The sequence below is a fragment of the Plasmodium malariae genome (assembly GCF_900090045.1).
Source record: "Plasmodium malariae genome assembly, chromosome: 5".
Lineage (NCBI taxonomy): Eukaryota > Apicomplexa > Aconoidasida > Haemosporida > Plasmodiidae > Plasmodium > Plasmodium malariae.
Window position 1 is genome coordinate 714224 of NC_041779.1, and position 72089 is coordinate 786312.

The 72089-nt window shown below is 27.3% G+C and overlaps 18 protein-coding genes across 18 annotated transcripts; 8 read left to right on the forward strand and 10 right to left on the reverse strand.

The window, feature by feature from the left end:
- Positions 1-2203: 2203 nt before the first annotated feature.
- Positions 2204-5221, forward strand: PmUG01_05023300 (conserved Plasmodium protein, unknown function; the record flags this gene model as incomplete). Its single annotated transcript, XM_029003432.1, has 1 exon — positions 2204-5221. The coding sequence occupies one exon, from the start codon at positions 2204-2206 to the stop codon at positions 5219-5221; it is 3018 nt and encodes a 1005-aa protein (XP_028860379.1).
- Positions 5222-7788: 2567 nt separating this feature from the next.
- SEC23 (protein transport protein SEC23, putative) lies at positions 7789-10247 on the reverse strand (the record flags this gene model as incomplete). Its single annotated transcript, XM_029003434.1, has 2 exons — positions 7789-9768; positions 9948-10247. The coding sequence occupies 2 exons, from the start codon at positions 10245-10247 to the stop codon at positions 7789-7791; spliced, it is 2280 nt and encodes a 759-aa protein (XP_028860380.1).
- A 3929-nt stretch (positions 10248-14176) lies between these two features.
- On the forward strand, positions 14177-15864 carry DLC1 (dynein light chain 1, putative; the record flags this gene model as incomplete). Its single annotated transcript, XM_029003435.1, has 6 exons — positions 14177-14231; positions 14380-14526; positions 14756-14955; positions 15068-15133; positions 15472-15534; positions 15817-15864. The coding sequence occupies 6 exons, from the start codon at positions 14177-14179 to the stop codon at positions 15862-15864; spliced, it is 579 nt and encodes a 192-aa protein (XP_028860381.1).
- Positions 15865-15935: 71 nt separating this feature from the next.
- On the reverse strand, positions 15936-19086 carry PmUG01_05023600 (conserved Plasmodium protein, unknown function; the record flags this gene model as incomplete). Its single annotated transcript, XM_029003436.1, has 7 exons — positions 15936-16010; positions 16205-16280; positions 16440-16611; positions 16813-17292; positions 17563-17703; positions 17867-18488; positions 19018-19086. The coding sequence occupies 7 exons, from the start codon at positions 19084-19086 to the stop codon at positions 15936-15938; spliced, it is 1635 nt and encodes a 544-aa protein (XP_028860382.1).
- Positions 19087-21703: 2617 nt separating this feature from the next.
- On the forward strand, positions 21704-22211 carry SNRPG (small nuclear ribonucleoprotein G, putative; the record flags this gene model as incomplete). Its single annotated transcript, XM_029003437.1, has 2 exons — positions 21704-21773; positions 22030-22211. 2 exons carry the CDS (start codon positions 21704-21706, stop codon positions 22209-22211), a joined length of 252 nt encoding a protein of 83 aa, XP_028860383.1.
- A 583-nt stretch (positions 22212-22794) lies between these two features.
- Positions 22795-27954, reverse strand: PmUG01_05023800 (conserved Plasmodium protein, unknown function; the record flags this gene model as incomplete). The annotated part of the gene is made up of 3 exons (XM_029003438.1): positions 22795-22930; positions 23206-23609; positions 24007-27954. The coding sequence occupies 3 exons, from the start codon at positions 27952-27954 to the stop codon at positions 22795-22797; spliced, it is 4488 nt and encodes a 1495-aa protein (XP_028860384.1).
- Positions 27955-29003: 1049 nt separating this feature from the next.
- On the forward strand, positions 29004-30434 carry PmUG01_05023900 (zinc-binding dehydrogenase, putative; the record flags this gene model as incomplete). The annotated part of the gene is made up of 1 exon (XM_029003439.1): positions 29004-30434. One exon carries the CDS (start codon positions 29004-29006, stop codon positions 30432-30434), a length of 1431 nt encoding a protein of 476 aa, XP_028860385.1.
- Positions 30435-31037: 603 nt separating this feature from the next.
- On the forward strand, positions 31038-31820 carry MED7 (mediator of RNA polymerase II transcription subunit 7, putative; the record flags this gene model as incomplete). The annotated part of the gene is made up of 1 exon (XM_029003440.1): positions 31038-31820. One exon carries the CDS (start codon positions 31038-31040, stop codon positions 31818-31820), a length of 783 nt encoding a protein of 260 aa, XP_028860386.1.
- A 1565-nt stretch (positions 31821-33385) lies between these two features.
- Positions 33386-35104, reverse strand: PmUG01_05024100 (mitochondrial ribosomal protein L4 precursor, putative; the record flags this gene model as incomplete). The annotated part of the gene is made up of 1 exon (XM_029003441.1): positions 33386-35104. The coding sequence occupies one exon, from the start codon at positions 35102-35104 to the stop codon at positions 33386-33388; it is 1719 nt and encodes a 572-aa protein (XP_028860387.1).
- Positions 35105-36233: 1129 nt separating this feature from the next.
- On the forward strand, positions 36234-37124 carry PmUG01_05024200 (conserved Plasmodium protein, unknown function; the record flags this gene model as incomplete). Its single annotated transcript, XM_029003442.1, has 4 exons — positions 36234-36305; positions 36492-36577; positions 36839-36896; positions 37017-37124. 4 exons carry the CDS (start codon positions 36234-36236, stop codon positions 37122-37124), a joined length of 324 nt encoding a protein of 107 aa, XP_028860388.1.
- Positions 37125-37873: 749 nt separating this feature from the next.
- Positions 37874-38434, reverse strand: Sec61-beta (protein transport protein SEC61 subunit beta, putative; the record flags this gene model as incomplete). The annotated part of the gene is made up of 3 exons (XM_029003443.1): positions 37874-37952; positions 38148-38261; positions 38388-38434. 3 exons carry the CDS (start codon positions 38432-38434, stop codon positions 37874-37876), a joined length of 240 nt encoding a protein of 79 aa, XP_028860389.1.
- A 2080-nt stretch (positions 38435-40514) lies between these two features.
- PmUG01_05024400 (60S ribosomal protein L22, putative) lies at positions 40515-41634 on the reverse strand (the record flags this gene model as incomplete). The annotated part of the gene is made up of 3 exons (XM_029003445.1): positions 40515-40622; positions 40807-40938; positions 41461-41634. The coding sequence occupies 3 exons, from the start codon at positions 41632-41634 to the stop codon at positions 40515-40517; spliced, it is 414 nt and encodes a 137-aa protein (XP_028860390.1).
- A 2580-nt stretch (positions 41635-44214) lies between these two features.
- PmUG01_05024500 (clp1-related protein, putative) lies at positions 44215-46116 on the reverse strand (the record flags this gene model as incomplete). The annotated part of the gene is made up of 1 exon (XM_029003446.1): positions 44215-46116. One exon carries the CDS (start codon positions 46114-46116, stop codon positions 44215-44217), a length of 1902 nt encoding a protein of 633 aa, XP_028860391.1.
- A 1627-nt stretch (positions 46117-47743) lies between these two features.
- On the forward strand, positions 47744-48436 carry NEP1 (ribosomal RNA small subunit methyltransferase NEP1, putative; the record flags this gene model as incomplete). Its single annotated transcript, XM_029003447.1, has 1 exon — positions 47744-48436. The coding sequence occupies one exon, from the start codon at positions 47744-47746 to the stop codon at positions 48434-48436; it is 693 nt and encodes a 230-aa protein (XP_028860392.1).
- Positions 48437-50127: 1691 nt separating this feature from the next.
- On the reverse strand, positions 50128-51736 carry PmUG01_05024700 (conserved Plasmodium protein, unknown function; the record flags this gene model as incomplete). The annotated part of the gene is made up of 2 exons (XM_029003448.1): positions 50128-50427; positions 51659-51736. The coding sequence occupies 2 exons, from the start codon at positions 51734-51736 to the stop codon at positions 50128-50130; spliced, it is 378 nt and encodes a 125-aa protein (XP_028860393.1).
- Positions 51737-56855: 5119 nt separating this feature from the next.
- Positions 56856-60167, forward strand: PmUG01_05024800 (ATP-dependent RNA helicase prh1, putative; the record flags this gene model as incomplete). The annotated part of the gene is given in 4 exon segments (XM_029003449.1): positions 56856-57800; positions 57814-58155; positions 58606-58899; positions 59106-60167. 4 exon segments carry the CDS (start codon positions 56856-56858, stop codon positions 60165-60167), a joined length of 2643 nt encoding a protein of 880 aa, XP_028860394.1.
- A 743-nt stretch (positions 60168-60910) lies between these two features.
- Positions 60911-61690, reverse strand: PmUG01_05024900 (conserved Plasmodium protein, unknown function; the record flags this gene model as incomplete). Its single annotated transcript, XM_029003450.1, has 1 exon — positions 60911-61690. The coding sequence occupies one exon, from the start codon at positions 61688-61690 to the stop codon at positions 60911-60913; it is 780 nt and encodes a 259-aa protein (XP_028860395.1).
- Positions 61691-63814: 2124 nt separating this feature from the next.
- PK1 (protein kinase 1, putative) lies at positions 63815-67277 on the reverse strand (the record flags this gene model as incomplete). Its single annotated transcript, XM_029003451.1, has 2 exons — positions 63815-64353; positions 64871-67277. The coding sequence occupies 2 exons, from the start codon at positions 67275-67277 to the stop codon at positions 63815-63817; spliced, it is 2946 nt and encodes a 981-aa protein (XP_028860396.1).
- Positions 67278-72089: the final 4812 nt, after the last annotated feature.

Sequence of the window (72089 nt, forward strand, 5' to 3'; positions counted from 1 at the left end):
TGCCATTGGTCAAGGTGCTTCAATACTCCCATTTTAAATATATGTATATACGTATATAATGTGCATCCAAGGATGTACTATATTTAGGACAAATGAAAAGGGAAAAAATATTATGTATTACACTGCTATTAACTTGGCCGAGTGAAGTAATTTTATTTTTCGCATTAACATGTTCATAAAAAAAATGCAAAATTCGCTTCTTCCCATAAAGTGGGTTGCTCTTTCATTTTTTATTTTATTTTTTTTTTTGAAAAGGTACATTTCATTATTAGACTGTATGAAAATGAAACCCATAGAGTCACCATCTCGACAAATTAGTTCAAATGAAAACAACGAAATAAAGTAAAAGTTATGACCACTCTTACGTAAGATGAATACATAGTTTTATGTCTAACGGCTGAATATTCCTATAAGAGTGTTTTCGTAGAAATAATACAGTTCATTTCTTTTTTCTTATTACATTTGTCCAGTTTGAACATATGCACATATGAACAGATATGTACTTGTACACGTAGGAGCGTATATATGCACACGTACATACAAACATAAATGTCTTTTCCAGCGTATTGCTCATTGGTTAACCTTTTTGAACGCCGTACAACTACAATCAAGTTGATTACATAAAACCATAGAAATGCCCTAAATTTTCAGGAAAAATTATATTTGCTTTATTGTACTATATTGTATTTTTTCTTTTGTTTTATTTATTTCTTTAACTTGAAAAAGAAAAAATTTTCACTGATTTTTATTTTGAAAAAATTATTTTATTAAATTTGTTTTTTTTCCTTTTATTCTTTAGTTTATGCGATGGGGAAGGGGAAAAAAATAAAAAAAAATAAAAAAAATAAATGCCATGCACATTTTTTGTTACAAATAGCGCAAAGATGGTAAGGACGTTTCCCTACTTTAATTTTTTGCACTTCTCTTTAACTTCTGTCTTTTCTTTGACTTCTTTCTTTTTTTTAACTTCTTTTTTTTCTTTGACTTCTTTCCTTTTTTTAGCTCCTTTCTTTTCTTTGACTTCTTTCTTTTTTTTAGCTTCTTTCTTTTCTTTGACTTCTTTCTTTTTTTTAGCTTCTTTCTTTTTTTTAGCTTTCATTTCTTACTTTTTCTTCGTAACTCTGCAGAAAATCATTTATCGGCTAATTTCTCTACAACGCGCCTTTTATATTTGCAGCAGTTAAATGTTAATGTCTTATTGAGTGAAGGGATAATTCAATTTTTTTTTTTTTTTTTTTTTTACATTCGCAATTTGTTAAGGAACCTTTTAAAAAATATATATATATATATATATATATATATATACATGTACACATATACATATACATACACCCATACAAATGAACAAACCGAATATACGTTGTCCATCTGATGCTCTGAACCAAGGTTAAAAAACAAAATAGAATATTTCTTCTTCAAAAAAAAATATGCTAAGGGTTAAATAGTAGCTCATACATGTAAAATAAAATTATTATTTTAAAAAAAAAAAAAAAAAAAAAAAAAAAAAAGTCAACCATTTTTATTTCAAAAGTATTTTCCTTTTTTAAGACAACGTAATTTTGAAAAGCTGCCGTTTATATATACATATGTACATGCTTATTATACAGTTAAACAAATATATATATATATAGATATATATGTTTATGTCTATGCATATGTATACATGTACACCTTCAAAGTATATGTTAAATTCTGCACATGCAACGTCTTAACAAAACAATTGTAAAAATAAAGAAACAGTTACAGACAACTCAAAATGAGAAAAAAATCTACCACATAACTAGAAATATTTTTATTATTTTTTTTTTTTTTTCTTTTATCACTCAATTCGTAATTGGATAAAAAAAAAAAAAAAAAAAAAAAATTTGTTCCTGCCCAAGCTTGCATATTAACTCACAGGGGCACTTAGAACAAGTCTAATTTCATCTCTGATTAAGCCAGTCCATACTATTTTACATATACACACATGCGTATGTTTCTACGTACACTCAGACGAATACCTAGACATACGCCAACACATCCCCCCGCATGCGCACTTTTTTAAACTGTTACTTATCACTCACCTGAATACGTGCATAATTGCTTTTCTTTTGGTACAAATTCGGGCTCGTGTAGTCATACCATTAACTAATGCAAAGCATATTTATCAGCACATCGTTGCCCTACCCAAGTTTTGTTGTACTTTAATAATCCTAAAATGTATATGCCCAGCCTTTTAAAAAATTTTTTTTTCTTTTTCCTAATATCCTCTTTCATATGCTACACAGCTCAATGTTATAGTTCTACCATTAGTAAAAAATCAAATAGTCCTTATGTGAATGATGGAAAAGAAAAAAAAGAAATTATATCAATTATTTTTCCCCATATTTTCAGCATTTTCTATACCAAATGTATAAATTATGATTGTACAGAAATTTCCTCATTTAGCTGTAAAAAAAAAAAGATATACGCTCATCCTAGTGGCGATACTAATGATGATCACTACATTCCCATTTGCTCTTATACAAATAAGCTCAAGGGTAAAGATATGTTCCTTTGCAAATTATTTAGTGGTAAGCATATTAATTATGTCGATTATTATAAAATTGTTCTCTATATAAGCTATCATATAATTACCACTGATATATGTAGAACAAACATTTTAGTACAAACGAAGCTTCAAGAATTGCATACAAGTGGAGGAAGTTGCGTACGGGGGGGAACAAAAATTCACAGTGGGGTGCTCAACCTGCTGAACACTGCATCCGGGGGCCTCAAAAAAAGAATTAACATAAAAAAGAAAGAAGCAGCGAAGAACGAAACAATTAAATATGTAGAAGTCAACTACGTAGAAGATATTTTCTCAAAAGTCAATCACTCAAAAGTCAATCACTCAAAAGTCAACCACCCAAAAGTCAACCACTCAAAAGTCAATCACTCAAAAGTCAATCACTCAAAAGTCAACCACCCAAAAGTTAACCACCCAAAAGTTAACCACCCAAAAGTCAATCACTCAAAAGCCAACCACTCAAAAGTCAACCACTCAAAAGTCAACCACTCAAAAGTCAACCACTCAAAAGTCAACCACCCAAAATCCAATTACGCGGAAATAAACTACACCGACGAAGCTGCACGTGATGAGGGAGCACCCAGATCCAATGCAGTTGACTTTCCTCTCTTTTTTTCATCAAGTTCGCATAACATGTGTGAACATATATATGCAAAAAGGGAAAAACAATTTAACATAAGCAATATTATGAAAAAGTATATTTCTATGAATATCTATACTAATATGAGCAATTCAAAAAAAAAGGTAGAGAACAACTTAAGAAATAATCTACTTGGCATTATATACGATAATTTTTATAAAATGTTTGATACCTCCTTTTTTGCCATATCATCAAACGCTATATTTAATTGTGGTGGTTACGTCTATCACAAAGGTATCTATACCTTTTTTCTAGTTCATGCTATTAATAATAGAGGAAGAAAGAACAGGATACTACAGGGAGGAAGGAACCATCAGCACAAGAATGTCGGCGTGAAAAAAGGAAAAAGCAGGGAGGAAAATAAAGGCAATCAGATTGATCAGAATGCCGCAAATGCAGCCGATGGTGCTAACGGTGCTAATGATGAGGAACAAGTAGGACAGAAAGAGAATGAAGGCGAGGGGTTCCAAGAGAAATCAGAAATGAGCTACATGAAAAATAATACAATACAATATTTCAAATGCTTTTTAGATAAGGCAAGAGAAAATGTGGATGGAGATAGCGAATTGTCAAGATGGGTAGACTCCAGTAGTAAATCATGTTATTGTAGTGAAGAGAATGCCCAGCCATGTTCAATAAACGATATAAATGATTCTAATTTTGTTAATCACCTTGTTGGAAATGAGATATGTGATGGTAAGCAAAGTAAAAATGCAAAAGATATATTTATAGTTCTATCTGAGTATAACATATTGAAATGTAAGGAAGAAAATAAAGAAACTGAAATGAATAAGATAACGGAAGAAAATTTATATAATTATTGCAAAAATGGATTAAAGTTTTGGGATAACAAACATCTATATGAGTATATGAATTGTGATAGTGTAAAAAGTAAAGAAGAAAAAAATAAAAATATATGTAAAGATAGATGCGAAGATATAAAATTATTATGTAATGATAAAAATGCTCAGTTCTATTCTTTTGATGTTTGCAAAAAGTACTATGAAATGAATGCATTTCATCATTTTACCTTTGTTCGTATTTTCAAATTTTTTGATGATAATTGTTCATATGTAGATACTCATAATAAAGGATTAGTTTTATGTAAACACAAAAATGTGCAGTGTGAATTTAGTAATTGGTCTGAATGGACAACTTGTACTAAAACATGTAGAGAAAATAATTACGATTCTAGTGCTTTAAAAACAAGAAAAAGAATTCTACTGAAAAATTTTTTATATGCTGGTAAATCTTGTAGTCTTGTTGCTAATGATAGAAATAACTTGATTGACGTTAATTTTTGTTCCGAATTACCTTACTGTGATCATAACTTAAATAATCAAAATAAAAAAGATTTTCTCCCACCATTTGTTATACCGTTAAAAGAAATTGAAAAGGCAAATACAATGAAAGAGTTGGATGATGATGATAATGATTTAATAAATGAAAATGTACTTAACAACGACACTGACTTGCTAATAGATTGTAAAGTAACTGATATGTATAATTATGAAAACGCTCAAAGGTATAATGAAAAAATTAGAGCATGTTCTTGCCCTGCTAATGAAACACCATGCTATTTTAAAGATATTTACAACTCAAACAAATGGAAAAACTCTTTTGATAAATTATGTAATTCTAATCCTAACATAAATATAGTTACGGCAGATTTTATTACCATAGATTGTAACATGCTAATTAGTTTAAAAAAAAAAGAAATTGCTATCAACACTTACTTGGCTATGACTTTTGACTGTCATTCGACTTTGTTTCAGTATCTCTTCTGTTCCAAAATACGTAATTCCGCAAGAACGAATTTTATATACATAACTGTTACATTTATCTTAGGAGCTATTGCAGCTATATATATTCTCTTCCTAATTTTTAGTGAAAGCGAAAAGTGCAAAGCCCTCATACCTAGGTTCAACCGAAGGGAAAAACATCATTCTGACAGCTCCTCCGATGAGGATACCGAAAATGAGGACGAACAAAAGCTGCATAAAGAGGAGCAGCCACTACACAAAGGGGAGTAGCCACTATGGAAAGAGGAGCAGCCACTACGGAAAGAAGAACGACCTAAACAAAAAGTGCACCCAGCAGATGCAATAGAGGGCAGCACAAAACGGTAAGTGGTATCATCAGAGTTAAACGACTCCTCACAATGAATATAATTCACATTAGAGCAAAATGCACCCAAAGAAATTTCTTAAAAAAAGAGGGGTTATTCTCCCATTTTGTTATTCTTGTACAGTTGTATTATTTTTATTTCCCCTTCTTGCTTCCATAAAAAATATTTTCTGTTGTGTTGATTTCTGTGGTGATGTACTATGCTATATTGTGTTCTTTTTTGTTTTATTGTGTTTTATTCTTTTTAATTTGTTTTATTTTGATCTATTTTATTTTGATCTATTTTATTTTGATCTATTTTATTTTGATCTATTTTATTTTGATCTATTTTATTTTGATCTATTTTATTTTGATCTATTTTATTTTGATCTGTTTTATTCTAATTTATCTTATTCTAATTTGTTTTATTCTAACTTGTTTTAATATATTTTTTTTTTTTTGTTTTGTTCTTTATGTTCACTCTTAAAATCTTCCATCCAGTTTATTCATTTCTTCTTTCCACTCTTAACTTTAGTGTCTCATCCAACTACGGTATTAGTTTGCTACGCCCAATTCCATTTCTAATAAACTCATAGAAAGGTGGCAATACACTAGTCCTTTTTATGTACAAGTATATGAGCCCATACACGCGCACATGTACACAGGCGCAAACACGTGGCTGCGTACTTATGTATATTTTATTTTTTTAAAGTATGATGACTTACCCCTCCACTGCCTATTTCGCCTAATTGCGTAGCTTCTTGTACTATTATTTTTATTGCTATATTTTTATAACGAAATAAAAAGTCTTTCTCTTTTGAAATTCTTACAAAAAATAAAAATTCCTATGTGTGTTAAACAACCTAAGGAACATATATGCCATACTGCAAAACATTGTCAATATTGTAATATTTTTGTACTAGTTTCTTTTCTTTTTAAGCATTTTACTGTTTTTGCATATAGTTCGTCTCATATCTCTATCAAATTTACGAATTTCAAAATACCACTACAATTTTTTATTAGTATATAAGGGAAAAATGAAATGTCAAAAAAAAAAAAAAAAAAATATATGAACTGTTCAGGCAATTTTTGCAATAAAAATAAGTTTTGTCTTTAGGCCACGGAAAAGTCTCAAATTTATTACATTTTAGCAAAAATACATTTTATGAAAACGTGGTAAGTTACGACAAGTAACACTAAGTAGCAGTATGTAACAGTACATAACGGTGTGCCATTTGAGACATCTTTGGTATAAAAAAGTAAATGCCAAGAGTTGCTTTTATGCTAAACATCGCTAACTTGAATTGGTATGTTAATGAGCTCCTTAAGAGGTAACCCCTTTATGGTTGTACCGATACAATTGTCCATCCTCACTTATGTATATACATTTTTAGTTTTTTGTTTTCTATTTTTTTTGCGCATGTTCACATATACATATATATAATAGAATGCAATGGTAGCATATAGCGAGTTTTGGAACAATTAGTACATGTTACCGCGGAATTGGTGTAATATGTTTTCTCGGAGCACCTGCACATACGAGTACCCGTGCGTCAACACGTATATCATCGTCACAAGTATCAATTCATGCGTTTGTCTATACTTAAAAAGAAATATTAATTTAAAAGACTCGCAAAAGGGGTGTAGAATTGGATTAGTAGTGCCATAGAAGCGGCTTAGAACTGACGTCCAATTGACACATATATAATTTAATTTAATGTTTAATAATTACGATGAGTAAAGGGATATATATATATATATGTATTGTAAAAAAAAAAAAAATAAAAAATGCGAATTTTTGAAATATTCAAATGTTTACCACAGGCATACACACATACATTAAAAGTACAAAAAAAAAAAAAAAAAAAAAAGGCTCCATTTGTTACGAAAAATTATTTCTCACATACCTAGTATATTTTTTTTGTATTGAAATATATGTCATAAAAAAAGAGGTTTAAAACAGTGTATGCAGAAAAAAAAAAAAAAAAAAAAAAAAAAAAGGTATGAGAAACCCAGAGAAGGGGGCGGAGGGTGCACATACATTTACATATGTACATGTATTACATGTGGAAGTAAGCTTGGTCAACGTCTTTCCTTCGCTTCAAATTCAGCAAAAATATGGCTTCAACAATATGTTCTCAAGAACCCACTCATGCATGCATCTACATGCATACGAAATAATATCTGCCTTCATACTAGCCAAATGATGATAATAAAAACGAGGAAGTTAACGTTATTTCTTCTTTTGTAGTAATATACTTCTCATTCTTCCACACTTCTCCATGCCTTCCACCATCATCATCCCATGGGGGTAAAATGGCAAAGGGCATTCGACATGTTCAGTATATCAAAGAACATGGAAGCAAAGGGGTCCATCACACCTATGTCTGCAGTGTATACTGGAATAACTCATGTATGTAATTGATAATGAAAAAATCCATACTCTCACTACGTTATGCAAACTCCCACACCACTACTGCTCCTTGGAAGTAATCTATGTCTGGACAGCCAGCTTTACCAGGTGATCCATAAAAATTTTGAGAGAAACATCATCCGTGTTAATTATGTACGATTCACTACTGGACGTGCCGAACGTGCTCCCACTCAAGGAGTTATGTGTGGTAGATGGGTTAACCTTAGCTAGGAGAAACCTACTTTGACTACCACCACTATTACAAAGAACAAATTTAGGTATAGGAAATCTATCTTCTAAAATAGACTTAGCATCTTCATGTGGTGCATTGAGTAATTGTCTAAAATGTTCATACTCAGGTTTATCATGAAATCCTTGTTCCCTCCATTGGTAAATCATTTCACCATACCATACAACAACATGGAAATATGAATCTAGTAAAAGAATAACATTTGCTTTTAATGATTGTGCATCTAGTAAGACAGGTATTGGTGTTTGGGAATCAAAAGAATATTGCAGTAAAGCTGGTTGAATCATTATTAATGAATTCATTACATTTTCTCTTAACAGTATAGAACGATAATATGCTGTTTCATCAGGACTAGCATTAAATGTTTGTAAAAAATGGGATCTTCTTAAATGATACATAAATTGAGGATAAATAGAAAATTCTGGTGATAAATGAAAAGAATTAACGTCATCTTTTTGATAATCAGCAAAAGTACTTACTAGTCGTATTAGTTTTCTATCTAACCATCTTAAAACATCAATAGGTTCATCTGTTTCTGCTTTTAAAACTGCAAATCTAGCCATAATTACAGCAGCAGTTTCTTGATCAAATCCTTGTGAAATTTCTGCAATATTTGCTTCTGCAAATCTGTAAGATATTGTTGTTACACGTAATCTTCTCCTACCACTTGGATGTTGATATAACGTTTGGAATTGTATATACGCTTGTCTATCTGGTGGTAGGGAAGAAATATTTTGATTTACTATTTCGAAATAAAAAGCTATCGTTGATTGTCTATCTAAAGCACATATTGTCCATTCACATGTTCCTCCTTCACCTACACATGTATCAGATACATAATTAGCTATTTTTTTATTACTTGAGCATGCACCTATAGCACCACAAACACGAAATTCCTTTGAACATATGATGGTCAATTTTGCATTATATCCATGTTTTATATAACCTGTTGAATCTGTTTCAAATATTTTTTTAAAAGAATCTTTAAATACATTCATAGAAAACGAATCTGCCATTACCATAAATCCATTCGTCTTCTCACAGCATACTTTCATCTCGTATAAACCTATTTGATCTAATGAACAGGCAAAAATATCTATAGCATGTCCAGATGCTACTGCTCTATTTGCTAGAGATATATAATATTTTAATGCTTTTTTAACATGCCTAGCATTCGTATTTTCTTTTTGTAAATCTAAATGATGTCTAAGTGATTCACTTAAAGCAGTATCTACAATTTTTCCAGGGGATGTTGTATCTGCACCTCCAATAAACATCATTATTCTACCACTTAACTGATTACAACAGCATTCTAGTAATCCTATAGCTACACTTAATGCTACGCCAGTACATCTCTTTGCTCTTTGATCAGGAGGAGTAGGCCAATTATCTTTCTGTATATCTTCTAATAACATATTAATATTATATTCACACTCACTGACTGGTTGTAAAAATCTTCGAGCTGATGTAGATGTTGTTGAACTACGTGGATCATTCCGACTCCCTAAATTTAATTGTTTTTGTAAATCTTGTGCTGTTATATCTTTACTTCCTTTAAATACATACGATTTTAAACAATCATGAAAACCTATTTCATGCACGTAACACATATTTCCAAATGTTATGATTCCTATGTATGCATCACCTGGCATTAAACTAATACACTGCTGTATAGAATCTTTTAGTTGCTCTAACTCCTCTTCTAATAAACATGTATCAATCACAAACAAAAAAGTTGGAGGTGGTATATCTCCCACGTTTGACGGTTGGATGTATTCTATGTTGGAGTACATTACATCTGCTGGAAGGTTCTGCGTATGAAAAAAAAAAAAAAAAAAAGTTGAGGAAGAGGAGGATCCAATGTATACATTTGCATATACATACATAAGTGCGTTATGAAGTGTATACATGCATGGGCATATACGTATGTACGTGTTGCATGTACACACCCCATCTAAATGAAGGCGCGGGCAACTTATATCAGGAGTACCTTTTCCGATATATGCTCAGCATAATGTAAGGGGAAGGGGTTTTTTATATTTGAAAAGGGGCAAGTCCATGTTTTATTCCTAAAATCGATATTACAGTAGGGATTTAAAATACAATTACTTGTTTTACATTTCAATGGTTCATACTCTACTAATTTAACACTATTATCATCTGTTCTTTTTAAAACTGTATATAAACATCCTAAGGGCACTTCAATTTTTGCCGCTTCGTTTTTTGTTGGAGGCCATAAATTCCAACTAAACCTAATTCCCGTTTGACTTTCTTGAAGATGTATGTCCATTTTGTTTTCCGTTCATACATACATACATAAATACACACATACATATATATATATATATATATATATATATATATATATACAACCTTGTTGGTAAGATTGCGTGCTCGCACCTTCGCCCCTTTCGTTGGCTTATACGATTACTTTGATTATGCTACTACGTTGCATATATTACTACGTTGTATATATTACTACGTTGCATATATTACTACTCTGCATATATTACTACTCTGCATATATTACTACTCTGCATATATTACTACGTTGCATATATTACTATTCTGCATATATTACTACTCTGCATATATTACTGATTAACTTCTTTCTTTTTCCTGTTACTGAAAGATGCCTCTTCCTTTAATAGTCTCTTGTGTGGATATACTTCCTATACCATTTACAAATTTGTTTTTTCTCCTTCCTTTACTTATCCTTATCTACCTAGCAACGGTTCGCTCCCCTGCAGTTATTGAAGCTGTTCAACTTGTTCGGCTGTTCCTGCCAGTGTTATAGCGACCCTAGCAACTAGGCAAGTTCGATTTCTTCTTCTTTTTTGTTCACTTCTTTTGATTATTTTTATATATTTTTTTTTTTTAAATGTTATTATACATACTAAAGAAGAACGTCATTTATAAAAAGCATTTTATTTCCTTAAAATGTGTTAGCCTTTTATTCATCAAAATGATTTTGATGTAAAGTATGCTTCAAGGTAATTCACTCCTTTTCTTTTTTCTCTTTATATAAATCCGTTTATTAATAGTTTATTATGTGCGTATTTTGCTTGTACGTATTATGTATGCATTATTGACGTATTGCTGAAATATTATGGATGGGTTACTTATGTGTGAGTGAACGTACACTACACAAATTAAATTTTACGAACATAACGAAATAAAATGATATGTAGCTATAATTTTTTACTATTTTAGATATTTTTTTCAAAATGAAAAAAAAAAAAAAAAAAAAACAAACAAAAACAAAGCTGGGCAAAGTATCAGTTCTGATAATGTTATAATCTCCCCTTTACTTAATATACAAAAAAAAAAAAATAAATAAATAAATAAAATAAAATAGAAAAAAATAAAAATAAATTATTAGAAATACAGTTAATTTTTATTATTTTTTTAAAATTTAGAATTTCACCTTTACCAAAATTAAACCACCACACATACATACATACATACATATATATATACATACATATATACATACATATATACATACATATATACATACATATATACATACATATATACATACATATATACATACATATATACATACATATATACATACATATATACATACATATATACATACATATATACACATTTAAACGCGTAATGTTCAGTTAAAATAGCTAATTACTGAAATAGTCTGTTTTAATTTTGGGCCCCTACAATTTAAATAAATTAAGCAATTAAAAACGTAGGTGTACACTAAGAATATTAATGTACACGTACGTATGCACGCATTTATGTACGTATGTATGTATATATATGTACATGTATATGTGTACTCTTCAAGTGATAATAAACAAAACAAAAAAATAGTATTCGTTTTTATTTTCTCTTTGAACATACAATACGATAAAGAAGGAATCATACAACACTACAAAAAAATATAATAATAATTGTAATTGAAATTGTAATTGAAATTGTAACTGTAATTGAAATTGTAATTGTAATTTAAATTGTAATTGTAATTGTAATTGTAATTGAAACTGTAATTGAAATTGTAATAGTATTACTAATAGTAATACTAAGAGTATACTAATAGTAATAATAATAGTAATAACAATAGTAATAACAATAGTAATAACAATAGTAATAACAATAGTAATAAACTAATAATAACAACACTTTTTTACACATTATGGTACAAAATTGTAGTGAACAATACGTAACACGTAAAATGAAGCAAGTAATAATAAAACACGCACATATGAAACATGTAATAAAAAAATATGAATATGTTAATAAAAATTTAATGCTGAGGTGATACCACTTTTTTAAAAAAAAAAAAAAAAAAATAGTATACATGTATATATATATATATATATATATATATATTTTACGACAAAGGAACAAAATAAAGGAAATTGTGGGAACTGTTCAATATTGTAAATTATAAGAAAAGTATTAACATTAGAGAGAGGAAGTACCCTCTTACAACAAGTTTTTATTATAGAAAAAAAAAAAAAAAAAAGGAAAAAAAAGATAGTTCAATATTTCTATGCACCTTTAGTTAGCACTTAGGCATACATATACATATATGTAAACATTGATATAAAACGAATGTGTTACAATAACATAATGAACTGTAGATAATGAATCGTATTTAAAAGGGATGGTTTAGTTAAATCGTTCAGAGGTATTTTTCTAGGCGCATTACTGAGAAAAAATGGAAGAGATCATTATGCATGCATGTATGTATGTGTGTATGGATGTATGTTTGCAGATATGCGTATATGTCTGCATGTATATGTGTATGGCTTGGTTAATATGTTTAAAAATTTTCAGAGGAGCTCTACTACATGATAAAACGCGAATAAGGCGCCTGTGATTGAATTCACCTAGAATACCTTTACTATGTACTTGTAAAGAAATTTATGTATAAATACATTTGATGCGCAAATTTGGGAAAAGGGGGTAAATATAAAGATACCTTACCCATTTCAGTTACATCATTTCTCACTTATATGAAGAAAAATAAAATTTGTTATATATTTGTTTTTCCTTTTTTTTTCATCCCAACTTATTTTAAAGGAAAAGATTTGTAAATCCTGTATCATTCTTTCGATTTGCTGTAAATGGTTAAGTGCAAAGGTGCCAACTGCATTTTCACATTTACACATTTACACATTTTCACTCTTTAAGTTTGTTTCTTTTTTTATAAATAAGCTATAAGGGTAAATGACAGCATGTGCACAAGTTTGATTTTATCCTTTTGACTATTTCTTGTTTTATTCTTTTAGGAGTTATTGCTTCTTTTTTTTTTTTTTTTTGATAAACGTATTAACATTTTTTGCGTATATAATCAATTTTAAGGAAGCAAAAGAAAAGGAAACAACAAAAGAGTAACAGTATAACAATATAATAATTACATATTACCCATATACTATTTTATGTGGAGAAAACACAAAAAAAAAAAAAAAAAAAAAAAAAAAAGTTTCATTGTTATTTAACATTAATATTCCTATTTTAAAAGATAAATAAACAAAAAAGATAACAGTATATTTTTTGAAGCCTTTTTTTTTTTTTTTTCAAAAAATATTTGAGAAAAAAAATTGGAGCTATAATTAAGCATACAATAACGCATTAATTTTGAATCCAAAGGAAATAATGTCGATAGACAGAAAAGAATTTATATTAAAAAAAAAAAAAAAAAAAAAAAAAATACGAAATAACAAAACGAATTAGCAAAACAAAATGACGGAAACCCTCTTTATACATATGTACATAAAAATAATTAAAAAAAAAGGAAATAACAAGGCATTCCTAACATTTCTTTGTTCTCATTTTAGGAGCAGGTAAAAGCGACTTCACCTTTTTGGACATTCCGATAATTATACATATTATCACACGATCATATGCATACACATTTTTATATGTGTCTTAGGTGTACATGGAAAGAAAAAAGAATAAGAAATCTAATATAGAAGAAATTTCTGCATTTTTTATGTAAACAGGAGCTGCGTTCTTTCTTCCCTTGTACATTCTATAGATTATATATACTACGTGTGCAAAACTTTATCAGAAAAAGAAAAAAAGATTAAATTAAATTGAAATTGAACTAAATTGAAATTGAACTAAATTGAAATTGAATTAAATTGAAATTGAACTAAATTGAAATTGAACTAAATTGAAATTGAACTAAATTGAAATTGAACCAAATTGAACATTTTATAAAAAGATTAATAAGCGAACATAGCGATGGCTAAAGAAGTAACCCTATCTCAATGCATAAAAAACTGGGAGCAGAAAAATGGTAAAAAAAAAAATACTACAATAAAAAAATAAACAGAAAAAAAGGGAATATTTAAAACATCTAGAAAAAAAACAAAAGAAAAAAAAAAAAATGTAATTCCCTTTAAGCACAACTTTTTTTTTTTTGTTTTTTTTCCTTACCGGTACAGGAAAAATAATAAAAGAAGAAGAAGAGGTTAGCTTTATTTGTCATATACCCTTGATAGAAAAATTAGACAACAGTATAAACACATTAAAAAAATGTAAGCGTTTGTCCTTATCGACGAATCGAATTGAGAAGTTAATACCGATGTCTGGTTTGAGTAATAAATGTGCACTATGGGTTTCCGCTTTTATGTACAAGTGCATATGTGCTTGAACATGTGCATTTATGTGCATACGTACGCATGTTCATTAGTCCACACATACGTACGCATGTTCATGAGTCCACACATACGTACATAAGTACATTTATATATGTACACACGCACAATGTGGTAATATCTTACCCCCCCAAATAAGGAATTTTTACTTTTATAAAAACAGAAAATATAGAGATATTGTCACTTGGAAGAAATTGCATAAAAAAATTTCAGTTTCTTGAAGATATAAGTGGAACGTTAAAACAACTATGGATGTCTTATAATAGTATTGACAAGTTAGATAATTTACAGTCCTTAAAAAAACTGCAGGTCCTTTACTTATTTCATAATAAAATAAAGAGCACTGAGGAAATAGACAAGTTGGTAAGGATAAACTAGTCGATCCTTTTCTTCATGCTTTTCTTCTGACCTGTTCAAGTTAATTTGTTCATGTTGATGTAATTATTGTATACTTTTTTTTTTTTTTTTCTTATAGAGCGCTTTGCCTGAATTGGCGGAATTAGGGCTTAAGGGAAACCCAATATATGATGGAAAAACTAACGTAGTTTCTTTTATCCTATATCTTTTATTTTTTTATCCTATATCTTTTATTTTTTTATCCTATATCTTTTATTTTTTATCCTATATCTTTTCTTATCTTATTTTTTATCCTATATCTTTTATTTTTTTATCCTATATCTTTTATTTTTTATCCTATATCTTTTATTTTTTTATCCTATATCTTTTATTTTTTTATCCGTTATCATTTATTTTTTATCCTTTGTCTTTTATTTTTTCCTTTTTCTTTTTTTGCTGATCCTGTTTCTCCATACTCTACCGCAATTTCAACTATGCTTTTATATCCATGTTGCTCATTTTTTAATCTTTTTTAATGCACAGGAGTACATGAAACTAGTCATTTTGAAAAAGTTGCCTCAACTAAAAGTTGTAGACAATGAGACAGTAGGAAAAAAAAAAAGAAAAAGTACATTTTTGAAATGTATCCTTGCACATAAACAAATGTCCAAAATGCCTTTTCATATTTACCCTCCGCATATATGCGCAGTAAATAAATGTATGTACGTGTGTATATGTATATATATATATATATATATATATATATATATATATATATATATATATATATGTATATGTGGGTGGGTATACAATCATATGGCAGTGAAGGATATAAGTTTTTTTTTTTTTTTTTTTTTTTTTTTTTTTTATTTCCTTTTGCCCATTCAGATAACAGAAAAACAGAGAAACGACGCACTAACCGTTGAAGTAGTTTGAGTAAGAATTGGGGGAAATTCCTATGACGACACAATTTAATTTTAATCATTTGATCATTTCTTTTCTCTTCTTTACTTTTTCATTTTGATGTTTTGTATAATATCAATTTTTCTTTGATAGGACTTTATTTTTTTTTCGACGTTGTACTATAAACGAGGGAAAAAAAGTAAAATAAGCGAACAGATAAATATATATATAAATAAATGAATAAAATTATACGTAAAATAATGAACGACGTAGTGAACGCAAAATTAGTGTTATCTCATTAAACAGACATATATATATATATATATATATATATATATATATATATATATATATATAAAAATGCATTAATTACAATATCTTTGTTTAATTGAATGCATTCTATGACGGAACAGCTGTTGAGAACATCCACATGTTCATATTGGTTGATCCTGTTAATAGGGGGAAAAAAGTATGTCCCTATGTGCGTGAACATACAAATACGCACATATACATATACACATACGTATATATATATATATATATAAATTGTTACATATGCATTACGCGAGCAAAATAATTTGTTTTCCCTTTAAGGCGTCTATTAATACCTGTTTGATGTATCATTGGTGCTATCTATTTGGCTACTAATTTCAATAATTAAAGCATCCATATCATTTAATGCGTAGTTATTTTTTTCAATACTTTCTATTATTTCCCTTTCTCTATGTTCATTTTCGATGATCTTCTTATGTGTGCTACTTAGCTCGTTCAGCAGTTTTCCTTAGTGTGGACAAAGAAGGAGGGGGAATGTGTGCATGTAGAGCTGTGTGTACATACATAACTACTCATATATATAACTACACATATATGTAACTGCGCATATATGTAACTACACATATATGTAACTGCTCATATATGTAACTACACATATATATGCGTATGCTGCCATGTTTGGGTTGTTGGGCCCAGTTCGTTCCCTACTCAAGTGGGAGTAGTTCCTCTCGTGTTCCTTCATTAGCCTGTCATAATTTATCTTTTTATTATATATCAAAACATTTAAATAAAGAAAGTCAACACTATTTATATTTTCATTAATTGATATAATATAGTTAATATTAGAAAACTTTTTTTTATACAAATTTAGCAATGTTAGATTAGTTTTTTGTGCTTCTTCAATTTTGTTTTTTTGTTTATTTATTATTGCATTGTAAATATCATTTATAGCACTACTCTTTTTCATTAATAAATTATCTTTTTTTATTTTTTCTTTCATTATCTTATAATTTTTCATTTCTTCGTCTAACTCAAATAAAAAAATCTTACTCTGACATAGTATTGAACCTACTAACATTTTTGTATTTTCAAAATATATCGTTACTTTCTTTATTTCGTTTTTTAGCTTTTCAATCTCGTTCAATGTTAGCTGCTGCTTTTCTATTAAGTTTAGACAAATTTCTTGTTCTACGGATAAGGGAGGGGGGAGAAAAAAAAAATATGGAAGTAGTAGTAGTAGAAGAAGTAGAAGAAGAAGTAGTAGAAGAAGTAGAAGAAGAAGTAGTAGTAGAAGTAGAAGAAGAAGTAGTAGTAGAAGTAGAAGAAGTAGTAGTTGAAGTATAAGTAGTGGGGGAAATTAAGTTGGTGAATGTTAACTAGTAAATATGAAGTCGTAAATTTACTCAAAAGTGCATAATTTCATTCTTTTACTGCTCATATTTTTTAAGACCATTTTACCGTCTGTGCTTTCATGCCGCTTAAAACTCTGGACCGAGTAAAATTCTTCCTTCGACTCCTCCTTGCTCCAGTGCAAGCAAATATTTTTTTCCTTAATTAGACTTAGTGTATTGCAATCATTGTCCTTTTCTGCTTCGCTGTCTTTGTAAAAAGGGGTAAACAAAAAAAGGAAAGCCATAATGTTAGCGGTAGAGGTAGCGATAGCTGTAACGGTAGTGATGACTATGGCTGCAACGACTTGGTGTTCATTGGTTTATTCCTCCTTTTATTTATATTTTCCCATTCATGTAGTTACTTTACTTACTTATTTGACCTTTATTATGTTCTATTTCCTTGGGAACATGTTGCTGTTTTTGGCCATTGGTAGGACACATCAAATTACCCTTCTCTGCTTCATTTTGTAGACGATTTTCTGTACAGTTCATGCTACTCTTCCTAGAGGAATCAGCAAAACTGTTATCAATTACTTCATATGCTTCATCCGCTCCATTTGCTCCATCCGCTCCATTTGTTCCATCCGCTTCATTTTCTTCTTTTATATAAGTAGTTTCATCCCTTTTGTGAGTAATAATATCCTCTATATTTACGTCATATATACCTTCTTTTGGTCTCGACTTTTTCTCTTTATAGTTGTTCATTCGAGGGAGCGCACCCTGAGAAATACTCAAATATTCATCATCTCTCTTTGTTAATATACTTTTTAAAATGTTTCTATATTTTGATATACAGTCATCTAGTAAACTTTTCAATTCTCTTAAGAATTCGGTATGCAGAATATTATAATTAAAATTCTGTTCCTTGTCATATAAACTTGTACACACATAATGAATATATTCAAGTATTTTTATAAATTTTTTTCTCTCTTCATATTTTTCAATTAGTAGTAAAAAAGCTCTATTTTCCAGTTCTAAATATTCGTTTTCATGCTGTAATGATGCAAAGAGGTGTAGATGAGAGGATTTAATGAGTGCACGTGTTAGAGAAAAAAAAAAAAAAAAAAAAAAAAAAAAAATTATATATAAAATAAAAAATTATATATAAAATAAAAAATAAATATACTCCTACTATCATACGGCGCTCCTTAATATATGATGTATCATTGTTGCATTATGGAGCCATATTAGCTGTAATAATACAGTGATAAGCCCATGTACCTTTTCTTTTTAATTTTAATAGGCTGTGTATTTCTAACCATTACATATTATATTACAATCATTACTACCATCATTACTACTATTACTCTTCATATTTTTTGCTCCTTCTACATTGTAGTTTTATTTGCTCTGTATATGTATTTATCATCCCGTGGTATGATAGAACGCCTCGCGGAGCATAATACACAGTTAAGTGCCCACATATGTACATACATATGTATTTATGCATATAAATATGTTAGTGTATTTGTGAATGTGTGTGTGTGAGTGCAAGTATTCAAGTTCGTAAGCTTGCTTTAACCTTTATATTTTCATTTTTAGATAACAATTCTTTCAATATAATCTTCTTATCGTCTAATAAGTAACTCATCTTTTCCTCTTATAATTATTTCGATCTCTATCCTGTGATGAAGTATACACGGGGTTATATAACAGAGGACAAAGAAAACAATTGAGTAAAAGTACTTGAATGTACATATTCCTTTTTAGGTCTAATGAGTGCGGGGCTGGAAAATAAATTGCTTTTCTTTTAATTTCCCCCCTATTTGACTTTCTTTTTTGTACCATAATTAACTCTTTTTTTGTCCCGTTTTTCCTTCTTTTCTTTTTTTTTTTTTTTTTTTTCTATCTTAGAAATCGCGCAAAAGACAGAAAAAAAAAAAAAAAGTACACTGCAAAGATGGGTAAAATATTTCAAATTTTCAAATTTTCAAATTTACAAATGAACACTTTAAATTTCCCACCATATGCTAACACAGCTTCACGCGGCAGAGATTTATAATTATTATGTATAATTATCATAGAGTAGTTTAGTAGTTGGGCGTATAATATTTTACCCATTGAGCAATATTATGCATTCCTGACCCCCTTAAATGATAATCCCTTTTTTTAGATGAACAAAAAAGAGGAAAAAAAAATTGCCAGTTATTTTTCATAAAAGTAGGAATAACGTGAGAGATATATGATAGGTATGTGGGGCATTAATCTGCAAACTGTTAAGGGATTGGTAAAAATACAATATTTTATTCAGACCATGTTAAGAAGTAAAATACTTATACAAAATAAGAAAAATAGAGCAAACAATTACATGTGCATTTTATAGTAACAAATGGAACAGATTATGCTTCTCGTCATTTTATCTTTAAAAAAGGCAGCACAATACGTATATATATACATGTAGGTATATATATACATGTACGTATATCTATAAGCATACGCCCATAATATACATTCTTTTAGATTCAATGCTCTTGACATGTTAAAGCACGACAAGTGGCACACCTTTTTTAAACAAGCTCAACTATACGTAAAGCTGTATGAACAACATTCTTGCATCAGTGGTACAGCGGCAATGAAACAGTAATGAAGCTGCAATGAAGTAGTAATGAAGCTGCAATGAAGTAGTAATGAAGCTGCAGTGAAGTAGTAATGAAGCTGCAATGAAGTAGTAATGAAGCTGCAATGAAGTAGTAATGAAGCTGCAATGAAGTAGTACTCCTTCTTTTTTACGATTTATATATCACTCTTTCATATTTATCTTTTGTCTCTTTACTTTTGTCTCTTTTTTTTTGTTATTATTTTATTATTTTTTTTTATTTTTTTTTCCTTTTTTTTATTTTTTACTCTTTATACTTATTGTTCTATTCTGCACTGTGAGCAGTGGGTGCACAAGTTTTCGACATAGCGTTGGTCAGCATATATCAAAAGGTATGCAACATATGATAAAAAAAAAAAAAAAATAATAAATATATAAAATAAATAGGAATGTTTTGAATATAGGACAAAATTTATAATAATAATATTAATTGAGAAAATGTAAAACCATGCGTATAGGAGCTTGTTTAATTGTTCTTACCATTCAATAAAAAAACAAAGTGACGCTATGCATATAAACATATAAGTGTATGTATGTAAGCATTACATAGATACACGTACCTATAAAACTTGTATATACATTAATCTCAAAAAAGGCCAAACGGTGATAAAGTTCTAATAATCCACACGAATATATAAAAATTTGTGTTACTTCAATGTAACATCCTTTTTCCTTACTTTTATCTTTTCTAATTTTCTTTTTTAAAAGGAATAACTCACTGATATAATTTCAAATTCTGCGCAAAAAATGAAATATAATTTTTTTCTTATTTTTCCACATCGTTATAAATAAAAAAGCTACACATCCAAAATGAACGAACAAAAACGTAAATAAGAAAAATTGGAATATCACGCAGCCGGATAAAAGTGGTACATTAAAAGTACCTTATTGAGCTTCAAACATATTAGTAAAATAGTATCTCTTTCCTTTATGTCTACAGTTATGTTACTCTTTATATTTCATTTTACCATTTTTTCATTTTTCTATTTTTTTTTTTTTTTTTTTTGCAACACCATTAAAACAGATTTAAAATGAAATAAAAAAAAAATTAAATTAAAATAAAATAATAAAAAAAAAAAAGCAATATGCAATATAATAGTAAAACAACAAAATGTAAACAAATTGGCAAAATAAGAAAACATATCACAATATGAAAGAATATGATAAATATATATAAAGTTAAAAAAAAAAAAAAAAAAAATAGCAATATAGGTTTTAAAATTACTTTAGTATGGTTACAATGAATATAAAATGAAGATAATTGTGCAGATAATTTATTACCGTTACATAGCACATAAAAAATAATAAATATAAAAGAATAGCGTACATATATTTTTAAACAATGAGTAGTAACATGTAATATGTATTATTTATGCTCACAAAAGTATAAGTAAAATAAAATAACAACACATAATAATAGAAGCTAAAAGATATAAAGGCAAAAACGTATAAAAAGAAATATTACAAAAAAAAATATTACGAAAAAAGTATAAAAAAAAAAAGCACAGAAAAAGTATAAAAAAATATGCAAAAAAAGGTATACAAAAAAAAATTATATATTTAATTTTTTAAAACATCAAAATACAAAAAAAAAAAAAAAAAAAAAGGCAACATGACTCTGACAGTTGGAAAGGCAGGCCCAGCATCGGATTTTCGAAAGTTCATGGAAAAGAGATTACAAAGTAAGCATTTAATAGTTAAAATTTTTGAATGTGATGAATGTATACTAATATGAGCCCATACGCGTATGGGACGATACGATGTGATATATATATATATATATATATATGTGTATGTATATAATGACGAGGAATGGAAGAATGAAGAGATGATCAAAGGAAATATACTGTATAACTTTGAAAATCGTTTTTTCCAAAACAATTTTTCGTTCACATTTTTTTCTCCTTTTCCGTATGTTTTTTGCCCACTTGTTCGTAGTTTATCTAAATGGTAACAGACTAATCGTCGGTGTGCTTAGGGGTTATGACACGTTTATGAATTTAGTGTTAGATAATACGGTCGAGATAAAAAAGGAAGAGCAAATTGATATAGGTGTGGTTGTGATAAGAGGGAACAGCATATCGTACTGGGAGTGTTTAGACAAAGTTGACATTAAATGAGGACTTTTCAGCTAGTTGTTATGTATTCCTATACATATACATATGCATGTATGTGAGTAGGTATGTACGTACACATACCAATTTGTTGTTCCTCGTTACTTTAACAAAATGTAAAGTTCCAACCATAAACAGTACGTTAATATTCAGTTAAACAGAAGGCAATATTGTGCACATCAAAAAAAAAAAAAAAAACAAACAAACAAACAAACAAACAAACAAACAAACAAACAAACAAACAAACAAACAAACAAACAAACAAACAAACAAACAAACAAACAAACAAACAAACAAACAAAAGGGATTTATACACATGTATTATCTGTGTATGCATTAAATAATACGAGGAATGAAGACATGTGCAAAAAGTAAAACAGAGATAATTATATAAAAGTGGCAACCTCAAGATATTAATGCAAGTTAATGAAAATTAATTTTTTGAAGCTTTCTACTATTTTTTTCATTCGTAAATTTTGCTTGATTTATCATTTCATTTATGTAGCTTTATTTTTTCAGTCATATATTTTAGCTCATTTTATTTACCTTTTTTTTTTCTTTTTTTTTTTTTTTCTCCTTTTTTTTTTTGTTAAATATGTCTTAAATTTTCCCATAACCTCTTTATTTTCAATACAGTCTTTTTACTAATCCTTTTTTGAAATTTAGCTTTTTCATTTTGCAAAATAAAAACAAAGCAGTCACAAGTTGATATGTATTCTTCTTCCCTAAAAAGTAAAAAAAAAAAAAAAAATTGCAAATAATTGGAAAATAGCTAGCTAATAATTTGTGAAAATAACATGAACAGGCAATATGAACTAGGAGTATCCCCAAGTAATGAGAAGTAGTATCACTCCAAAGTAACACACGAGAATGCAATTTACGAAATGTAAAATTATGAACAGTACATAAAAAATTCACAACAAATACATGCGTTCAGAAATTGTGTGCATGCGCTTTTTTCAGAGCAACATTTGGAGTTGCATTAAATTTCTCTCTTTACCTGCTTTCAAATAGTCTTGTTGAAAATGTGTAGAAATTTCGTTTTAATAAGAAGCAACTGATTACATATGGAGAGGAAAATAATAACTCATAAAAATAATTCTTGTCTTTGAGAAATGGAATAATCAAAAAAAAAGTTAATTCCTGTTCTTCCTTTTTTAAATTGCATAAAATGTATATTATTAACTTATTAATCAAAGAAATGTCGAAAGGAGGATTGACTTCATACGCCCCGCTACGCAAATGTAATTTAAAGAAATCCCCTGAGCTACCAAAAAATATATCAATATCGGAAAAAAATGAACAATATTTCTTTAAAACAGCATTAAAAGGGGAAGAAAAACATTCTCTTTTTATTTCCATTTTTTTTCGCAGCATTCGCATTATCCTCATAGGTACGCAGCTCTAAGCACGTTGAACAAAAGAAAAAACAATGAGAATTATCAACGTAGCAATGCAGCAATGGATCAATGGAGCAATGTAGCAATGTAGCAATGAAGCAACGTAGCAATGGATCAATGGATCAATGGAGCAATGTAGCAGTGGAGCAACGTAGCAATGTAACCATAGAGCAATGAAGCAAGTTTGGAGGGCACATACATGCATATAATTAGACAGCTAAAGATACAAGTGCATGTCAGGCATTTAAATGGATGCCTCTACACACTAATATTATAATTATGTAATTATGTAATTTCACAAAAAGCAGTATTGTGAAAACTTGCCGCTACATTACTTGAACATAAAAAATTTATATGTGTACATGTTTTTTTTTTTTTTTTTTTTTTTTTTTTTTATTTACCTGCAAACCTGCGTGATTAACATTTCCTATCAAAGTATGATAACGTATTAGCAGAAAGAAAACAAAAAAATAGAAATTACGTATGAGAACATTATTCCTATTTTTTATGAGGATACCATTTTGTTTGTAAAAGCAGTCATGATTTACCTCTCTAATTATCTTTTTCTTACAATCATTTACAATTAAATATTTACTTAAGCATTTTATACATATACAGTATATATTATTGAAGAGATAGGTAAAAATAAAAGGGTTATAATTATAAAAGAAAAAGCAATGTCTATAAAATAGTAAGCATATATTAACATAATTTATTTTATATGTTTTTTTTAATATATATGATTTCTCGAAAACGAAATATTTCTTTCCGTTCAGTAAATAGTAAACATTACCTAAGTTAACATTATGTCTTCCACTTCCATTTACACTTTCACATCCTGTTCTTCCCCCCATTCTGAGGTTAAAAATAATAAAATTTTTTTTCATTTGTACATAAAAGTCCTCTTCATTTACATATACATAAATACTAGGAAATAATGCGTTCACATTACTGTATAGTAGTGTTATGTACTTACCTATCAGATTGTCTGACCCTGCTTTTGTTTTTCTCTTTGCAGTTGTATTCTTACTCGATAATTTACATATGTATCTCTGCAGTCTTTTTCTTTTCAATATATTCTTTCTATTTTGTATTGAAAGATTTTCCCCTTTTTTTATATACAGAGAATAAAATCGGGTAAATAATCCTTCCATGCAGTTATCACAGTAGATACAGCAAGAAAAAGCATTACAACTTGTGCAGGATAAGCACTTATTACAAGTGCTTCTAACGCAACTGATCTCTTTGTCACCTATTAGGGGAAAACATTTTTCCCCCTTACTTTCCTTGTACGCATATGCATATACATCCACAGAGTTAAGCAGCTTGCATAATAGTCGAATAGGCCATATCTTAAAATTATATATATTACTATTTAAGTAAAATTTTTTTTTTTTATTTTCCCCAGTACTTAAAATTACCCTTTTTTTGTTACTACTGTGTAAAAAACCTAACAATTTGCAATATATGTATAAGGTCAATTTTGTGATAAAATTACCTGAACATGTCAGGTCCTTTTTTTCCCAACAAATATGTTGTTTTTTTTTACAAAAATTATTGCTTAATTGGTTAAGGAAAAGATATGTTCCTTTATTAATTAATATCTTCTCTCTTTTCAATTCTTCATTATGTTCAACTTTCTTCTTTTTCTCTAACAAATGAAAAGAATGAACCATAAATAAATAAATGTACACATTTATATACACAACACTTGTGTTGTACACCTTCTTTAATAATGGAAACAAAAAGGTTTTCAAATTTTCCAAAAAAATTTTTATTTTTTCATTTATATAATCATATGAATTATTGTCATTGTTGTTATGTGCCCACTTCTCGTCCACTATGCTTGTGAGTTCCATTACTTTTTCATCTACATCTATAATTTTTGCCCAGTTCAATTCGTAAAATTTACTATATGAATAATTTCCCCAATACAACTTTTTTCCTTTACATGTTATCCTCTTATAATACGAGTTATTTATTCCTCCTCCATATACGACTCTTGGATTACTTATACAACCGCTACATATGCTATTACTGCAGTAATTACATGTACTTATATTCACATTTTCCTCATATGAAATGAGTCGTAAGTCATCAGACAGTTGACTTTCTTTCAGTACTTTTTTTTCTTCATTTCGTTTGTAGACTCGAACTGCTATTTTGCTAATTTGAGAATTTCCATTCGATATAGCACCGCTACTATTTAAGTGCTCCTCTATATGAGACATGCTTGCTGTATGTGCTATGCAATCTGGCTTCCTTGTCTTCTCTGTCTTTAATATACTATCAAAATGTTTTATATAAACACATTTATTATTCATCTTTTTAAAGCAACGTGCGAAATTATTTTGAATTTTTTTTTGACATTTACTAAAATAGCAACTTCTGCAATGTTCATGGTGTACACCACTTTTTGCTTTTTTACCAAATTTTGAATATGAAAAATTATATTTTTTAAAAAAAATTTTTTTTTTCATATATTTCTCAAAATAATAGCTTAAAAAGGATTCACGCCTTTCTTCTTTTTCCTCCTTTTTAATAACGCTTATATAGTTGTGATACAGAATATATAATATGACAAAAATGAAATATTTCTTTTTTTCTCGTGCATTTAAATTTTCCTTTTTCAACAAATCATATGAGCAGAAGAAGCACATGATATGAGAAATTAGCACGTTATTAGGAGAGCTCACGGTACAAGGTGTCGTCTCCCACTTTTCACTACCACCACCCACGATAATGTTATTCCCGCTAAGGCCATTCACGATAATGTTATTCCCGCTAAGGCCATCCAAGCTAATGTTATTCCCGCTAAGGCCATCCAAGCTAATGTTATTCCCGCTAAGGCCATCCACGCTAATGCTATCCCCACTAAGGACCCCTACGCTAACATCGTTAGGTACACCAAAACAGTCATATTTACTTCGGAATGGATTCCTGAGCTCCTTTCCCTTTTTGAAAAACCTACAAAATTGCCGCTCTTCAGGCGTTAAACTACACTGTTTAGAAACCAAAGAAACACAAACATAAAAATTGATGTCTAAAAATGCAAAATAAAAAAGAAATAAGTTGAATATATACCTAAGTGACAACTGAGTGTATATCCTCTCTATATTTACTACAGTTATGTATAAAACGTTTTGCACATTTTCTTTTAATAGCGTTTTCAACTTTTTAAATAGAAAGAAATTATCGCTAATTAATTTTTTTTTTTCCTTATATTTAGGAAAATTATTAAAAGAGTTAAAAAGTATTTTAATACAAATAAAAAAATAGTAAATATAATGCTCATCATTTAAAACTTCTTTTCCGTTTGAGCAGTGATTTTCTGTATTCATGTCTTCAGCTTTTTTCATATTCTCACAACTGCAAAACGTAGAGGACGAGCACAACGAATCAGTCATAATCATCGTGTTTTTATTTATTATTGAGTAATATATAGAATTAAAAATGTTAAAGTAAAAATCGTTATAAATAAGCTTTTTAATAATGTAATTTACACGTATTACATCAACTTTCAACATATTATATTTGCTATTGTTACATTTGAAAGGTGTACTACATTGCTTACTCCTTTTTCTATCAATGGAAAAATTACATGAAGTAAACTTATAAACACAATATATTGCATTCAAAAAGATTATTCCTTTTTTATTAATTTCATTAGTAACGTCCTTTTTTTTGTTACTAAGATAGACATCATAATGCCTCCATCTTTCGGGCATATATATATTTTTTTTTTTTTTCTCTCCAACACGCTCACATTTCTCATTAACACATACACATTTTTGTATGTTTCTTCTTACAGAATAAATGTATACATTTTTCTTGCTATCTAGTACAAGGGAATTTAGAAATGCGCAAAATTTTTTAATAAAAAAAGCATCAAAAAAAAAAGTTTCCTCATTGTGTGCATTTTTCCGTCTTTTCCTAATAATTGAACAAAAACGCCTGAACAAGTCATAAAGATACAGATATTTTTCCTTAATATCGTAATTGGAGTTTTTAATATTTATGTTAAAGAAGGATCTATTTAAAATCTCTTTTTCTATAAAACACACATTTTTGTTTAATTCGAAAGTGCCATGACGATTGTTTTGTTTTACGCAATGTTCTTTCCTAAATTTGCTGTTAATTTTTTTTCCTTTTTTTTTTAACTCATTAAAGCAGTTTTTTGTTCTGTTTTCATGTTTTATTATTTTTACATAGCTATTTTTTAATTTTAAGTTTTTCATATAAAATAATTCAAACGTAAATACATTTATAAAAACCTTTCGCAGTTTTACTAACTCTCTTTGTAAATTATACTCATCATGTAGGTTAAGGGTGTTACTACTTTTGTGCATTTTTTAATATGTCTTAAGAACTTTGCGAGTTACAATGAGTTTCAACAAGGGGTAGAACAAACACATATGAGTGCTACGTTTCGTCAAAAGGGGGGATGTCGACATTCAACTTGCACTTTTTTCAATATACATTGCCTGTTCGGAATAGCTTCCTTCAATTTACATTGCCCGTTCAGAATATTTTCTCAATTCTAATTAACTGTTCAGAATAATTCGTTCGATCACGTTCACTTCTTTCCTTTTCTTTTCTTATTTTTCCCATCTTTACTCTTAAATTGCCAACTTCTCGCTTAGAAGTTCAGTATGTTATGCTATCGTATCTTCAATTCTATTTTTTTTAATTTGGTACTCAATGGGGGAATAATGTTGAAGGTGAAAACGCCAAAAAAAAAAAAAAAAAAGGAAACATATAAGTAGCTGTTATTGTAAAGCGTATTTTGCTCTACACATGTGCGTACATGTGAGTATAAGTTTGTTTATATGTACGTAAAAGTGTGTTTGTATATTTGTATGTATAATTGTATGTATAACTGTATGTATAATTGTATGTATAACTGTATGTATAATTGTATGTATAATTGTATGTATAATTGTATGTATAATTGTATGTATAATTGTATGTATAATTGTATGTATAATTGTATGTATAATGTATGTATAATTGTATGTATAATTGTATGTATAATTGTATGTATAATTGTATGTATAATTGTATGTATAATTATGATTGTATGTATAATTGTATGTATAACTGTATGTATAATTGTATGTATAATTGTATGTATAATTGTATGTATAACTGTATGTATAATTGTATGTATAATTGTATGTATAACTGTATGTACAATTGTATGTATAATTGTATGTATAACTGTATGTATAATTGTATGTATAATTGTATGTATAATTGTATGTATATTTGTATCTATATTTGTATGTATGTATGTATATATATTTTTTTTTTTTTTTTGAGCTTTTGGTCACGCGACGCAGCAAAACTTTTTTTTCCTCTTTCCTCTGACTTTTTGCAAATCTGCTATTTGGCTCATATGAGGGGAATTTTGCTGAAAGGAGTAAATAAGTTAGTCTTCAGCGACTGTTTGAAAAAACCTATGTTAGAAAAAGGAAATCACTGTAGGGATGAAAACGACCTATTGATAAAAGTCTGCGCATCAGGTATTAATAGAATTGATATTTTAATAAAACAAAATAAATATGCACATTTCCCAAGAAATAAATGTTTGGGAATAGAAATTAGTGGAATTATTGAAGAATCGAATTGTGAACGTTTTAAGAAAAATGATCGAGTTTGTTCCCTATTAAAATATAATGGATACTGTGAATATGTACTAGCTAATTCGAAGCATACCATGAAAATAGACAATAATACTACTATGTCAATGATCGAAGCTGCAAGTTTACCAGAGAGTTTCTTAACAGCGTACAAATTAATTTATTACATTGCAAGGTTTCCCTTAATTGGTCAGGATATTATCACGGGTGTGGAAAATATAAATAAGAGGGGCAGAAGTGACGACGAATTTGATGGCAAGGGGATAGACGGAAGGGATGAGAAAGTTGATAGCGAGGGCATGAACAGAAGGGATGAGAAAGTTGATAGCGAGGGCATGAACAGAAGGGATGAGAAAGTTGATAGCGAGGGCATGAACAGAAGGGATGAGAAAGTTGATAGCGAGGGCATGAACAGAAGGGATGAGAAAGTTGATGGCAAGGGAATGGACAGAAAGGACAAGAAAGTTGATGGCGAGGGAATGGACTCACATAAACTAACTTCTCTTGATAAAGGAAACAGTGACAGAGGCCATCACTTCAAACAATTTGTCAAAGAAGAAAGAATAAAAAGCATCAACCGAATAACTGATAACTACTTTCAAAATGAAGAAGTGAACGTTTTGGTTTATGGCTCTCTAAGCAGCGTTGGTATAAATTTATTACAGCTATTGAATTTTGAAAAAAAAAGGAACATACTAAAAATTAATAAAATTATTGCAGTTACATCAAATGAAGTGAAAGCCAAAAAAGCTCTAGAAGTAGGAGCGACTGATTACGTATTTCATAATAAAGAAAATTTTGTTGATAGTGTGTTAAATATAACAAAAAAAATTAATTTAATATTCGACTGTATCGGAAAGAGTATGTTTGAAAATAACATCAAAATATGTACATATGACACTGTCTGGATATTATATGGTTTATTAAGTGGAGCAAAGGTAAATAATTTTAATTTATTTCATTTAATAAATAAAAGAATTCTTTTACTTAATACTACTCTTTATGATAGATCCGATATATACAAGGAAGAGTTAATAAACTCTTTTCAATATAATTTATTCCCTCTCCTAAAACACAAAATTTTGAAACCCTATATATATCAAGTGCTAGATATTGAGCAAGTGGAAAAGGCGCATTACATAATTGAAAACAATCTGAACATCGGCAAGGTCGTATGCCAATTTTGAGAGTTCTCTTCTAGGTGCTCACTTTGTTGTGTCGGAAGGGTTATCATTTATCCGAATGATATGCGCACATACAAAATGTGGAAAAGTGCATGTATATATGTACATTCATATATGTACAAGTATATGTGCATGTATATATATATATGTGCGCAGCTCATTTTCGCGTTCTTTTTCTATTTTTTTAATTCCCCGAAAATCAACTTCAAATCTAACATACCTTTTTTAACGAGTCCCTTTGTGTCATTTAACAACATTACATACATATGTGCTCATGCATATGTATATGCATACAAGTATACTCCCACTTCTTACATATCACGCGCGCAGCAACTTTCCATTATGGCGATCATGAACTAACAAAACGTTTTCCCTCTTTCATTTTTTCGCGTGTACCGTCAAAATTGCGTTAATTTTTTTTTTTTTTTTTTTTTAATTTCGCTGAATATATATTAACTTGTTCATATATATATATATATATATTTTTTTTTTTTTTTTTTTTTTTTTTTTTCCTACCTCTGGCCCTACTTGCTGACGTACTTACCATTTTTGAGACTTCCTATTTATGAGCTTTATTTTTTTTTTTTAAAACAGTACAAAAACAATATGACGGAAAAATACGTTTCAGGGTACCCTCCTCCCCCGTATTACTACAAAGAGTACGCAGATGTAGGCTCCGATATAAACAGATTAATTGAAACAAACAGAAGTACGAAGGAAAATAATCAATCTGAGGATGGTAAACATCCCTGTTTTATAAAACAAATTCAGGAAATGTATGATGTGTATGATATTAATAAAAATGTAAATGTGAAATTGATTGAAGCCGATAGCTCGTACATAAAAGAAAAATATGATGAAAATAAATGTAAACTCTTATTTGGTCGACCCCCACCTATAGCTTTAAAAAATAATTATAGTTCTTTTGGCTTAAATTATAATACTGAAAGAGTAATTGAAGAATTGGAACCAGACGAATTGTTATATGATGAAAAAAAAAATTTAAAAGAAGAATTTATTAGATTATATAAAATGTATAAAGACTGTTTTTTTAATTTATTTGACGACATAGTGAACAGTAGAAAAGATGATAAAACCAAAATAAAAAATTTAATAAAAGTGCATATAAATTTATTTCATATACTAGCTAAATTAAGATATTATCAAAGCATTAATAACATAATAAATGTGTTAAAAGTACAGCTAAAAAGAAGACAAATAGCAATTGATAAGATGAAAATAAGTCTGCTAAATGTTTATGATTACATAAATTTTGTTCAGACAAATTTCTCAAAAAGTAGGATGATTAAAAGGGGGAAAAAGGGGGTCACTAAAAAAGGAAAAAAATTGAAAACTAAAAAAGAAAAAAGTCAAAGGATGGAAAGTTGATGAAGCTATGGAAAAATTTCAGCAGTGCTTTTAGGGATGTAGATAATTTATATGTTACATAAACGTTAGCACCATACTTAATGTCGATGTGTAGTTGTCACACCCCCATTATTATTCCGACGCAAATATAGCTCCAAAAAATAATAAAAAATAATAAAAAATAATAAAAAATAATAAAAAATAAAAAAAATAAAAAAAATAAAAAAAGTAAAAAAAGTAAAAAAAGTAAAAAAAGTAAAAAAAGTAAAAAAAGTAAAAAAAGTAAAAAAAGTAAAAAAAGTAAAAAAAGTAAAAAAAGTAAAAAAAATAAAGTAATTATAACTGCAATTGTGACTACAAATAAAACTGCTATACTTTAATCCCCCTAACCTTATCCTTTTTTTTTTTTTTTCGTTTCCCCCCACTTTACATTTTACACATTTTACTAACATATACTAATCGTTCGAAAATAATAAAACTTCGGAACATATGTTTATGTATATGTTCATTTTTTTTTTTTTTTTACAAAATGGAAGTGTGGACACAAATGAGGAAAAGGAGGAGGGCACTTACATTTCCTTATATTCAATAGCGAGTATTATCAAAATTAATATTTTTTTAAATTGTCAAAGTTTTCCTCGTCCAATGCCATGTCTTCGTCTTCATCCGCATCGTTATCCGAGTCCTCACTTCGTCCTTCTTCATCTTCGGGTTCTCTTTCTCCATTGCCCAAAGTGTTTTCATCAGTTATCATTTCATCGTCCTTATCTTTGTCTTCCAGTTCCTTAGTTTTTTTTTCTGAAAAATTATTTTCAAAAATGGGAGTATATATATATATATATATATATATATATATATCTGCAGTTGCAGGGAAGTCGCTCTTTTGTGCTTACTTGTACATGTAAATGTACATATACACACACGAGGTGCTACTATGAGCATGTAATTTTCTTTCATATTGGAGCAAAGGAAAAGCAAATATCACAAATGCGCTATTTTGGATGTATACACATGGTAAGAAGGCATAACAACAGTTTGTCATGTTAGCAAAATTACAAATGTATTAGAGAATAAAAAATGTGCGCTCAAACGGTGCTGATGTGTACATGCCGTAGGGGAAAAGTTGTACTGTACAGAGAAGCACCAAATGGGTTAACAAAACCAAATCAACAGGTGATTCCCCCCAATAAAAAATTTCTACCATTTTTATCCACTTTGTTTTATTCGTTCTGTTTTACTCACTTTGTTTTATTCGTTCTGTTTTACTCACTTTGTTTTATTCATTTTGTTTTACTCATTTTGTTTTACTCATTTTGTTTTACTCATTTTGTTTTACTCATTTTGTTTTACTCATTTTGTTTTACTCATTTTGTTTTACTCATTTTGTTTTACTCATTTGTTTTACTCATTTTGTTTTACTCATTTTGTTTTACTCACTTTGTTTTACTCACTTTGTTTTACTCATTTTGTTTTACTCATTTTGTTTTACTCATTTTGTTTTACTCACTTTGTTTTACTCACTTTGTTTTATTCATTTTGTTTTACTCACTTAATTTTCTTTATTTTATTGTTTTTTTTTTAATTTCCTAATTACCTCTTAATTCCCACAAGGGGGTGGACAGATCAGAAATGTAACCCAAACACTCATCGTCATGTAATATTTCATCAACCAAGGGAAAATTTCCTTCGCTGTCGTCATATACGTTATCAACTTCTTTGTCTACATTAAATAAGTACTCATACCTAATATATTCTGGAGGGGGGTCGTTGCATTGAAATTTAGTTAAGATAAAATTTTTGTAAGGATCATGTTTTTTAACTTTCAAAGGACCCTTGAGATCACTAGACCATTTCCATTCTTGAATTCTTTTTTTTAAAGCATCTTTATCAAAATAGGAGAATTGATTTCTTTTTTTTTTTTCTAGCCAAAAAATATTCCAATTTTTCACTTTCTGAGGTTTAGGAGCTTTGGAATTATCTGGAGTTGCATATGTAGGTAGCCATTTCATTTTATAAGGATAAATTTTCAATTCATACATAATATTTTTTAAAGCTTTATAAGTAAATACAACATATCTGTATTTTAATAAATTATATATATTAACCCCTTCAACATTCTCTCTTTTTATACTAGCTATATTTGCACAAGCCCATGCAAAATTATCATTCATATCTGTTTTCCCTTCATGTACTAGTAAAGCACTATTACAATTTGTCCCTAAAATATTTCGTAAATATTTCACTGTATATTTTGTTTTATGTGACTTAACTAAAAAATGGTCGACAACTTTAATTTGGTCTTGTGCAAATTTAGCTGATAAAAGAATTTTCATCCCTTTCCATAGAAGTTTTCTATTAATTTTTGTTCTTTGATCAAATGGCCGTATAGGATGATTCTTAACTCCTAAATACCTACCACATGTTTTTCTCCAATTCATTCTTGCTTTTCCACTTTTTTTTTGACTTCTATATTTTTTTGTACTTCCTGGCCATTCCCATTTATATAACTGCATTCTTTCAGTATATCCTGCTAATGCTGATCTATAAAAATAATAACACTTGTGTAATATGTCTGATCTTATTGGCAAACCGAATATATCATTTGGCACCGAGATGTATTTTACATTACAATTACCATCTTGTTGATCATGATGATTTCCATTTTCTTCGTCCTGTTTATCAGTCTCAAATTTATATATAGGTATCTCTAACTTACTGTTAAATCCAACAGCAGGGAACGTCCAATTATTTCTCATTAAAGTTTTAATGTCTATAATACATCCTGGTCTTCTTATAATAGGGTCGTCATTAATATCCGCATAATGCTTTGGCCTTTCGAATATGAATTTATATTCATCTGGAATTTTTTTTTTTTTTTTTTTCCTGTCTTGGTCAGAAATTTCTTCGACATTTTTCTTACTACACCTCAATTCGTCGTTCCCAAGTTCCTCCATTTTTTCATTATCATATTCGTCATAATGTACTCTCCTGGTATTATCAAAATTATAACTATTATTTTTATCCTCTTGCTTTTTATAAATGTCGTTCTCAATGCTGTTTTCCATTCTTTTCAGCAGTTTTAAATCTGCTTTTTTTATTCTTTCAAATAAATTACCTGAAGTGGTCAGGTTTTTTTTTTTCTCATCAAAATTAGCTATTTTTTCATTTTGTGTGTGCACTTTACTTAATTTATCTCTTACATTAAATGTTCGTAATTTGCGTTTTTGAAAAGTTTCTGTACAGGAATAACTTACTATGTTAACAAGTTTTTCTTCTAAACATGTCCTCTTAATCTTCAAAAACATCCTTGTATAATGTGCTCTCCTTTTTTTCGAAAAATTAATTGCATGGTTATATTATTCTAGGAAAGGTACACATAGTTCACTGTAACAAAACAAAATTCAGTTTCCACAAAAAAAGGATAAACGTGGTACTTTCACCGAATAATGCAATTCCTCTTTTAAGGAAAGGGTTTTTCGTCCTCTCCTTTACTGTTATTTGTATATATGTACGTATGTATGTATATATGTACGTATGTATGTATATATGTATGTATATATGTATATATGTACGTATATATGTATGTATATATGTATGTATATATGTATGTATATATGTATGTATATATGTATGTATATATGTACGTATGTATGTATGTATATATGTATGTATATATGTATGTATGTATATATGTATATGTATGTATGTATGTATATGTATGTATATATGTATGTATGTATGTATATATGTATGTATATATGTACGTATGTATGTATGTATATATGTATGTATATATGTACGTATGTATGTATGTATATATGTATGTATATATGTATGTATGTATGTATTCATGTATACATGCGTGTATTTACGCATATATTCATATATACATAATACATGTGCATACAACGGTAACAACTGTGTATGACAAACAGTGTTACAAGCAAAATGCACTAAACTTGGAAAGAGACTTCCAAAAGAATATCAATTATTTTTTGTTTATTATAAGATCAGTTATATCACGCGTTTGAAATAGTCTTGTAATTTTTTTTTTTTTTTTTTTAAATAAAATCGTGGAATAATTAGCCATAAAAAAAAAAAAAATAATAATTAAATAACCACACGTGTAAAATATATATAAAAATAAATTTGTACGCATATATATGTAAGCGTGTATGTTTTTTTTTTTTCTTATTTTTCTTATTTTTATTTTTTTTGTTTTTTATTTTTTTTGTTTTTTATTTTTTTTATTATTTATTTTTGTTTGTCCGCGTTCCTATTTTTACTACCTTTGAGTAACAGAAATAACAGGATAATCCCATCTCGAAAGAACGTTAATTTTGCAGTTATTCAAATTTTTTTACTTTCCATTTAAAGAAAACAATACCAATAACATTTCGTAAAAACACAATGCTCTTTCGGTGAAGAAGTGTAATGATGGGTCTCTTTCAAATTAGTAAGAGATTCATTTATTGGCCTCCAAAAAATAAAATAAGGACAATAAAGGTAAGGTAGTCCATAAACCATTTCATTTGATAACTACACAAAAATGAGTACACACATATGTATGTTGGCATGTTTGTATACGTGCATATTGACATGTACAAGATCGTGCATTTTAGTTATCCTGTCGTAATAGTCAAGTTTTACGCAAACACATGCACATAAGCCTACACATATTTTATTTGTCAGTTCCCTTCTGGTAAAAGAAGTTTTATTTTTATTGGTAAAAGAGATGAAGATGGAAAAGATGAGCCAGTGTTATGTTTCGTTGACAAGTAAACAATGTCAAAAGTAAATGCGGGCGTAGAAATATAGTGCGCGCAGAACTGTGGACAAAGAGCACATGTGTATGTATGTGTATGTGTATGTATGTGTATGTATGTACGTATGTATGTGTATGTGTATGTATGTACGTATGTATGTGTATGTGTATGTATGTATGTGTATGCATGTACGTATGTATGTACGTATGTATGTGTGTATATGAACGTACACTTTTGCCTTATCATTCCTAACGTTTACGTTTCACTGCTTAGCCAGAACCACAAATTGACATGGTTCAACGAAGAGGAAGTTTTAAATTTTGAGAAACTGGTAAGTTATATGCATAATATAAGTACATGCCTATATGCTCATGCACATTTATCCCCGTTCACACATATATTTTTGTTCTTTTTGATCAACCTATATTCGTGTTCCACCTTCCCGTTGCAGATGCCTCGGATAGACAGTTACTTCTCGTTATATTTAGAAAAAGCAAAAAGAGTTATTGAACAAAACATGGTATTAAAAGAAGAATTGAACAAATCTTTTCACGAGTAAACCAATTTATTTTTTAAAAAGATACATAAAAATATGGGCCCTTATAAGTATTCACAAGTAAGTACATTGATTTACACATGTCTTTTCAAAGAGAAGTTTTTTATTTCTCTACGTTCTACTCACCATTTTGTACATTCTATTTGTTAATTTTTTTTTTTTTTTTTTTCCTTTTTCCTTAACGCATTTTTTTCGAATATTTTAAACGCATACAAAGGAATATTATAAGTTTACTTAAAATGTAGTATACGTGATGGGGAAGATTATTATTCTCTATATTTTTTATTCGCGCTTGTTTAGTTTAATATAACCAAAAAAAAAAGAAAAGAAATGGAAAAGAAATGGAAAAGAAAACGAAACTGAAACGGAAAAATAAAAGGAAAAGAAAAAATAAAAAAAAAACGAAATGAAAAAAGAATGGGAAAGAAAAATATAAATATAAACATAAACATAAACACAAAACCCTGCTAAATACTTTCAAATGAAAAGAAAATGTTCTTAAAAATTAATGTTCCATTAATAAGCATACATAAATACGTACCCACATACATACGTGCACATGGAAAATACATGTTACTTTATAAGATTCTTCTGGACTAAAAAAAAAAAAAAAAAAAAAAAAAAAAATTTGTCTTCATTCAAAATTATGTGCAAAGGAAGTCCATCTATACGTATTATTTTATTTTATTTTTTTTTTTTTTTTTCATTTTTCTGTTATGAGATAACAAATACTCCAAAGTATTTTAACTCCTTTAAATTTTGCTAATAATATGAAGGATAACAACAGTTGCCATAAAAATGAGGGTCGAAATTAAAACGGTTTGCGGTGTTCTATATGGAAAAGAAAATTCGGTGTTAACATGGTGTCAACGAAGATACATTCTGTGTGCAAATATATATATGAACGATTATGTACTTATAGTACTACATATATATATACATATGCACATACGTACAGATATGATACATACAAATATGCACGAAGTACAATACGTGTTAATACACTGGGATACATATATAAATTACAATTTAAATCCAGGGGAGTCATCTCCATAAACTTTGACGATACTGTTTGTATTTCCACTAGCACTTCCTCTTGGCTTTGCATTACTCGTGGATGCTCCTGTACTCTGTCTTCGTCTAACGTGGCAAAAAAGTCTCATTAGTATCGGGATAATAAAGTGTGTAATTATACATGTACGTATGTATATACATTAATGCTTACAAACATGGAAAAGCGTCTTTTGCAAATAGTCAAATGCTTACCTTGCTGGTGTTCTCATACCACCAACGATTACTGGAGTGCCATTCATTTTACCGAATTGTTTGAACTAGCAAATGGAAAGGTATAAAATGGTTATGTATGCACTTGTGCACGTAATGTTAGGCGCGTATAAATGACGGTATGCCGCACGCTTAAATGTACAATGTGCATACAAGAATATTCACGATATATATATATATATATATATATATATAAATATATGCCTTAAGCTAATTAAAATAAAAACGTAAAATTTTAAATGTTTAATGTGCAAAAATGCTCCTACTTTTGTGCATAAATTTTTGTACTGCCAAAGGAAGAGTTTATATTCCGAGTTAATTTATTTTTTTTATTTTACTTTTTGCAGTTTGCCTGGTTCTTATTGTTTTTACAATGCGGGGTTTGTTCCTTTTGTTTGCTTTTATTTTACTATATTTTGCTATATTTTGCTATATTTTGCTATATTTTGCTATATTTTGCTATATTTTGTATATTTTGTATATTTTGTATATTTTGCTATATTTTGTATATTTTGCTATATTTTGTATATTTGCTATATTTTGTATATTTTGTATATTTTGTATATTTTGCTATATTTTGTATATTTTGCTATATTTTGTATATTTTGCTATATTTTGTATATTTTGTATATTTTACAATTTTTTATTTTAATTTTTTAATTTTTTTTTTATTTTTCTTACAATAATTCATCATTTTTGCCCTACCTTTGTAATTTAATTTTATGGAACTTTTTTTTTCTTTTTTTTCTTTTTTTTTTTCTTTTTTTTTTTTTTTTTTTTTTTTTTTTTTTTTTTTTTTATTATATTATTATTATATTATATTTTATTATATTATATTTTATTATATTATATTTTATTATATTATATTTTATTATATTATATTTTATTATATTATATTTTAATTTTAATTTTTTTTTGTTTGTTCTCTCAAAGGAATTCTGCCCGTACGAATTAACTTATATCGCGTTGGAAAATTTTCATTTTAAGTTGTCATTTTGAATGTTCATTATATATTCGTTATGACAAAGAAGTAAAATATTAAATATATAGCAATTCAATTTTTTAAAAAACAAAAGAGTAATTTGAGTTGACGAGTTTTTAGTTGTACCAAATGCACCATTATTTTTGTGTGAGCACACGTACGTTATATGTATGTATGTACATTTGTAGGTATGTACATTTGTATGTATGTACATTTGTATGTATGTACATTTGTATGTATGTACATATGTATGCATTTGTAAGATATACACTAAAGGTAATATATATATATATATATGCTTACACACGCACCCCCAATATGTAATGGAAAATAGTATGGCCCAAAATACGCTTGGCATACAAGAAAATATTTTTTCCTTTTTTTTTCGAATTTTAAAAACGTGATATAGTTTTACTAATTTTTTAATGTCATCTTTTGTTTAGTAAGTAATAGCAAAGAGGGACAACATAAATATGAGAGAGGATAAAATAAAATATTTTTTCTTTTTTCGTAATGCATAATATTATTACGCTTATGTATGCTTATAATAACACATATACACATATACGGATAACTGCACACACATATGTAGGTCGACATCATACGTCTCTCACTCTATGTTTACAAAAGCAAATGGAAAAAAGAGCTATTCCACATTACGCATCCCACCTTTTTTTTTTAAAAAGAATTATAAAGCTCTTTAATTTCGATGTTTGTTAAGGTATAAATTGTTATTTCGAAAAAAAAGAAAAATTTCGAAAAAAAAGAAAAATTTCGAAAAAAAAGAAAAAAAAGAATGAATAAATGAATGAAAGGAAAGAAGGGAAAAAACAAAAAGCAAGAAATGTGCGAAATGGATGGAAAAAGAGGAGTGACAAATGGCATGATGCATGGCTTGATAAACGGCTTGCCTGTGTTGCAGCCGTAGTGCAAAATCCGCATGGCACATACCTGTTTCACAGTTGATAATATTATGCAGTCGTATATATCTCACATGGAAAAATATTCTAACCCATTTCAACGATGTGAAAATCTACCAAACATTTAACATATCTCTTTCATTCATCCATCCAACCAACCAACCAACCAGCCAACTTATCATTTTTTTTTTTTTTTTTTTTTTAAATTTAATTATTCAACTGAAAATATTTGAATTCGTACGCTAACTTTCCCTTTGCAATTACTCTCAAAAAATCCCTAATTTGCTGCACCTTTAGGTATTTCTTGGCCAAGTACTACAAAAAAATAGGAAGTAACAATGACAAATATACGTGCGTATTACATCGTACATGGCAAGTATTAACTATATGCACATATTATGTGTACATAGAGTATGTATGCAATATATCCATGGAGTGTATGTACATATTGTATGCGCACACATTGTGTGCAAGTGGAAAAAACGCATTGCTTCCAAACCTTTATATATCTCTTCGAGAAGGGGATATGAACTGTAATGTATATTTTGTAGTCATCAGAGGTCACTACTACCTTATTTTTTAAATTATTTGTTTTCTTATCTACCTTTATTTTATCCTTAAAAAATTGTTCCTATCATAAAAAAGGGGGGGAAAAATGTATAACTCGTGAAAATATGTGAAGTGTTAGGGGAACGGAATATCAATATGGTAAAGGCTAAGCAATAGCAGCATGTACATGATTATGTGCAGATATATATAATACATGAAAAAAAAAAAAAAAAAATCATTACGATGTATATATTTATATATATCACGCAATGATTCCGTTTCGTCTAATTCAGATCAATTAGGATTAGCTTGATCTGATATAATTTCGTATTTTTCGTTTTTTTCGTATTTTTCGTTTTTTTCGTATTTTTCGTATTTTTCGTTTTTTCGTATTTTTCGTTTTTTTCGTTTTTTCGTTTTTTTCGTATTTTTCGTTTTTTTCGTATTTTTCGTTTTTTTCGTATTTTTCGTATTTTTCGTTTTTTTCGTATTTTTCCATCTATTCCTCTTTCCTCTTTCCTCTTTCCTCCTTCCACTTTCCTTTTGTTTTATTCTTTTTTTTTTCTTGCTTTTTTTTCCGCCCTAAAAGTCATATTCAACTCACCAGTCCGCTAATGTCAAGAATCGTATCCTTCACCGGTTTTGTGCAATCCAGAATGTACTTTATCCCCTTGGTGCTTTTAACTGCTTTGGATTTCTTTCCAACAAACTTTTTGATCTTCTTTACAGTTTTTTTCTTTTGCTTTTTGGATCCTTTCGATTCTTTCTTGGCTACCATTTTGTTAATGTATGAAATAAATGTATTATTTGAAAAACGAGAGAATCGCAAATAGGAGGATTGGTATCAGGGGCAAGATTAATTAAAGCGATAAAATAAATACACAAAGTAAGGCGGCACAAGGTAATGCAGCGTCGTGGGACAAGGTATAGTTGCTATAAGTCAACACGCCAAAAGTATACCACTCCCGTGTAATATAATAAACTATAAATACTAAGAACGCAAGATTTATTTTTGCATAAAAATACGTAAACTTAAAATTGGTCAATTTTGTAAGGCAGTTGTTATAGAGATCGCTACGACGAAAAAAAGGTTTTACTACTCGCAGTAAAATAACATAAATTTTAAAAAATCGAAAAAAAAAAATTAAAAAAATAAAATGCAGCAATATGAGGTAAAAAAAATAAAATGCAGCAATATGAGGTAAAAAAAATAAAATGCAGCAATATGAGGTAAAAAAAATAAAATGCAGCAATAAAAGATAAAAAAAATAAAATGTAGCAAAATAAGATAAAAAAAATAAAATAAAACAAAATAAAATGAAGTAATTTTTAATGTGCATTTTATTACTCCTTGTTTAACTTCGATCATAAAAAACTATTTCCGAAATATTTTCTTATAATTTTATTTGTCACTCTTGCGTCATAGCAGATCCAGTCCCTTTGTAAAAAAATATGTATTTGTACATGCATACATACATATGCACATATCTATCCATATATATATATATATATATATGGCACATACCACATAATGCATTTTGCATAAATACGTTTATGTACGCATTTTTGTGTAGTATAATTTTTTTCTTTCCCATATGTATTATACAAATTTATACATATATATATATAATATACATGAATATTATGAATACATATATGCGCATAATTAGTAGTACAACTGAAGTGTTCACGTAAAGGGGCCCCCCCACCACCTCAACATGTGCGTAGTAAATTTTAAAATATTATAACCCCTCTTTACTTTTTCTTTATTTTTTTCGAAAAAAAAAAAATAGTAGTACTACCTAAACTGCTCTCTTCTCCTTCTATTATGATAAAAATATATTACTTTGAAAATTAATAAAAGATGTATGCACATTTTAGTAAAAAGATTTTTCCTCATTTTTCTCCTTTTAGTTAAATACATTTGGAAAAGATTACAATAAAAATTAATCAATTGATAATACATTTTTTATAATATGTGAGCTATTTTGTATATATAGTATGTAGAAGTATCCCTTGTTATTTCTTTACTATATAAGCATCCCCCCTTGGCTCCTTTTAATAACAACATTGCTTTTTACGTATAATGCGTTTCATTAAATATATATGTATAATATATATGTATAATATGTATGTATAATATGTATGTATGTAATTGCTCATACGTATATGTATAATTTATTGTTTATATTATTCATACATTTAACACTTCAATGTTGAGCACTGATTTTTCGGAGAAAAAAAAAAAAAAAAAAATATTGAGTATTCGAAAACAGTAAAAAAATATTAAAATGACCTTTCTTATAGTCACCTCCCCCCCTTATTATTTTTTTTTTTTTATTTCCAGTTTTATTACAAACATAATGTGTAATACATAAATATGGTTAAAAAAAAAAAAAAAAAAGGGGTACAATTTTTATTAACATAATAGTTGTAAGGGTATTATATGTGCAATTGTTTGTCAGTAAAAAAAAAGCGTTTAAACATGTGAATACATATACGTGTATATGTAAGTAGGCATACGCTTTAACTTCGTACATAATAAGCTTGGCACCTACAAACACCGTATTATTACGTTCACAGCAAAACAGTTTCTTCCACAATGCCCTGTTTTATGTATAATAGAAATCAGGTTAATTTTACTGCCAAAAAAAAAAGCGGCGTTAAAATGGTGTTAAAATGGTGTTAAAACGGCATTGATTTTTTTTTTTTTTTAAATAGCATAAATCAATGCCCTTAGAAAGATTATCCTAAAAAAGGTTTATTAAAAAAAAAAGAGGCAGTAGAAGTAGCAGTAGTAAAGAGTTACCTAAAAATTTACGCAAGTAAATGGTACATATACACATACACACGCACACACTACTGACGTGCAATTTTTTTTGAAAAATTATATAAAGTACATGGGTTAAAAATGCGTGGAAGGAGCAAACACACACGGAAAAAAGGATAAACAAAAAATGGAAACAAAATGGAAACAAAATGGAAACAAAATGGAAACAAAATGGAAACAAAATGGAAACAAAATGGAAACAAAATGGAAACAAAATGGAAACAAAATGGAAACAAAATGGAAATAAAAAGGAAACAAAATGGAAATAAAAAGGAAACAAAATGGAAAAAACAAAACAAAAAAAAAGGAAAGGAAGGGAAAGGAAAAAAAAATCGCTTTGATAACAAAACAACCATATAACGGGGAAAAATTTTATCGTCGATTATATGTTCCCTTTTCCCAGTTGCAATAACGTTAGATGTGTAAAAATATATATATATATATATATATATGTGCGTACGTATGTATCCATTTACGTCTGCTTGAACATGTACTAAGGAGTATGTCTTCCTTCCCCCTTCTGTTGGGTCAAAATTTAATTTGCTTAATATTTCCGGGTATTACAAAATAAGGAGGTAAATTCTTAGTCGTTAAGGATATGGGACATAATATATCAATTAAAAAATCATTTTTATTTTCTTCAATTCTGTCAACATCTTCGTTATTTTCGTTATTTTGGCTATTTTCGTTATTTTGACTATTTTCGTTATTTTGGCTATTTTCGTTATTTTGACTATTTTCGTTATTTTGACTATTTTCGTTATTTTCGATCTTCGTATTTTCAATTTCTCGAACATTTTGAACATGTACAAAAGCAGCTATATTCATAAGATGAACATAATGTATATCTTTCGAATAGGAAACACCTAAAATACAGTTAAGTAAATTTTTCACCTGTCCATTATATAAACTAACAGACACTGTTTCTCTTTTTATGTTTCTACAATCAGCCGGAAGCGCTGATAAAGGAACAGCTAGATTTGTGTCCAACTTAACAAAATTTGTTGAGCTATATTTAAAAGTTATATAATGGCTCTTCTTATATATGCTATTATTAACATGTATATCCTTTGAGAAATAATTATAAAACCAAATGTTCTTGCAATATTTCAGTCTATTGCTGTCAGATGGAATTACACCTTCATATTTCGGCATTCCAATAATTTCTACCGCTTTTTCTTTGTGCCCACTATGATCATAACATGATTCGACATTACCACTATTGCCGACATTGGCGCTGCTGATGAAACTGCTGCACATATTACCATTGCCAATGTTGCTACCACCTCCATCATCGCTTCTAACCCCATCGGCATTCACCATGATATGACCGCTACTCGTATTGACGTTACCACCCCCTGCATGATTACCTATACCATTTGTTCCTGCATAGTAAAGATTTTCTACAGGACCAACTGCACCACGATTTAGGTTACTACTGTTATTATGGTAACTGCTTATACCGTCATTAGTTACTCTAGGTTGATTTTCCATATTCCTCACGTTGATGTGATTGGATCCATTACCCTGGTTGTAATACTCCTTTAGGGAATAATGAAGAAAGGAGTTATCGATAACTACAACAATATTAATGTTATAAATTTCGATTAAATTTTGAACAGTCTTATAATCTGCTTCTGATGGGACATTTAATATAAAACCAGATGCGAATATAATTTCTTGTTCAGTATTATTTTTAAAATTTGCTGATTGATAATTTAAATTATTTAACAACATTAAATACACACAACTACTTATACATTCATTAATATGGTAATATAAATTTATATCTTCATTTATATCAAGATAGCCAAAAAAATAATCAAGTGCATATTTCATATTATTCATATTATCATATACAAAGCAACTCATAATTCCAGGTCCTTTATTTAATTCAATTTTATCACAACTACATTTTGTGTCTGTTTCAATAAATATAGGTTTAAAACCCGATTTCGAAGCATAATTTAGTAAAAGCATCGAAACGGAGCTTTTTCCTGAACTATTATTTCCTGTAATCAGTATACGCGGACCAACTGTTTTCTTCTTTTTTGCTAATTTTCTATATGCATCTAAAATGTATGATAAAGACAAATAATCTTTCATCGTGCTATTTTTACTTTCATATTCTTGCAAAGTTTTTCCCTTTATTTGAATAGTACAACCTGTATATGTATAAATAGAAAATTTTTCATTAAACCCAAAATAGTAATCTTTATCTAACACTAGTTCTCTTCCAAATATTTCCGCTGAACTATTCGCATTCTTTTCGTTTTTTCGCAAAGCCTGATTTGACAATATCCTAATTTTTATGCACTCCTCTTTTTCATCAAATTTCGAAGCCTTTTCCAATGTCACGATCCGCAGTTCGCGAAATGCTTTCAGGTGGTAGATCCTTGTGTTGTTCGCAATTGCTCCAATTGCTGCCATTGGAGCTATTGCGGTAATTATTTTTTTTTATTTTTTGGGATACGTGGCTACTGAGACTGTCCCTATTTGGCTTTCTTATATCGAACTATAAATACATATACATATGTATATATGCATGTATGTATATATATATATATATATATTTATTTATTTATTTATTTATTATTTTTTTTTTTTTATCGAGCTATTTTTAATTCAATGCAAATTTATTGAGTAAAAAAAAAAAAAAAAAAAAAAGCTACCTGCCAAGGAACTATGTTAGGCACATACTAGGCAATTATAATTATAACAACACATAATAATGCTTTTAACAGTTCACACTTGGTTATTTGCAAACAATTATAAAGCTCTATTATACGATACATTTTATCCATTCACATAATTTTATAAAACTGATGGGAAATTGATTACCCCTTTTTACCTTGCCTAGTAAGGAAAAAAAAATATTACATATACAAGTAAAATTGAAAACCTACATTAGAATGCGCTTGCGGAGTATACAAGGAAAAAGAAGTTCTTTCCCTTAAACAAAGTGTTAAACATATGTGCGTATATACATATGTACGTATATACATATGTACGTATATACATATGTACGTATATACATATGTACGTATATACATATGTACGTATATACATATATATATGTATATATATATATACATATACTTCTACATATATACACAGGAGTTTTCGCGAATATGTATTTTTTTTTTTTCATACATACAAAAATGCGTATAATATTGCGCATGTACAAGGCGGCAACATTTTAATAACTCTGTACTATTGAAATATTTTCAACAAAAATTGCATGAACTGTTCAGGAGAAAACACGTGCTTTAGATATACATTTTTTTGGAGAAAAAAAAACAACATAGAAATCTCCCCTTGCATATTCAGCGATTTTTTTGTTAAATTTTTTTAAATAAGAATGCGTAAGATTCGTAAACGTCAATACATTCATACGTATAAGTTAATAAATAAATATGCATATATATATATATATATATATATATATATATATATATATATATATTTTTAATACGCATTATCTAGCGCTGTAAGGTTCAGTCATTTGCCCAGAATTAAGCTTTTTAAATTCCGTTTATTTTTAGTTTGTTGTTGAGTCATTAAAAAAACTGCTAAATTTTGTTCTTGCGCGGAGATGCGAGGTCCATTTTGCGCGCATTGTGCGTTAGTATATAAACAAATAAATAAATAAATAAATGAATATATATATATGTACATTCACTCGTATCTATGTTTGTATATATATAGGGATGTGGCAAATTTTTTTTTTTCATGGCGTATTTTTAAATTTTTAAATATACGTCCTTTCTTACTAATTTTTTCCTCCAACTTTGGCTTGTTCACGTAAAATATTTTTTTTCAAATAAAACTGATCGCAAATAAATTTGATATTTTTATATTTTACCCTTTTCAATTATCCCCATTTCTGTACTCCTCACAACTGATGTTTGTGTTGCGAGCCTTTGATCGTTAACATATATATAAATGGGTATGTATATGTGAATGAATGCATCATGTTTATTCATATGGTATATGTATAGACATAGCGCTTCCCCCCTAGTAACGAATTAAAAAAAAAAAAAAAAAAAAAAAAAAAATGACGAGTAAAGCAAATGTCATACATTTTGCAGATGCAAATAATACAGGGAAAAAAAAAATAATAATTGTTTTAGAGGGTGCCCATTTACAACTAATAGAATCAAAAAGATATATATATGAACTAACTAACAACAATAAGCATAGACAGATATTATTAAAGGAAAAAAAAGATGAAAATATAAAGAATTATAGACCAGATATACTTCATCAGTGCTTAATTCATTTATTAGAAAGCCCTTTAAACAAATATGGGATGTTACAGATATATGTAAAAACTCATGATAACCAATTATTTTATATCTCGCCACATTTGAAAATTCCCAAAACATACAATCAGTTTGAAGCCTTGATGGTTACGTTTTTAAGAAAATATAAAATCAAAGCAAACGAAAATAGAATGTATTTATTGAAAATTATTAAGAATGATTATAATAATATATTACCAGTTAATGGAAAGAAAATAGGATTATCAATGAAAGGCAAAAAAGTTAATTTAGCTGACTATGTACAGAATTTTGAAAAGGAGGACACACCCATAACATTTTTTATAGGTGCTGTAGCATATTCAAACCCTGTTATTAAATTAGAAATACTAGATGAAACTATAAGCATTTCCGAATTTAGTTTAAGTGCTGCAACTTGTTGCTCTTCTATTTGCTCGGAATTTGAAAATTTGTGGAAGCTTTTTTGATAAGTCGTCCGAGAGAGGGATACACTACGCTGATGATATGGGAATGTAGTACATATAATACGTATATGTGTGCATATAACCCATGGGCATGCATACTCACATACATACATGCATATGTACATATATATATATATATATATATATATATATATATATATATATATATATATATATACACCTTGTGCGCAAATTTTTAATATGCATTCATTTGTAATAATATTTGAAAAAAACAAAATAAAGGAAGCAGCTCTCATCTCTTATAACTTTTTAAATGAAAACATGTTTGTACCATAGGATCGCCATAAAATTTATTTTGTATATTTTTATGAACGTGTGAAATGAAAAAGAAAACAAAAAAATTAAGTGCATAATTTATCTCTGTACAACTTTTTTGTCACCCACACACACAAACATATATATATAAGCGGAATAACAACATATTTTTAATGAAGAAAAACATGATTATACTTGAACGAGGTATGCCCTTTTTTTTTTTTTTTTATAATTTGCTCCACATTTTATAATATATGAAAATATCATGAAATGGGGAGATGAGAGAAAGAGAAATGAAATGATTATATTTGTGTTTTATTTGCATAAAAAATATATATATATCTTCTTTTTTTTTTTAAAATTATCAACTGGTGTGTAACTATATACACACCATATATTTGTTCCTCCTTTTTTTTTTTTTTTTTTTATTAATTTCATTTTTAAGTATGTCTCTCCATGCAATTTGCTAATTTTTTAAGTCAAATTTGTATGAACATGTATAACTCATATGTATATATATATATATATATATACATATGAGTTATACGTACATAAAGTGCATATCTTGTCCATGTTTGCAAATGAGACCAAACTTGTTAAACTAGACCAACACTTTTCCATTTCACATACATGTGTGCAGTAACATTTATTATAAATTTTAGCTTTTAGAAAAAACGCTTCTTTTTTTTTTTTTAAATATAAAGAAGCAAAGCTCAGCAAGCGATGAAACATACCAACTAAACGTGTGTAAAAATGTACACATTCATGTTAAAAACACTCGCACATGCATACGGATGGCTATGGAAATGTATGTACATACATATATACCTACATACGCATATATAATATATATAAGTGTTCGTATATACATATGTACTAATTTTTTTAGTTAAAAACATTTGGTCTTATATAATCTTATTTCATTTTGATATTTTTTTGGGGGGAAGGGGGTGTTGTCTATTTTAACGGTACTAAAAAAGCATCTATTTCAAAAAAAAAAAAGTTTTAAAAAAAAAGAAATGCAAAAAAAAAAAAAAAAAGTAATAAAAGGAAATCATGATAATAATATATTACATTGTAAATGCTCAATATTGTGTTTTAATATAAAAGTCCAATTTAAAAAAAAAAAAAAAAAAAAAGAAAAGGAGAATAACACATACATATATATATATATATATAAGTATATATATGTATACATACTTGTAAATATATACATAAGACATATAGACATAAACCACATATACATTATATATACCCTATATATACCCTATATATACATATATATACATATATATACATATATATATATATATATATATATATATATATATATATCAATGTGTGCACTTTTTTATATCCCTACTGTGATACCATTTTCTGTACAGTCAAAAAACAGCCATGAAATGCAAAAAAAAAAATTATGAATTTTTTTTTGGAAAATATTTCCATAACCATGAAAAGTACCCCAATTGTTGTACATTTTCATTATTATCAGTATTATTTTTTGAATTTGATTCAGTATCACCTTTTGTTTTATTTTCTGTAATATTTTTTGATTTATCTTCTTCATTAATTACATCTTTTTTAATTTGTTCTTTTGGTATACTTTCGCTATCACTTTTTTTTGGAGAATTATTTTCTTCAGGTTTTTTTACAACCTTAATATTTTTCGCGATTACTGTTTTTTTAACCGGTATATTATTATTATTATTATTATCCTACAAAAAAAAAAAAAAAAAAAGTTATGAGGTTAATATGTTAACAAGTTAAAACGCTGTAAAGAGATACAATTAAATAGTAATAATATTAAGTAGTAATAGTATTAAGTAGTAATAGTATTATATAGGAGTAATATTAAGTAGTAATAGTATTAAATAGGAATAATATTAAATAGGAATAATATTAAATAGGAATAATATTAAATAGGAATAATATTAAATAGGAATAATATTAAATAGGAATAATATTAAGTAGGAATAATATTAAGTAGGAATAATATTAAACTGTAATAATATTAAGTAGTAATAATATTAAATAGGAATAATATTAAATAGTTATATTTTGTATATGCTTTTCGCATTCATAACGGCAGCTTATTTATTGTTCAAATGTAATGCTCAGACACTTGATGTGAATATGAAAATTTTTATAAACAATTCAACTTGTGCACACTTAAAATGTGAAAGGTCCCTAGTGTGCTCACATGTACACATATATATGTATCAACATGCACGTATGCACTGCATATATAATATACGCGTATATACAAACATGTATATATGTATGTATATATATATATATATATATATATATATATATATATATATATATATATATATATATAGACACATATTAACACACAATTGCGATATAGGAAAAAAAGTCAAATGTAAAAATTAATAAAAAATTGCGCAGAAATCATGCAACGGACAGTATGAAAAAACCAACAACATTAGAAGCTTTGCTTTGTATGATTAAACAATACAAAAAGGGGAATGAAAAAAAAAAATTTTATATAATACTTCAACACGACATAAAAAGTACTATGTAGAAGTAATACACACGAATAACTCACTATATCTTATGCAACACAATAATGGAAATTTTTTTTTTTTTTTTTTTTTTTTTATTATTATATTCAAAAAAACATTAACAAGCAATAACAAACGAAGATATTTTGAAACATACATATAATAATGCACATATGTTATAAACATGTAAACAAGCATGGGTTTACAGTAACTTAACAAATCATTCTATTATTTTGTAACTATTGTACACAGTGCGGATAATACTTCTTGTTCTGATATTACATGAATATATATATATATGTATATATATATATGTATAGATATAGATATATATAAAATACACAGATAAAGCATATTCCTCAAGCACATCCAATCAGTATTTAAATTATAATTTAATTTTTTTTTTTTTTCCATTTACTTCTTCTTCTTTAGAATTAAGCTTCTTTAATTTAATATTCGGGTTGCTAGTAGTGGGCGGTTTATTAACTTTCGTCATCTTTACAATTTGTCGTTATTTATTTTTTTTTTTTTTTAGAACAAAATTTGTACTTCTTGCTACGAACTTTTTACCTTGTTTCATGTATTCAAATAAGGAAAACAGGTAACAACGTTATAAAACTTCGTATTAGAATAAGCAATAAATTGTTCTAATGATGGTTACATATATATATACTTAAAAGTATATAATATATGTATAATTTATGCATACATATATACATATATATATGTATAATTTATGTATATATACTATTAAAATAAAAAACACAGTAATAAAATATTTCAAAGACAAAAAAATATATTAAAAAAAAAAAAATTTCTTTTTTTTTTTAATTAGTCATATTAAGTAGTAGTAGTCTCAATTTATATATATACAATGCATATACAAGGGTAAAGGCATATAAAAAAGGCAATTAAACAAAATTCTTATAATAATTTTAAAAAAACAAAAATTTACTCAAGTATTTAAAAAATTACTATATGTTTTTATTATTATTACAATTGTATTATATATATATATATATATGGACGTATTTATATATATGTTTTATATATAAATAAGCATTAATAATACAAATAATATATGTATGTATATTTTTTTACATACATAAAAATATGATATATGTATGTATAAACTCTGAACTATTATTTTTTTGTATTATTTCTTTTTCTTTATATATTTTGCCATTTAAAAAGAAATTGTTAGAAAGTAATAATATATAAAATAACTACTATTATTATATATATTTTTATACATAAACTCAATATATATATATATATATATCATAATATTTAAGCATATAAATGTACATAATATATATATATATATTCTTGCTGTTCATACATAAAAAAAATAAATATTTTTAGATATACAATTTGCATACTTATATATGTATATATAATACATTTAATGGTATATTTATTAATTTTGAATAAGAAATAATATATACAGTTTTATTTTATATATTACGTATTATTTGTATTTATTCATACTACATATATATATATATATATATATATATATATATATATATATATATATATATATAAATATACGCATATTTATGATTAACTAACGTATTTAAGTACATATATATAAACATATATCCATATGCATATATATATATTATATATATGTATTTATTACGTACTTATGCATACTAATAAGATATGAATTATACCCATGTAATAACAATATGAGACGAAACCAAAAATATTTTTTTTGTAATATATTACGATCTTGTCAAATTGTCAAAATTTAAAATAAAAATAAAAAGATTAGCACTAAACAAGTATATTATTTATTTTTATCAAGCAAACATAAAAACACCTATGAAAAGATAATTTTGAAAGTTTAAAATAATTTGAATTTTGTAAATTTGTAATATATAAAATTTTTTGAATTATTTAACTTCAGTGCTCTTTTTATGTATATATATATAATTTCTAAAATAAAAATAAATTAATTATAAATTTCGTTTATTCAAAAGATATAATATATTTCATTTTTAAAGCAATTTTTTAATATATATAATATAAACCGTATGTATATATATATCTAAGTATATAATTATAGGTACATACTAATTTGTACGTATATATATATATATATATATATATATATATATATATATAAGTATATAGGGATATAGGTATATTTGTATAACTTGTTATGACTTAACATTATATTTCTTTTATTTTGAACTTAGTTTAGTGTTGGTTTAGCAACGTGGTTTATTTTCTCATTCCTAGTTAGGTACTTTCAGGTTTAGTTCGGTTTAGTTCAAACTTTAGGTCCATTTGCTTACATGAACTTATTTTTTTTTTTTTATTTCCTTTTATTTTTTTAATCTGTTGAATATGATAAAAAAAAAAAAATACCTGAACATGCAAGGAAAAAATAAAATAGGAGAAAAAAATAATAATGACTAAGCCTATTTTAATATATTAGTAGTAATTTATTGGTTACTCTTACTGACTGTACCAAACTATTATTTTATATGTATAATAAATGAATGAATGATGTTTTTTAATTAAAGGCAATTGTACCATATGTATAGTAATTGCACAGTATACGTATATGTTATATATATATGTATATATATATATATATAAATTTTAATGGAATGTATAATTGTTTATTCATGTAAGAAATCGTTTATATTATGAATTAATAATAGTGTATTTAACAGGAAAATTCCTATAGATATAAGAAGATTTTATATATTTAAATTATAGCCTATACACGGTGTGAGTGATTGTTTATATAATTTAGGAAGTTTTTTACATAGAAAAGCAGTTGTTCACGCAAAAAAGGAATTGTTTATGTATACTTATATATACATGCATATATATATTATATATATACATATATGTGTATATATAATGTATGTGTTATATATTTATATTATATATACTCGTTTAAGGCACCATATTATGTACTAACTACACAAGCGCTATTAAATATTGTTCTTAATTTTTTCTACAAATTTTTTTCGTAAAAAAATTTTCTAAATGTGCCAAAATTTTTAAGAGAGCGTTACTGAGAAATCTTTTTTTTTTTTTTTTTTTTTTTTTTTCGTTTATATATGTGTATATATATATATATGTATATACAACGGATTAAAGATTAAAGCTAAACTATTTTATTGCCCAACCCACGTGCACATACGTACCATCTTGAATGATTTTAATTATTTTATTATACTCATTTTAATTATTTTATTATACTCATTTTAATTATTTTATTATACTGATGTTATTCATTTTATTATACTCATGTTACTCATTTTATTATACTCATGTTACTCATTTTATTATACTCATGTTACTTTATTTATATTTCATTTTTTTACTGTAATTTATCACCACTCCTTATAATTTTCAGAACCTTTATTCTTTTATTTAACATTTTAAATGTTTAATAATTTATGCTCTTCTTTGGTATGAATAATACTATTGTAATTTTATGACCTGTTAATGTTTTTTACTGTTAATATTTTATAGAGGCAAAACAAAAAAAAAATAAAAAGGTACTAATATGTATAATAGGGGTAAACATATATATATACAGTACATTAATTTAACTTTCGTACAACTTATTAATTGAAGCCATTTGTTCCATTATTAAGATATTGCATTTTTCTTTTTTTTTTTTTTTTCGCCTCTTTGTATAAAGAAAAAGGCTAAAAACAAATTATAAAAAAAAAATTTTTTTTTTGTTAATTTAATGTAGCTAATAATTGCATTTACACATAGTTAAATTTACAAATAATATTTTTTTTTTTTTGCCATTTTTGTTAAATCTGTTTAAGAGAGCAATATTATATACCAAACAAAATTTGAAAATTTGAAAATTTGAAAAATGTTTGGTGTGTAATATGTTCTGTTCTTTGCTTCTTAAATTACAGAACAAGTAAATAAAAAAAAGGAATGCGAGAAAAAATTGAAGCGATAAAAGGAAACCCGATGATTCTGTGAAAGGCCTTTTTCTTTGGGAAATTAGTGTACACGTGTACACATGTACATATGTACATACAAGTACATAAATTCTTATAATACTTATATACACATAATATATACACAAATATCTATGTACACAGATTTATACGTATAAACACTTGTGAGCGCACCGCATAACAAACTGCAGCAGTTATGTAGGCGACGGCGACTAGCGAAAGCTCAAATTTTCATAGAAATTTTCTTTTCATATTATTCTATTATTCCATTAAAAAGTAGTATGTACATTTAAATGATTCTCATTTAGGTAAAGGTGATAAAAAAAAAAAAATTCATAAAATGGGATAGAAAATGAAGCGTCTTCTTTTTTTTTTTTTTTTTTTTTTTTTTTGAATTATACTTTTCCTAAACTGCCATTACTAAATAAAAGTGAAAGACGTTTTCTATTATGCACTATATACACAATAAAATATTTGACTTGAACAAGTTAAAATATATTCCAACACTTATTATCATATTAATGTATGGTGCTACTTTGCAAACGTGGAATAGCTAATATGTTGAAAGAAAAATATAGCGATAACATTTTACATTATATATAAAGTATACATACCTACCATATCATATAATATAATATCATATACCCTAAATTGTATACATTTTAAAAACACAATAACATAAAATAATGGTTCATTGAAATTTGCACTTATACAACATATCCAGTTTGAAGTATCCCTAGCAAAAAAAAAAAGAAAAAATATGAAAAAAAAATAATAATATATCACATCGTGTTATGTTACACTGCATTATTAAATTCTACATAAACTTTCCGCGTTATTATAGTATACACTTTTCATCCCATATGCACCTGAAAAAAAGAAAAAAAAAAAGGAATTTTTTATTTCCCCCCCTTCCCCCACGATTTACCGATTTACCGATTTACCGATTTACCGATTTACCTATTTAAGAATAACTTTTGCCAAATAAAATTTTTCTGCTTTCATAAAAATATACCAACGCGCAAAAGCATATACCTGATGAGATGAATATGTAAAGTGTACCATCCTTACATACTCGCAGTTCAAACTGAGTTAAATTGAATTTTAGATTAAATTGAGTTGAAATTTATATTAAATTGCATTGAATTTTAGATTAAGTTGAATTGAATTTTATATTAGATTATATTAAATTATATTTAAATATATTAATTATATTAATTTTTTTTTTTTTTTTTTGTTTGCCTCCTTTAACTGAGAAAACAATCTTTTGTAATTTTTAGCATTTTGGGGCGTGTAAATTAATATACTGTTTTTATGGTATATATATTGTATGAGTCTTGGTTTGGAATATTTTTTTTTATTTTTTTTTGTAGTAGAAAATTAGTAAAAAAAATTATTCCAAAGATAAACATAAACCGCAGTTAATTCTGTGCTACGGTTTATTACAGGCATAACATACCTCGTTTGTACAATTTCAAATATATTTTGCTCCATTGCATATTACGAAAGGTAGAACAATAACTTGAAAACAACATCAGATGTTGCAGTATCTTGAATGCAAATATATATTGAAAATAATTCCAAAAGGGCGCACGTCCAATGGAACAAATAATGCTGGTACAACGTCTCTGCTCAAAATCAACTGCTTTTTAAAGCAAAATGAGTGAATTGCCAATTTTGAAATACAAAAATGAAATAAAGAAAGTGTTGAAGAAAAATAAACTGATTATTATAAAAGGTGAAACAGGATGCGGAAAAACTACTCAAGTGCCGCAAATAATAAATGAGAAATTTTTTGATAAAGAGGGGAAAAGGAAAAAAAAAAAAAAAAATCCAAATAACAATAAAGAAAATAAAAGTATCAATGAAAAAGATGGGAGCATTACTAACAAAAGCGGATATAATAAAAGGAAGAAAAAAAAAATGCTTATATCACTACCAAGAAGAGTAGCTACTATCACAGTGGCAGAAAGAGTATCAAAGGAAATGAATAGAGGAGATATTGGAAGTTACGTAGGTTATGCAATTAGATTTAAAAATGTGTGTTCAAAAGAAACAAGAATAAAATTTGTTACAGATGGAATTTTGATTAGGGAAATTATGAATGACCCTTTATTGAAAAAATATAAATTTATAATATTAGATGAAATACATGAAAGGTCTATCAGAACTGACGTTTTGTTGGGTTACACAAAAATATTATTAGAGAAAAGAAAAAAATTAAAAATTATTCTCATGTCAGCTACTTTTGATATTAACACTTTTAACACCTTTTTTGATAACCCTCCTATTATTTCTATTCCCCACAAAATTCATAAAATTACCATTTTTTATCCAAAAAAATGCATTGAAGATTATCTTCTTTCAATTGTGTGCACAATACTGCAAATTCATTTTGGAAATGCGCATATTAAACATGAAGGAAATACATACTACACGGAAGTTGAAAATTGTGAAAACGAAATGTTGGTCAATCAGTCAGTTCAAGACAAGTATGTAAAATCAAATGAGCAAAATAATATTATCACAAAAGGTTATGCCAATATGGACATTGTAGACTGTGAATATAAAAAACTAAATTTTAATAAAGATATAGACAAAAAAAAAAAAAAAAAAAAATTGCATAGGTGATATTCTAGTTTTTTTGCCTGGTCAGGAAGAAATAGAAATGGTAAATATTATGCTAAAAGAAAAATTGAAAATAATCTACAAAGGAGCATTACTCAAGAAGCTAATTAATACTGAAAATAAAAATCAAGATAATAATGATGTTTTAAGTAAAATAAATAGCACTTTCAATTCAGAAAGCCAAACGGTTGATGATATTTGTTTTCATTTTGGAAATACAGAAGTAATTCCAGATAAAATATATACAATGAAAATTCTGCAGCTATATTCATCTCTTCCCAATAAAAAACAGAGAATCATATTTGACCCAGTCCCACCAAACACGAGAAAGGTAAAAGAAGCAACGAAAATACTAAAATAGAAAAAAAAAAAAAGAAAAAAACGAAAAAATGAAGATACAAAAATGAAACCATAAAAGCTCAAAATGGGAAAAATGAACTTTTAAATAATATATTTTTTTTCTTTTTAAATTACATTCTCATTTTCATTTTTGCACATAAAATTATGCACTGTTCATAAATAAATGAAAAAAAAAAAAAAACCTCCCCATTCGGTTGTATAACTTTCTATCTATCTATCCATATATATACATATATGTTTATATGTTTGTATGTTCATGTTTATATGCTTTTATGTTTATATGTTTGTATGTTTGTATGTTTGTATGTTTGTTTGTTTACATGCTTGTATGTTTACATGCTTGTGTGTTTATATGTTTATATATTTACATTTACATAGCCATTGCCCGCGCCCACACATCCCATTTTTATGAACAACTCAGGTCATTTTAAGCACAAACGTTGCGGAAACGTCAGTTACCATTCCAAATATAAAGTATGTTATAGACAGCGGAAAGGTAAAAATAAAATTTTTCGACGCTAAAAAGGGAAGTAGCGTTCTGAAAATAACTCAAATTTCAAAAGACTCAGCTATTCAACGAAGCGGAAGAGCTGGGAGGGAGGCCCCCGGACAGGTTTATAGAATGTACACAAAGGAGGAATATGAAAACATGAACCCCTTTTTAATTCCGGAAATTTTTCGCACAGATCTTACGCAGATCTACTTGGAATTAAAAGTGAGTGTGTATCGCGTTTTTCCGTATTCTTCGCGCATTTTTTACACATTTTTCTTTTTTGTGTTGTTTTTGCATATAATCGTGAGTTGTATATATATATATATATATATATATATGTGTATACTTGTATGCATACATGTACACTTACATGTGCCCCTCCTTCCCTGCACACGTTCATTTATAGTATGTATATTTCCTCATGTTAGGCAATGAATATTAATAACCCACTGGAATTTAATTTTCCCGAAAACCCGAAGAAGGAATTTCTTCTCCAGTCAGCAAAGATGTTATTAAAAATAAATGCAATTGATGTAGATAATAATTTAACCGAGTTAGGAAAAAAATTGTGCCTACTCCCACTAAGTCCTATATATGCGAATATATTATTATGCTCTATTGAATTTAATTGTATTGATGAAATTGCAACCATTGTAGCTTTATTAAACTGTGATAGCATTTTTTTAAATTATAATTTTTATGAAGATTTAAATGCAATTAATGAAGAAATATTAAGCAGTAACAAAGACGGAAGGAGGGAAGCGAGAAATAATAACAAGAAAAAAAGAAAAAAAAAAAAAAATGATGATGTTGATGATGAGGATAATGATGAAGAACACAAAAAGAATATAGAAAATGGAAAAAAGAAAAAAAGAGAAAATTCGGATTTTGTAAAAGAAAAAAAAGGCAATTTTGAAGATGAAAATGACGACCGAATTGACACTAATATTGACGAATTAAAAATAAGAGATAAAAACAAACTAATAAATGCTGCTAGGAGAAAACTTATTCATCCTGATGGGGATCATTTAACCCTATTACATATTTTTTATTTATGGCAAGAAGAAGAATCGGTTAATCAAAAAAAATATTTTTGCCATCTTTATGCATTAAATAATGAAATATTACAACAAGTAGAAAAAATAAAAATACAATTATTAGAAATTATAAAGAATAAATTGGGGGTAGAAATTCCAAAAAAATTGCATATGCATAAATGGGAACAGGTTTTAATATGCTTGTGCAAATCTTGTTTTTTCCATGTAGCTAGATCGACATCGAACACAAATGTTTTTATAAATTTAGTAAACAAAAGTAAAATACGCATACATCCGTCATCTACTCTTTTTAACTCTATTATTAAACCTTCTTTTATTGTATATTCGGATATTGTCCAAACCAAAAGGTTATATGCTCGTATTGTGACAAGGATTGAGGCAGACTGGTTGCTCAAGCACGTATCTAAAAATTTTCAACTGATGAAAACGTAGCCCCAGATAATATGTTTGCGCGCACTGAGCGTGTGCAATATGTCAAGGGTGTGTAATATGTGCAGTGTGTATAATATGTGTAATGTTCGCATGGATATATGCGTGCACGTGTATATATATATATATATATATATATTTATACTCTCTAATAGCAACTTGCGGATAGTAACACAACGAAAACGTAGTAAAATGAACAAAAGAGAGTCTTTTCTTTGCAAAAAGATGTTCATCATTTATTATTTAAATTTTTCATATATTTAAATGACGTTGCATTGAAAAAGAAGTCCATACAAGTGGGGATGGATTTATTTTTGTACAATTTTTTTATGCATCACAGAGGGGGGCCATGTTTTTTCATGTTATTTTTTTTGCCTTACAATTTTGCATCAACATTATAGCTCACTACATTTCCTTAGCTTTTCCTCTCCATTTTCCATATTTATATTTTTTTTTTAAGTTGATTTATCAAACTATAAACACTTTCCACGTTGGCCAATATGTACAATAGTGCATGTATATGCAATTACCATTTTAGCTGTAACAATGTGGGGAAACTTAGTGAAAAAAAAAAAAAAAAAGGCAAAAAAAAATGAACAAATGTGCACGTGTGTATATGAACACGTAAATATATATAATTATGTAAAAAAGGGTAACTATATGAATATACTAATATATCCCGAAATAAATACGTTAATTTTAAAAATATAGAGCTGAGTGAATACATTTTCTACCGTTTTGTAAATTCACCAACAGAATTTGTCCCTCCCACTTTTCACCCGTTCATCTAGTTTTTGTTCATTAGTTAAGTTCCCCTTAATTTTTTTATCAACCATTTTGTAAGACCATAGACCAACTTTTTTTCTTATTTTTATAACATCGTGTTTTGGTTTTTGCTCTATTACTTTAGCATACTGTAAATAAGTGGTACTTTTCTTATCTTCTGTGTTGCTATGTTCGTTTTCATGTGCCTTTCTTGCATCTTCCCTTGCATCTTCCCTTGCTTCTTCCCCTTTGCCTTTTCCTTGTCCAACTCCAACTTCAGCTCTTCCACTTTTGCTAATATAATATTTGCACGTCGTACTTATATCACTTGAAAATTCTTCATCAACAAGTAACGTTCTGTTACTTAAAATGGAGATGACTGTTCTCTCTTCTGTCTGCAAACTAGTAGGATTTTTTAAAATGATTTTATACCCTTTCTCTATTTCTTCTACAAATTTGGTTTCAAATCCTTGAATCGTGTTTTTTGTCGTTACTATTCTTCCACTCCCACTTAGTACAGTGATATCCTCCTCCTTTTTTTTTTTTTTTTTTTTTTCTATTCCGCCTCTTTCGTACTTTTCTTCCTTTTTTTCTTTTTCGCCTTTTTCGTATTTTTCTTTCCTTTTCACTTGTTCATTTTGATCATAGCTGACCTTTACCTGCTCATCATTATCCTGGCTTCTACATTTTTTATCTATTTTTTTTTTCTTAATTTTAAGTTTTAACATACCCCCCATAAATTTATCAGCATGTTTACTCATTCTTTATTTGAACGTCGTAATGTTACTACTTCGAAGCGGCTTCCTCTTTAGGATCATTTTTACTAAATTGAAAAGGAAAAGAACTTAAAAAATATTGCTGTTGTGATGTCAAAAAAAATAGGAAAAAACAGGAGTATAAAGGTGCAAGTCGTGTACACATAAATATTTCCATATATGTAAATGTATGTTTAAGCAAAAGAATACGTAGTACCTACCTAACATATGTTATACGAGTGCGTAAATATATATATGTACATACCAATATATGCGTACGTAATCACAGCACTCTGAACTTTTTATTTTTCTTTAATACTTACATTCATTTAAATTTTACTATTTCGTATATACATATAATGCAAGATCAACATTTTAACAAAATAAATTTTAACTTGCATAAGGGGAAATGTTAAAATAGCTTTTACCAATTTTTTTTTTTTTTTTTTTAAATATACTTTATTTCAGTTTTAAAAAAATTACCGAAAAGAAATTTTACCCATCCGTTTTTTCCTTTTTTGCATTTTTGCATTTTTGCATTTTTGCATTTTTGCATTTTTGCATTTTTGCATTTTGCATTTTTGCATTTTTGCATTTTGCATTTTGCATTTTGCATTTTTGCATTTTGCATTTTTGCATTTTTGCATTTTTGCATTTTTGCATTTTTGCATTTTGCATTTTGCTTTTTTCTTTTATTCATTTATTCATTTAATTGCAACTCTGGGGTTACAATTATCAGCGGAAATTCATTCTCCATAATTGCAAACATTTAAACAAAAAAAAGAGAAAATAGCAAAAATAGCGAGAATAACGAAATAACGAAATGGCGAAGAAACAATTATTTCCATCAAATAAAAAATGGTGCAGTGATAGCATAGTACTAGGTGAACACCAGTTGTTCACCCCATTTTAATTTCCTTCATTAATGCAGTCCCTTAAGAGAAATGCTTTTTTTTAAATTATTTCATCTCTTCGAATATATACATTTCAGAGTGATTATTTAAAAGTGTTTGAAATTTTATTTTGTCCGTCTTTCGTAAAAAACGGAAAATTCTTTCGTATATATGTACATGTATATACGTACATGTATATACGTACATATATGCATACATATATGCATACATATATGCATACACAAACTATTAAATTGTGAACTTTACCTGGCAAACAGATAAATTTTTAAAAATTCGGATACGTAGAAATACATGCACGTGCATATATAGGTATACCCTAACGTATATATATGTGCATGTATATTCCTATATATTTGCATATATATATATATATACATGTACATGTACATGCCGTCTTTTACGAAAGACGTAATAAACAATGGAAATTGGGCAAGTGCTAATTACAGAAAAAGCTAATTAATATGAACACTCTTATGGACGCATGTATACATACATATGTATATATATATATGTACACATGTATGCACAGCGTAACAGTAAAACCAAGAAAAAACAGAGCTTCACGACGAAAATAAAGCTCTCACAGTATAAATAATTATTTGATGATAAAATTTCATTCATAAATGATTGCGCTTTTATCTCATATAAAGGAATTTTTATGCATTCGTTATATATTTAAAAAAATTTACAAAACGTACTTTATAAAAAGAAAATGATGATATAAAATACGCACATAAAAAAAAAAAAAAAGTCTATACACACGTTGATAGCACAATTAAAATGTGTACATATTTATATGCACATTTTTATGCATATATGTATATATATGCGTATTCTAATATATATACAATTAAACAAAAATATGATGAACAAATGAGTAATGCATATAATTTAATAAGGGAAGGGAAATACTCGTAAATGTTAAGGGCTTATACACCTTTTCCAAATCAATTATATCAAAAAAAAAAAAAAATAAAAATAAAATAATACAACACATTTTATATAAAAACTTTCTGTGATATGAAGCTACTTGTATTAAAATTATAAACCAAAATTTAAAAACATGTAAGGGTACATATATATACATATGCGTATATCTATTTGTATACCCATGCACGTAGTTACGCGCAGATCTCCATGCCCAGGTTGATGTGTTTACCTACGCATACATTTTATACATCCATATCCCTATTTTCGCAAACACATAAAAATTATTCTAGCAAGCTAAATGCATTTTATTGGGGTACAGTTTATCAAAATTCTCTAAAGTCATATCAATGTACTGCATAACTTCATCTAATTTTCGACGTCTAACATCTAAGGGAATTAATATTTTCCTTTCTTCAACTGTGAAATGTAGCAACTCCTCTTTTGTAAAATTAAAGCAGTTTGTATTAAACGGTAAAGAAAAATTATTATCTGAATTAATGTCTTTATTAAAAACTTTTAAATTTCTTATATCATCAAAATAGTTATGCAGTAACGCGTTGCATAATTTTATTCTCTTTTGTGGATTAAACTGTAGTAGCTTATCTAACAAATCGATACTCTCTTGTGAACAATTATGACTTATTAATTTCTTTAATGTTATTGGTTTTATGTCTGGAAATTTTACATTCTTATACACACTCCTGAAAGACAAGAAATCCTCATCATTTGGTGTTCCAAGTATTTTTATTATCTCAACCAACTGATCAGATGCGCAGTCTCCTAAGAATAATGGCTTTCCTAACATTAGTTCTCCCATAACGCATCCTTTTGGAAGAAGTTACAACGCGGAAAAAAAATGGTAAAAAAAAAATAAAAAAATATGTGCACAATTATTAACAAGCAAGGTGAAAAATAAAAAATAAAATGTGCACAATTATTAACAAGCAAGGTGAAAAATAAAAAATAAAATGTGCACAATTATTAACAAGCAAGGTGAAAAATAAAAAATAAAATGTGCACAATTATTAACAAGCAAGGTGAAAAATAAAAAATAAAATGTGCACAATTATTAACAAGCAAGGTGAAAAATAAAAAAAAATAAAAAAAACATATGCACAATTATCAAAAAGGTGGGTAAACAAAATACATAATTATTAAAAAGGTGGGAAAAAAAAAATATGTCTAGTTACTAACAGTGAATACCTCAAAAGAGCGTGAGTTAACGGACATTTTTTTACAAAAAAAAAAAAAGAAAAAAAAAAATATAGGAGTATGAAAAAGAACAAAATATGCACCAACCCATACGTCAAGCACACTCATAAAACATGGCATAGAGACATACCTATTGACCAGGTATCAATGGCTTGGCTATAGTAATTGGATCCAAATAATAACTCAGGTGCTCTATAATACCTGGAGCATACATAGCTAAAGTATTTATAATTTTCTTTTAGCTTTATTGAAGTGTTAAAATCACATAGCTTTATATATTTATACATGATACTATTCATGTACAATTCATCTAAATTATTTTGGTGAGATAAATTATCAATATCGTTAACATTAACTTCTTCTCTAATAATAATTTTCTTCTTTTCTTCCTCTTCTATACAATGTTTATCATCCACATAATTATTACTTAATTTTTCATTAGAAACATGTATCATTTTTTCCTCTTCTAATATTGTACAACTTTTATGTGTATGCGAAGAGGATAACAGTATATCTGTTTTATTTTTCTTTAAAATTTTTTTAAAATTTTTTTTGGATACATGCAAATTATAATCACTGTAATTGGTCTTCCACGAATTACATTTTCCTTTATGTAAATTGGTCATACTCATTGATCTTTTTAGTTTTACGTATGTTTTATTGAAACTATTCCTTTTTTTTTTCAATGCTGATGCTGTAGTATTACTGTTGTAGTAGCTGTAATATTTCTCTAACTTGCTATTGCTACTACAATCAATCTTATTCTCTCTTTCATCGATAAATGAAATACTTTTGCTTTTTCCTAAAAACGTATTTTCGATGCCTTCTCGCCCGTTATTATGATTTATATCATTATTGATGTTACTCCCACCACTGATAACACTTCTATTATTATTTACGAAGAAAAAAGAGTCGTCGCTCTTCTTTTTAATGTACTCGCCCTCTTTCTTGTGTGTTGTCAAATTATCACTCCCATTTACTATTAGCTTGTCATTCGCACACTCGACATTTATACTTGAAATTTTTTTTTCTACATTATTTATTTTATCGCCTTTTGTATTTATGTTCTTATTCCTTCTATTCATGATGCACTTGAACTTAAAGGAGTTTTGTATGCACACTAGACACTTCTTATTGTCCGAGCCCTTCTCCATCTTAGTCAAAAGATCCTTATTGCTTTTTCCATTATTATTACTGCTACTATAGCTGCTACTATTCGCATTATTCGCTTTATTTGTCTTATTTAAAAAGATTAGAATATTCTGCGGTTTTATATCTCGATGCGTAATACACAAGCTGTGCAAATATAACGTTGCGCGGATCAATTGATATAAGTATATTTTTATTTGGTTTTCATTAAGAAAACTATTCTTAATATATTCACTTAAATTATGACAAGGACATATATCATTGATGCTTTCCTGAAGAGCATTTATGTTAAAATTGTTTATCATATTATTGTGCTTAAGTACATCATTATTACTATAATTATAACCACAGTTACTACTACTACTACTACTACTACTACTACTACTACTACTACTACTACAGTCATTATTACAGCTACTATTACAGCCATTATAATCATTATTATCACCTTCACTCCTCTGCACATTCTTCGTGTTTCCTCCAATATTGCTTATTTCCTCAACGGAATTTATACAATTTGGAACATAATTTTTTCCTGAACTATTCAGGTGTTTTAATGTATCACCAGAATTAAAATCGTGCGATTTATTTAACTGGTGTGCATGGTATGACTGCTTAATAGCACCATTCTTTCCATCTTCCCAATTTTCACTTATTTGTTCTGGTTTATCCATTTGATTTTTGTTTTGGAAATCATCCTTTAAGAAATTCTTGACAGTACTTTTTCTATTTCTAATATTATCATTTGTGCTATTCCTACTATTGCTAATTTTACCATCCCCATGAAAACATACATTTCTCGAGTAATCACAGCGAACAATATTTTCTAAATTATTACTACTAATAACAGTATCATCTATATCCCCTGCCTGCATATAATACACATTACTCCGATCATTGCAGTTATTACTACTGTTACTATTGTTTCTATTGCTATCATTGTTATTATTCCTACTACTGCTACCATTGTTGTTATGATTACTTCTACAATCCTGCTTTATGGAATTCTTTATAGTTATATAATAAAGGGACGTAGCCAAATCAGTATTGCCGTATTCCATTACCATGTGCACATAAACCCCTCCATTTAAACTGGTAGTATAAAATGCATGTTTCAGTTTCACAATATTTGGATGTTTTAATTTCTTCATAATTTCAATTTCTTTAAAAATTTTTGTATTCTTTTGATATGTTTGTTTGAGTGCAACTACACTAGAACTGTCTAAACAATCCGCTTTATATACTACACCATATACTCCATTTCCAATTATATGACGTATTTTATAACTAATATTTCTGGAGTCATATTTTAATTTTTCATCGTCAAAATATATATTTACATAGTCTTTTATTATTTCATTTTTCTTGTAAATTTTTATCAAATCCATTTTTTTTTTTTTTTGTTTATATGTATGTGCATCTGTGCGTACGTGTATTCGGCAAAATCAAAACGTAAAATGGGAAAAAAATAAGAAAATTATTGTGCATATAAAAAATGTGAAGAAAAAATGGGAAAAAGGGGAAACGGCACAGAAAAAAAGGCAAAAAAAGAAGAATGAAAAGTATTGGGAAAAGAAAAGGAAAAATGAATGCGAAAAAACATAAAAAGGGAATGAGAAAAAAAATAATAAAAGGGGGGGAAAAACTATAATTATTAAAAGTTCTCTTTTAAAAACAAATAAGAAAAACCTGCATTATTTTATCTGTTCAACAAAACATAAACACATATTAAGTTATATAATACTAATCTTTATAAGGCATATTCAAACTCTGCATATTTTTCAATGAACACAGTTTCCTACTGTCACAACAAAGCTGTTACTTTTATTTGCAAAAAAAGGAGAAGATCTCGTTTTTATGGAGAAAAACAAAAAAAAAAATTAAACAATTAAACAGTTAACAGGTTAAAGGATTAAAGGGTTAATCGGTTAAACGGTTAATCGGTTAAACGGTTAATCGGTTAAACAGTTAAACGGTTAAACAGTTAATCGGTTAAACAGTTAAACGGTTAAACAGTTAAACGGTTAAACAGTTAAACGGTTAAACAGTTAAACGGTTAAATTACTAAACAATTAACTGATTAAATTATTAAATAATTAACTGATTAAATTATTTAATAATTAAAGATCCTCTCTTCATTAAAAGCAGCGGGACTCGTTCGTTTTTAATATATATATATATATATATACGTTTATACCTGTGTTGCTGCTTTTATTACTGTATGTTACTCCATTGTTTTACTACCTTTTGCAGTTATGCAATTTTCTGCTTAAATTTAAATAGTTTTTCATTAACTTGCTTTTCTAATTTATTTTTCCCTTTTTTCCTTTTTTTTTTTTTCTACTTCTTCGCCCTTTTCATACACACAGGAATTAAAAATAAAAAGAAACCAACATCATCGCTAAAGATGGTGCTCTTTTTTGATGTGTCGATCTGTTTGCATACATATACATACAAACATGAATACATATATATATATATATATATATATATACATATGCTTCATTCGTTGAAGTACCTTTGTATTTCTCATATGAATATAGGTTATACAAAATTACCTAATTCCTTTGGTGATATGCTTGTTTTTTTATGATTTTAAGTTCAATTCTTTTCTTTTCTTTTCTTCTTTTTCTTTTTTTTTATTTTTTTTTCTCTTCGCTTTATTTTTTTATTACCTTCTCTCATGCTTTCTTCAAAAAGAGAAGTTTGATTGTACAAAATTGAAAAAACGTATAACACTGACTAATGCATTTCTTTTTTATGAACGAAGAAATATAAATACATATAACTGTATCTGTAGTTGTAACTGTACTGACATATAATACATGTACATACGTATATATGTTTTCATAAGTATATATGTTTTAATAAGTATATATGTTTTAATATGTATATATGTTTTAATATGTACATATGTTTTAATATGTATATATGTTTATATATGTATTTATGTTTTAATATGTACATATGTTTTAATATGTATATATGTTTATATATGTATTTATGTTTATATATGTATTTATGTTTATATATGTATTTATGTTTATATATGTATTTATGTTTATATATGTATAATTTGCACAATTAAAATAAATTTCACAATATAAAGAATATAAGTAACATTTAATTCCACCGAAATTTCATTTTTTCTTTTAAAAAAATAATAGTACATCTATATATATATATATTTCACAAAAACAATAGACTTTTTTAAAAAAAAAAAAAAAAAGGAAAATCGTACGTTCGGGTAAAAAGATTTTTCTTTAAAATGATTTAATAAATTCATACACATATAATAGAAAACGCTAAAGATAGAAAAAATAAAAAAAAATTAAAACATAAAAAAATTAAAACATAAAAAAATTAAAACATAAATTAATACATAAAAATATTAAAACGTAGAAAAATTAAAACGTAGAAAAATTAAAACGTAGAAAAATTAAAACATAAAAAATTAAAACATAAATTAATACATAAAAATATTAAAACGTAGAAAAATTAAAACGTAGAAAAATTAAAACGTAGAAAAATTAAAACATAAAAAAATTAAAACATAAAAAAATTAAAACATAAAAAAATTAAAACATAAAAAATGAAAATAAATTTAAGAAAATATAAGGAATTATGCAAAAATTACAAGATAAAAAAAAAGTGCCTGAAATTATAAGAAAAAAAAAAAAAAAAAAAAAAAGAAAAAAAAAAGCATTAATATGAACATTGTTCATATATTATACATGATATAATAAAAAAAAAAAAAAATTAAAATTAAATTATTTTTAAATAATATTATAATCATTTATTTTACGTTACGTTGAAAACATTTAACGAAGATACGATCTAATATTAAATAACCTCATTTTCGAGAATTTTAAAAATCAAACATATAAATATACATACATATATATATGCATACATATATATATGCATGTACTAAATATTCATGTAAGTAAATACGCATGTAGGTAAATACGCTTGTAAGTAAATACGCTTGTAAGTAAATACGCATGTAAGTAAATGCGCATGTAAGTAAATACGCATGTAAGTAAATATGCAAGTACATATATATACGTACATACATGTACATGGACAAGTATATATACACATTTTTGCATTTATGTACAGAACACAAACGAAACATCATAAAGACATAAGTTTACTTCACAAATCGTGTATCTTCCTTCGTGTAAAATGAAAATTAAAATGTTTTTAACGAACAAATGCGATAGTATGTTTTATTTCAATAATTTTGGTAAAAGGAGCCATGTAAATTGCATACCCGCGGAAAAGCCATGTTACGTCATGCACATAGGTATATATATTTGTGTGTTCATATGTACATAAGTATGTATGTATGTATGTAGGTAGGTAGGTAGGTATGTATGTAGGTATGTATGTAGGTATGTATGTATGTGCAGATATTATACCTACGGGCTATGAACTTGTTCAGAATTACAACTGAAATAATTGTGTTTAATTCGGTGTTTATTTGTAAGCTGTACTGTTCATAAAAAATAAAGGTAGATATTAAACGAGTTAATGTAAATATAAAACTTTCTTCTTGAGAGAAATAATTACAGAAAGTATAAAAATAAAAAGAGGTATGTTAACCCATGTATAAATAACTCTATTTTTGAACTCTGCCTTTTAAATAAACGTGCACTCAAAATAATTATTATTGTCAGAATATATCTGGTACATGTGTCTATATGCACACATTAAAAAAAAACTTAGCACATTATCTAGTTTAGTCGAATAAAGACCTTGACTTATCTCTTTTGTGATAAAATAAAATGAGCGATGTTCATTAAAAAAATTCAGGAAAAAACTAAAAAAAAATTTGAGGAAAAATTGGAATTAAAAACGCTAGTTATTATTAACAGACAAGAAAAAAATGTGCACAATTATTAACACGCAAGGATAAAAATAGACAACTATTATTACAAAAAAAAAAAAAAAAAAAAAAAAGGAAAAAAAACAAGTTGCATTTATGCTAAAATATTTTTAAAGAATATATCAAAGTTGCATATATATTATAAAGTCCATTTTACCATTTTGGGAAGCATAAAACAATTATATCCCAAACGATATGTTCTCCTGTTATTTCCTATTTTTTACAATATATATTCCAAAAAAAAAAAAAAAAAAAAAAGGAAGCTAAAAAGAGCTGTAATTAATTTATAAAAATCAGGATAGAAGTTTCTGCTTGTGCGCACAAAAGAAAGGTATAGGCGAATTGCTAATATTATTTTTACGTTGTAAGCAGCCTGCTCATTTGTACATATACACTTTATACGTATATATGCATGTATAAATTATTTCTAAATATGATGGAAAAAAGAACACTATTAATTTTTATTGCGCAGCATGGATTATCTTAATTAAAAGGACAAATAAAATAATCTGATTTTTTTTCCTTGGATATATATTTATTTTCCCCTTTTCCTCCCATGTATGTTGTTACACTTGTCTCTTTTAAGTTTTTAATTTCTAATCCGCTGTAATTTCATTATTGCACGAGAAATGGCATTAATGCATCATTCTATCAATTATCTAATCTATATATATCAATTTAAGACCCATTTATACGCTACAGTTTTGTAGAAAAAAAGGGTACACCATGCGCATGTGTTCGTACACATACATATATATGTATGTATATATACATGAGTACATCCGAATGCTCACTCCATTATATTCTTTTGTACTAACACCCCATTGAAAACCAAAAAAAGAAATAAAAACACATTTAATTGTTTTTTGTTTTTTCACAAGAAATTTAAATAATTCTTCAAATATAAAAAAAAGAAAAAAGAAAGTGGTACTAAAAATGGATATGTAAGAATAAAAAAATCTGCTTCCCAAAAAAAATAAAAAAAAAAAATTAATTATGTATGTTAATATAAAAAACAATAGTATTTAAAAAATTGTTAAAAATTTAGAAACCAAAAAAAAAATAAATGAAAAATGGGGAATATAAAAATGAAAGGGGAAAAAGTGAGAGTGACAGAGAACACAAAATGAGAATTAAGTTTTCAAGAAAACTTAAACATTAAATATATGTAATATTTGGCAAAAAAAGAAAAAAAAGAAAAAAGAAGAAAGGGACAATCTTCAACAATTTAAAGGAAATCCAATTTTTTTTTTTTTGGGAAAAGAAAAAAAAAGTAAGACAATTCATTCGAAAATTATGCATTATTAGT